Below are 72,089 nucleotides of genomic sequence, written 5' to 3'. Positions count from 1 at the left end.
TTTGCATAAATTGCTTCAGTTAAATTTTATAATCATCCTAATAAGACTGGGAAAATGATCCCAGTCTGTGGTTGAAAAAGTAAGGAGCATAGAAGTTTAGTAATTTCCTTCATATTAGAAAGTGGCAGAATCAGGTTTGAAATTATATGTAGTCTGACTTAAATGCCAATGTGTTGAACAATTAACAGTTGCCTTTTCAAGGACAATAAAAACAAATTACTAATGTGCTTTCTTTCTTTTTTTTTGCTGGAGATAGTAGAAATTAAGAATTTATTGCCTTTGGCAGCTATAATTTTTCTATGAAAATGTGTGTTCCTGTGAGCAAATGAGAACTCTGATGCTTATTATTCATACTTTTATACTTATATTTGACTTTTGAAAATATATCTCTTCTTTGACATAGAAAGAATTATCCATCTCTAGTCATTTATTATAAATAAAAAATATTTATTTAGTACTTAATATGTGTCAGACACTGTAAAAACTATTTTCCATAACAGCAAGTCACCAGTCAACTACCAATTTAGAGTAATAGCTAGTAGGTGACGAAATCAAAATTCAAACCCAGGTAGTCTCTTTGACTTTGGATCCCATGCTGTTAACCATTAGCTTGTGTTCCCTTCCATGATACAATGTCCATCATTGTATTCCATTCCCTGTGGTAATAAATCCATGAAGATTGGGATTCAGTAAATACCATGTAGCCAATAAAAATGCTAACTGTACAGGACTGGTTTCCTGGAGTCTCCATAACAAATTACCACATACTTGGTGACTTAATAGGAATTTATTATCTCACTGCTCTGGGGATCAGAAGTCCAAAATCAAGGTACCACCAGGGTCAGAGTCCCCCTGAAGGCTCTAGGAGAGCATCCTTCTTTGCTTCTCTCAGCTTCTGGTGGCCTCAGGTGCTGCTTGGCTTGAAGCTGCACCCACCCAATCTTTGATCTCATTTTCATAGGGCCCTCTCCTTGTCTCTCTCTTTGTCGAAATCTCCCTCTCCTTTTTCTTGGATCTAGGGCCCAGTCATTGGATTTAGGGCCCATCCTAAATCCAGGATGATTTCATCTCTAGACCCTTAATTAATTAAATTTGCAAAGACACCATTTCCCACTAAGGTTACATTCTGAGGTTCTGCGTGTTAGTCGCTCCGTTTTATCCAACTCTTTGTGATTCCATGGACTCTTCTATCCATGGAACTCTCCAGGCAAGAATACTGGAGTGGGGTAGCCATTCCCTTCTCCAAGGGGTCTTCCTGATCCAGGGACTGAACCCGAGTCTCCAGCAATTGCAGGTGGATTCTTTAACATCTGGGGCTTCCCTCATAGCTCAGCTGGTAAAGAATCTGCCTCCAATGCAGCAGACCCCAGTTCGATTCCTGGGTTGGAAGGATCCACTGGAGAAGGGATAGGCTGATGATTCCAGTATTCCTGGACTTCCCTTGTGGCTCAGCTGGTAAAGAATCCACTTGCAACTCGGGAGACCTGGGTTCGATCCTTGGGTTGGGAAGATCCCCTGGAGAAGGGAAAGGCCACCCACTGCAGTATCCCGGCCTGGAGAATTTCATGGACTATATAGTTCATAGGGTCGGAGAGAGTTGGACACGACTGAACAAATTTCATTTCACTTCCTTACCATCTGAGCCAATTTCTGGGTAGACATTAATTTAGGGGGAACACTACTTAACTCACCATACTAATTGAAACATATATTTATTGAAATATAAAATGATATATTGTTTGTTTTGTTGTTTAATTGCTTAGTCATGTCTGACTCTTTTGAGACACCATGGACTGTAGCCCACCAGGCTCCTCTGTCCATGGGATCTCCCAGGCAAGGGTACTAGAGTGGGTTGCCATTTCCTTCTTCAGGGCATCTTCCCAACCCAGGGATCAAACCCAACTCTCCTGCATTGGCAGGCAGATTCTTTACCTCTGAGTCACCAAGGAAGCCCATATATTATTGAGAATCAATAAAAACCCATTAAATTGCAGCATGCCTAACATTATTTCATTATTATAAAAACATATGCTAACACATGTGTACACATGGAAATATGTAGAAGGGTATCTACCAAAATGTTACTATTGATTATCTCTGTGTAGTAGGATTATGGGTGATTTTGTTTTTCTCTCAATCATTTCCTATACAGTCTGAATGTTTTGCTATGGAGAAAAATAATCAGAAAAGCAATTTCTAGTTTTTTAGAATAAAAATTCCCAAATGTTTTAATGACTGAGTATGAAACTCTATTGGTCAAATATTTTTGATGATTACAGAAAATCAATGTTGTAAAGTAAAATAAATAAATAAATACATTTTTTTAAAAAGACAATGTAAAAAAAATAAGGAAAAAAGCGGGGGGTGAAAATCACTTGGGGGGAACTCATTAGAAAGGATTTTGCTTTTTGTTTGCACAGAAAAACATTTATCAGCTCTTCCTGTGTTCCTAACCTCAAGTCCTTTGTCATCCCTACACCCACTGCATCGCATTGACTACAAAATCCTCTAAACCTAGATTTTTATTTCTTGGTTATGGTCATACATCTTTTCCATCCATAGAGTCTTCAAATGTTAGGTAAAGGGTTTTAAAGTCTTTTACAGTGGGAATCAATGCCCCTTTAATTTTTCTCTGGGCAAAGCCTCATGTTCCCACCAATATTGTGACTCAAAGGACTGTGTCACGCTTCTTTGTCTTCACATATTGTGGTTGCCTATCTCTGAACATGCAGAAGTCAGCTAAGAAAACATGTGGTTATCTGAAAGACTAATTTCTCTACATAAAGAGACCTTTTAAAAATAGATGTTTAGTTTCCATAATTGTCTAATGTTTTACGAGGAACTGAAATGCTTTCCTCAGTATATCTGTTTTGTATTTGCAGCAAATCTGCTTGCTGCTTCTCTTAACATGTTAGTTGCTGACCCATTGCTGTTAGCTGTTTGGATGGGATTGATTTCTACTTGTTATTTCTGAAGTCAGAGTTCCAATCCCTTGGGATGTTCAGACTATTCTTGTCATCACCTTTGCAATTTTCTTTCATTTTGCAACATAAAAAAACCTTGGGAGTCTCTTAAAATTGAGAATAGTTTTGAGGATATAAACAGATTCACATAGTCAAATTTGGGCTTCCCAGGAGGCTCAGTGGTAGAGAATCTGCCTGCCAATGCAGACACAGGAGCCATGGGTTCCATCCCTGGGTTGGGAAGATCCTCCAGAGTCGGAAATGGCAACCACTCCAATATTCTTGCCTGGAAAATTCCAAGGACAGAGGAGCCCGGTGGACTATGGTCCATGGTCTCGCAAAGTCGGACATGACTGAGCATGCATGCATGTATGTACGTACAGTCAAATTTACTACGAGGACCTTACCTGGCCAAGAACACTTTGAGGGCACAAACTGGGTGTTCTTCCTTCTTATACTCCCATGCTTGTACCCAGTCTGGCCCATAGCACTCACTAAATGAGCCTGCTTATGTGGCTTCCAAGACTCTAGACTTCCCATCAGTCCCATTAGGCTGAAACTCAGAATATTCTTTTTCTATCAGGGATGAACAGTGATATATCTGGCAGAATGTGAGATGGGAAAAAGGCCAGTATATTCTCCTTATCCTGCTTCTGATATGCAAATTGTCCCTGGGATACAGGCCATGTCTTGGCCCTCAGCTCTGGGCACACTTGCTTTCAGGCTGTGATTTAGAGATGCAAAAAGTTGAGCAATGGGAGAAGGAGCTTCTTCAGGGAGTATGAAAAGGATTAAACATCAAAGATATAGCATTAGCTCCCTGTCTATCCCATCTGAGTCATCAACCAGGCAAAGCAAGTGGAACAACCTCTCTATCTCCAGGCCCCCATCCCTGCACATTTTTTTTAAATTCATTTATTTATTTTAAATGAAACAAAGATGAATATTTTTAATGATAAAAGGTACAATTCACAAAAAAGATAGACATCATAAACCACTGGACACCTTAACAACAAAGAAACAAAGATACATAAAGCAAAAATCAGAAGAAGTATATGGGAAAAGAAAAAATATATAATCATATTGAGACATATTAACATTTCTCTGAGAATATTTTATCAAGCCCTGCACATTCTTTAGAAGGACACTGTGTGTAGCCCCTGGGACCAGAAAACCCATCACAGATAGAGCCAGACCATATCAATGAACCCCATTGACCCCTGGGAGCCATGCTGTGATTGACTGTATTTAATTATTATTTGATGATTGTGTGTTGAGTGGGGAGGTTGAGGGGGTGTGTGTGTGTGTGTGTGTGTGTGTGTGTGTGTGTGTGTGTGTGTTTAGTTGCTCGTTTGGGTCCAACTCTTCGCGACTCCTTGGTCTGTTTCCCTCCAGGCTCCTATGTCCATGGAAATTTCCAGGCAAGAATACTGGAGCGGGGTGTCATTGCCTCCTCCTGGGGATCTTCCCCACCTAGGGATCGAACCCGTGTTTCTTGCATTTCCTGCATTGGTAGGTGAATTCTTAACTATTGCGCCACTTGGGAAGCCTGAGGTTGAGGATAGCTAGGGCTAAACAGACTCAGGGTTTCTGAAAAGTGGGCACAAATACTGCAACCCTTTTGTCCTGCAGAAACCTTGGGAAAACCCAGGGGAACTTTGGTTTACACAGTGGGGGCAGCTGCTGCCTCAGTGCAAGGTGTGATACCTTCAGCAGAGGTAGAAGACCAAGTTCACGTGTAGAGAAAATGCTCTGCCCCTTTCCCCAACCATATAAAAAAACTGAAGCTGGCTGAAAGTTCATTTTGTGATTACTGGCATGACTGAGCTTGGCACTATTTTAGCAATTGTCTCTTAGAGAAGGGAGGTAACATTGGTTAAAACAGAGTACCAATCACGGGGTGATTCCATCCAGAATAGCCCTCAGGAAAAGGTCAGAAGTAGAACATACCTCTCTGCTAAAATAATAATAATAAAAGGAGTGGAGGCAATTGGGATGCTGAATTACTGAATGACATTCTGCATAATTATTGGAGCAGGCAGAAAAGCTTGTATTGTTTGCATCATTTCTTGCTTCTAAAGAAGAGAAGCTAAAAAAATGATAAAGTCAGATGTAAAATTTCTGTTTCAAGAGTCCCAGTTGACACTGATAGATTCCTGTTCAACAGAAAAGATATTTTCCAAAAAATAAAATAAAATCTTATTGCAAAAATATCAGAATTGCAAAGGAGGGAAGAAAAGTAACCTCAGATCTGAGAGAAATATCAATCTTCCAAGTCCATTATCCAAAGACCTTGTACATCAATACTTGATTTGAATTATGGAGCTGGGTTGTACCTTCATTTACATGGTATTTCCCCAAGTAGTCAGGCAATATCAATACCTTGCATTTATATGACGATCACCTTCCCAGATGACTTCATTAAATTGTATGTTTTATGAGACCCAATTTCTGAAGTGTGGTCATCTCTGAATGAGAATGATGCTCCCGGGTAACTCGGGGCATGGGAAAAATCGTGTTTTGCATTTATGTGTCTTTCTACCAGCGATCATAAAAATCTTCAGTTAGCAGGCATTTCCTGAGCATCTGCATGGGCAGGGCTGGAGACCAAGTTCTGTATGGAAACAGACGGGAGATTAAAAGTTGTGCTCCCAGTGCTCCTATAGTGCAATCTCTATTAAGGGCAATTTTTCTGTTTCATACATGTGAAAACTTGAGCCCAGAGAAGTTTAGAGAATTGGCGGAGATCTTTTGGTATATTTTTCCAGAAGTGGTAATCCTTATTTCCAGATTCTTATTCCAGGATGTGAGTAGCTTTGCTAATAACATCTGAAAATGTTTATAATATTTCAAGATGCATTTAAGTGGAAAGGTTAAAGCTTGGATTTTACTTAAAGAAGAAAAGACCAGCACTGAAAAAGAAAAATGAAGGCTCTCTTATGTTGCAAACATAAATTATAAATACTATTAAGTATCAAGACTGTGATAATTGCCTTGAGAGGACAAAAGAAAGACAAGATTCCTACTCTGAAGAGTTTGGCTGACTTTGGAAGTAAACTATTGCCTATACGTGGTTTCAAGGCAAGTAAAGATTTCAAGCAAACAGGAAACCTGTTGACTTATCTCATTACTTTGTAAAATTGCAAGTATGTCCATCACTTCATGACAAATAGGAGGGGGAAAAGTGAAAGCAGTGACAGATATTTTTTTCTTGGGCTCCAAACTCATTGCAGACGGTGAAATTAGAAGATGCTTGGTTCTTGGAAGGAAAGCTATGATAAACCTAGACAGTGTATTAAAAAGCAAAGACATCACTTTGCCAACAAAGATCTGTATAGTCAAAGCTATGTTTTTCCAGTAGTCATGTATGGAGAGCTGACCATAAAGAAGAGCTGGGCCATAAAGAAGTCTCAGTGCCAAAGAACCGATGCTTCTGAAATGTGGTGTTGCAGAAGACTCTTGAGAGTCCCTTGGACAGCAAGGAGATCAAACCAGTCCATCTTAAAGGAAATCAACCCTCAATATTCTTTGGAAGGACAGATGCTGAATCTGAATTTATGATACTTTAACCACCTGATGTGAAGAGCTGACTCGTTGGAAAACACCCTGATGTTGGAAGAGATTGAGGGCAGGAGGGGTTGGGGGCAACAGAGGATGAGATGGTTGGATAGCATCACTGACTCAATGGGCATGAGTTTGGGCAGACCCCTGGAGTTAGTGGAGCACAGAGAAGCCTGGTGTGCTGTGGGTCCATGGAGTCACAAAGAGTTGGACACAACTTACTTACCGAACAGCAACAACAACAACTAGGAGAAATAACATGTTAAACCATGCCCAGCATAATGTTTGGCACACAGCAACCACTCCATAAGGATTAGGAGTTAACCTTGTGTGGATAAATTTATCATACCCTTTCTTGAGAACTTAGGTTTTAATAAGTTTGGAGGGGAAGTACGGTTATGAGCAGAGAGAGTAGGAGTTATGGGTACCAAAGAAAGGAAGAAGAAATAGCCAAGGGTAAAATGAAAGAAGAAAAGAGAGTCTATGGTACTGGGAAAGCCTCATCTTCCTGATAATTTTTCTCAGGGACTGCACTGATGTATAGTGTACTGCATATGTGGAGATATGAAGAAAGAAGATCATTATATTTAAAATACTTTCAAGATCATACATCATAGTAAGAATTCCAACTCTAATACTGGTCTCCTTGGTATCTGGGGCAAGCAGCTTCACTTAGCTGGGTCTTAGACACCTCATCTGTTAAACAAGGGGGTAGACTGCGTGTGTACTGTGCTGCGCTCAGTCGTGTTGACTTTGCGACCCCACGGACTGTAGCCTGCCAGCCTCCTCTCTCCATGGGATTCTCCAGGTAAGAATACTGGAGTGGGTTGCTGTGCCCTCCTCTAGGGGGTCTTTTTGACCCAGGGGTTGAACCCACATCTCTTACATCTCCTGTGTTGGCAGGTGGGTTCTTTACCACTAGCGTCACATGGGAAGTCCTAAGGGGATAGATTAAATAATTGCTAAGATAATTTTCTACATATAGAATTCTGGTTTTCTATGTAAATTAGAATATGGGACCAGTTAGAACAAGAAGTAGGTGAGCGATTGTCCTGATGATTACTGAGCTTGATGAAAAAAGGGGTAATGTTAAAACCAGAGATCTAGTGAACTTTTCTTAATATATGACTACAACCTGTTCAATGCTCAGTCTCCTGACCAAAATATATTGGATTCCATACCGTCAACCTTAAAAAGACCTTATCTAACTTCAGATGCATTTAAATAATGGAGGATTTATGTTTGAGGTTTCTGGTTTTTTTTTTTTTTTTTTTTTTTTTGCTTTCCTAAACTGGGATGTTCAGCAATGTCTAACTGTGGTTCTCTCAGTTAGTAATGAAAATTTAAAAATTCTATAGCTAAAAATAAATAATCTACAGAATATTCTCAATTTCCAAAAATTTCCCCACAAAGTAAAGGTGTTAAATTATAGATTAAAATTGTAAGTGCTAAAAGAATTCAGAAAGTAGAAAGATCATAATAGTTAGAGGTAATCAGGAAAAGCTTCAAAGAAGAAATGGGGCTAAAAGTTTGACCTCGAGAATGTTTATGGGTGGAATTGTTGGAAGACGAGACTTTCTAAGAGTATCTTACAAACAGCAGGATTTCCAAATGCAGGCCTAAGGCCCATTCTGGTCCAAGATGAAGTTTTTACTAATCGAGACTACTAAAAAACATCAAGGACAATGTAATGAGCATGCCTGAAAACTAAATATAAGCAATTTAGAGGACTCATTTTGAGGCCGTGTCTTTCCCTCGTTTGGTGTTACCTTTCTTGGTAGCTTGATGGTAAAGAATCTGCCTGCAATGTGGGAGACCCAGGTTTGATCCCTGGATGGTGAAGATCCCCTGGAGAAGGGAATGGCAACCCATTGTAGTATTCCTGCCTGGGGAATTCCATGGACAGAGGGGCCTTGAGGGCTACAGTCCATGGGGTTGCACAGAGTTGGACATGACTGAGCAACTAAGCAAGCAAGAACCCTTTTGGAAAATAACAGTGGTTGTGGGTAGCAGATGCTTTTTATTTTGTAAAGTAAGGGCATCAGATTTGGCCTCCATTTGTTGATCTCTCTCTTCCCCTTTGAAATATTACTGGGCGATGGAATCTGAAGATCTAGTCACCCCAGTTAGGTAAGCATTTCCTGTTGTGGCCTTTGCCACGAAGTCAAAGCGAAAGGGTTAGTTGGTCGGTCGTGTCAGACTCTTTGTGACCCCATAGATTGTACCCCGCCAGACTTCTCTGTCCATAGAGTTCTCCAGGCAAGAATACTGGAGAGGGTAGCCATTCCCTTCTCCAGGGGTTCTTCCTGACTCAGGGATCAAATCTGGGTCCCCCAAATTGGCTGGCAGATTCTTCACTATCTGAGACATCAGGGAAGCCCATTTTTTCCCCTGCCTCATACAGGCAGAAAGTGAACAGGACAGCTTTCCAGCAGAGGTAAGGACCACTATGTTTTAGAATTTTATCTCCTGTTTTATTGTCACGGCAGTAAAGGCTGAGCAGGCTTGGCCATGATGCTGAGAGAGTTAAGCTTGTTTTGTTGGATCTAGGACATGTCCCAGGTCTTTCAGTGACATAGCATCCTAGGAAACATCAGCTGCTTTGTTGACTTTGACTTTATTTTAGAGCTCCATGCCACGCTGGCAGCAGAAGAGCTGCCAGCCTGTTTACCAAAGTCCCTGCTTTGTATTGATTACATAAAAGAGCTCTTTCACAACACTGTCTCATTCCATTGATGGAGAACTCCTGATCGTTGGGTTTTATTTTAGCACAGACATGCAGAATTCCTTCCTCAGAAGCCATTCTTGGGTATTCAAAATGCCCCTTCGCTCTGATATACAGGAGGATGGGACCACCCGCCTAAGCCACCATGTAAATTTTTCATTTCCTTCTGGAGAATACACTTGTGGGTACACAGTTTTAGTATAAAACTTTATGGTTTTCTGTTTCTATAGCTGCCCACGTGTCTCCTGGCCCCTTACTAAGGAACATATAGGACATTTTAATGTCATCCGAGGGCAGGTGCTGTGAAAAAGGTTCTTGAACTTCCTACTTTTAATAGATGTTTTGTTGCATATTTTAGTATTTATATTTTTATATGTATTGAATAGGCTTCCCGGGTGGCACAGTAGTAAAGAATCTGCCTCCCAATGCAGGAGACGCCAGAGACAGGGGTTTGATCTCTGGAAGAACCTCTGGAGTGGGAAATGGCAACCCACTCCAGTATTCTTGCCTGAAAAATCCCATGGACAGAGGGGCCTCGAGGGCTACAGTCCATGGGGTTGCAAAGAGTCGGACATGACTGAGCACGCATGCAACACAAAGCAAAACATTTAATAGATGGCAAATTCTTTACATATTAAAAAATCAACTTTTTAAAAATAAAAAGTCTTAGAGCTGATATGGTTGGGGGGAAGGATTTTTAGAAGCACAAAGTCTGATTTCATGTTTCTCAATTCAAAGATGAAGAAAAGTAAGGTTCGGAATAGGTAGTGACTTGCTCAAGGTCACCCAGCTACTCAGCTGAAGTGCAAGGACTTGCAGTTGATCTAGTGCTCTCTCTTCTACCTCCCTCTAATAGCCCATCGGAATTGAGATCACTGCAACAGCCACTGCCAAGTGCTTAACAATGGATATATGATGGTGGTCCTTTAAGTCCGTACCAGGGTGGTTTTCAGTTTTTCCCTTCATCAGCGCAGAAAGGCAAGGACATCACGCTGACTCTAATATTTCATGCTTAGCTCCGGATTCCCTTGGTTTCATATTTCTGACTCTTTCCTCGCTTTCTTGTGGGGCTTTATGATTTAATTTCAGCTTATGGCTGGCTTTGGTACCCAGAAGAGGGGTAATTTGTCCTTTAAGTTATTCACCCAGGGTAGTCAGTGTTGTTCGAAAGCAAGTAGGGAGATCCCAGAAGCTTCGTTCCCTCCGAGGGATGCACGACACACAGTGATGCCTCACTCACTCGTTCTCCCGCCAGAGTACCTTATCTCCGGTGCTCAGCCCTGGTTCCTATAATACCTTGTGTTTCTGCAGAGCTTTTCACATTCACAAATAAAGCAATTTACAGAGTATTTACACACTGCCCAGTGACTAATTATACACCTGTAAGCACTGCAATCACTCTGGACAAGCAGCATTCCTCTACATTAGGTTCCCTTTAGCAAAGGGTCTGAGAGCTATTTGCAGAGAGAAATTGGCGGCAACAGTCTTGGCTCCTGCTTTCAATTGTTCAGCATATGGAGTTTATGTCATCTAGCATGCACCTCAGGACTGTGCAACTCATGGCTGAGCCAGGGGCTAGAAGGGTTACAAAAGAAGAGGAAAAATGGATGACTGTGATCCTAGTGGATCTTATGAAAATTGCTGATGAAACCAGGTAAAAACTCATGCAAAAACTCACAAAGAACACATGTTATAAAGTCACCTGCCAAGGTGTTTTGTACAGATATATATGTGCTGTTTTATGCAGAACTGTAGTATGGGATGGAGGAGATGGTTGTAGTTTATGGTTAAAAGAATAAGAAATGAATAATGTTGAGTTACCATTTAATGAGTGTCCTGTTGCTGAGTTGCTGAGTCATGTCTGATTCTTTGCGACCCCACAGACTGTAGCACCCAGGCTCCTCTGTACTCCACTGCTTCCCAGGATTTGCTTAAATTCATGTTTACTGAGTTCCTGGTGGTGGTTTGGTCATTAGTTGCTAAATTGCGTCCAAATCTTACAAACCCATGGACTGGAGCCCGCCAGGTTCCTCTCTTCATGGAATTCTCCAGGCAAGAATACTAGAGTGGGTTGCCATTCCCTTCTCCAGGGGATCTTCCTGACCCAGGGATCAAACCCAGGTCTCCTGCACTGCAGGCAGATTCTTTACCATCTGAGCCACCAGGGAAGCCCTCATTAAGTTCTATCCTGTGCTGGATTCTTCACATGTATTCTTTCATTTAACCCCACTGTCATCCCCATGTAGCACATAAAACTTACTAAGTTTTACTAAGAAGTAAAATGAAATTAAAAGATGCTTGCTCCTTGGAAGAAAAGCTATGACCAACCTACACAGCATACTAAAAAGTAGAGACATTATTTCAATGACAAAGGTCCATCTAGTCAAGGCTATGGTTTTTCCAGTAGTCATGAATGAATATGAGAGTTGGACTATAAAGAAAACTGAGCACCAAAGAATTGATGCTTTTGAACTGTGGTGTTGAAGAAGATTCTTGAGAGTCCCTTGGACTGCAAGGAGATCCAACCAGTCCATCCTAAAGGAAATAAGTCCTGAATATTCATTGGAAGGACTGATGCTGAAGCTCCAATACGTTGGCCACCTGATGCAAAGAACTGACTCATTAGAAAAGACCCTGATGCTGGGAAAGATTGAAGGCAGGAGGAGAAGGCGATGACAGACGATGAGATGGTTGGATGGCATCACCAACTCAATGTACATGAGTTTGAGCAAGTTCTGGGAGTTGGTGATGGACAGGGAAACCTGGCATGCTGCAGTCCATGGGGTTGCAGAGTCAGACATGGCTGAGCGACTGAACTAAACTGAAAATAACATTCTCCAGATGACCTAAACAGCTAAAAAGGAAGAGTGGGAATTTAGCCCAGGTCTGTTTGTCTCTGACCATGCCGTTATATCTTCCCCACCCTAAGAGAGGGATGACAAGCCTTCCCTTGTCATGGACAAGAGGGATGACAAGAGACAAATATCTATGTGTGTATGTGGACATGGGTTACGCAGACAAAAGAAGGAAAAGATTGGCAGCATTTCATTTATAGAGATGCTGAGGAAAGGAATTAAATATCAAAGTTTTGGCAATAGAGTGAGGTGGGAGCAATGGAAGTGCTCCTAATAGACTGACCTGGGTTCAGAGGGTCTTCTCTGAATTCAAATAGAAAATAGACAATCAGTCATGTTTAAAGACTAAACAGCAATGTAAGCTTGTAAGAATGTTACATGCTAATGTCCAGAATGAAGGGAGCCATGTGAAACATATGATGTCATCAAGAAGGACTTGTCCACTTATGTGAGTGAGGAAGAGCAAATACCTGCTGCCTGGGCTCTGCTAACCTGGGATGATGTTTTAAAATCTTGATTGCAAATTTTATGAAACTGCTTTCATAGAGAGGTTGAGCCTATGTCTCCTCTCTCCAAATCTGAGCTAACCCTAGTGAGCAGTTGACCAACTGAGTATGGCAGAAGTAATGCCGTGTGACTTAAAGACGATGCAGTGGCTACCTCGTAGGATTCACAGCAATGAATTGTCTGAATACCTGGTGAGGTTGTCAGACCCAAGCGTATCAGCCTAAGGAAAGAAACCATTGGCTGAGAAGAAGCATTGCCCCTTGGGAGACCAAAGTGGTACAGCCAAAGGGTTAGGAACAAAGAGAAAAGCCGAAGTATGAGAACTCTCAGGTCTAAGGAGGCAAAAAGAAGTGAAAGGTAAAAATAAGTCAGAGTCAGATTAGAAACAGGCCAGGCTGTAGAGTGCAAGCATTCAGGGTTAAGTTATGAGCAACACAGATGTAGTGGTTCAGACTGATGTGGTGGGTCATGCAAGGAACATTTTCACAGGTGGCCCAGAAAGGTGACCACAATTTAAGAAGCCTGGTAGACCCAGACATTTACAGTGTTAAAAGAGAAAAGGAATAAAGTAGAACCGCTTATCTGCTTTAATTCCTATGTGTTCTCCAGCTGAGAGATCGCAGAGAGAGAAGTGTGAGTGTGTGCTCATTCATGTCTGACTCTCTGTGAACCCATGGACCATAGCCTGCCAGACTCCTCTCTCCATGGAATTTTTCAGGCAAAAATACTGGAGTGGGTTGCCATCTCCTACTCCAGGGGCTCTTCCCTACCCAGGGATTGAGCCCGTATCTCTTGAGTACAGAGAGAAGAGAGACAGAGAGAGGGGGGAGAGAGAGAGAGAGAGAGGGCAGCATTAAATTCATTTAAAAAATAAGGTAAGAGGGGAATCTGTAAGAATCTGCAAGTGCTTGTTTTTCAAAATGTATAGACATTACATGACATGCACGGTGAGGTGCATTTCTCGGACACTGAAAGAACCCTGGGGTAAGACAGAGGAACTCTTGTCAATAATATTTGAAGAATCTTGATAATTAGGGAAGACTGAAAATGGACAATGTCCAGAGACTGGCCTGATATCTGGGTTAATCTTTTATAAAAAATTATTAAGGTGATGATTTGTAAGCATTCAGCAAATAAATCAGCATAAGTTAGTGAATATGAAGTGATTAGCTTGAATTTCTACATGAATTTACCAGCCTCTAATGATAGCCTTTAAAGGTGAACTAGGCATATAGTAGGAAAAGAATTATTTTGGATGAATGGAGTTATGTTAACTAAAAGGCAGGGCTCTCTTTAGAGCCAACCACAGGCCTCTGGGATTGGTGCTACACTACCCAAAATGTTCACTAAGGACTTGGAATAAGATTATGAGAGCATCATGGCATGCAGATACAGGCTGTAGGTAACAAGAAGCTGAAAGGGCTCATCATTATGTTAAATGGTGGAATTTGTACCCCAAAGATCTTTCCAGGTAGTATCTATTGACATGGTTTAAGAAAAAGAAATTCAACAGGGAAATTATAAACCTTTTTGATTAGGCATCCACCCCTCACCCTCAATGGACAATGTGGAAACATCCAAACAACTCAAAATTCTATCCACAACTATAAAAGAACAGGATAGAGAAAATGTGGTTTGTGCACATGGAAAGAATTTTGAGTTGTTTAAATTTAACAACTCAACACAACTTAATGCTGGGATGTGGTTGCCAAAAATGCTACTGTGATAGGACGTTTTGTTATAAGAAGGATCCAAAACACGGGACATGATGATGCAACTCTGGTGTTTGTTCTGGAAGTAATCCTATGGAGAGTATTAACAGACTGGAGTATGTCCAGAGAAAGCAACAGTATGGTACGGGGACAGAGGACCTGTGATGTGGAAAAGGACTAAAGAAACAGTATATTCAGCCAGGACAAGAATCCGTGGGGAGTGTGGAATGGGAGGAGAATTGAACAAAAAGATGTCACACAGAATGGAGCCAAGAGGCAGGAGCAATGAAAAAGATGAGTGCAGTTGAACTCTAGGGAGAACCCTGTCATACACAGAGCTGTTTGTTCAAGGATGAAGAAGTAAGAAAGCTGCGATCCTGGAGACATTCAACAGAAATACGAAGGTCATTTGTCGTGAAGAATATCAAAGTTATTAGTAATAATACCCACAAAACTATGATTTTTTAGGACTTTGTAAGATGTATTCCTTACAACAAGAAGTGCTTTTAACGATGAGGGGAAGTGGAGGATCAGAGGGGTCAAGCAACTTGCCCAAGAATACCCAGCTGGGCATAGACAGCAGAGATCAGAACCTAAATCTGCCTCCTTTTAAACAATGCTCATGCTTTTCCACTGGCTCACACTTCCTCAAAGAAAAGCAAGCTCTAGGAGAGGATCATTCTTTAAAATAACAGAGGGGCTATGAGATCTTCTGGAGCTAAGTTATCTAATAAACCCTCTAAGAGTACTGAGCATCACCAGGACTCTCCAGGCCATCATTGAGCAACATATGATATGACTCAGTTTAGAATGTCTTTTCTACTGATGGTTCTGTCATAAATCAATAGTAAAATCAATTTTATTAATCAAAGATCTTTTCCTGAAGTTTTAAGTTCTTTTAATTCTCTATAATCATTATTAAAGCATTAGTTGCTAGCTTTAAAAAGAAAGCAATGTTTCTCAAATATCAAAGAAATTAAAACTTTTAATTTTTTAATTGAAAAAAATTATTATAGTTGATTTACCATACTGTTTTAGTTTCAGGTTTATAGCAAAGTGATTCAGTTATATACGTATATTTTTTCAGATTATTTTCCATTATAGGTTATAAATGACAGTGAATATAGTTCCCTGTACTGTAAGTAAATTCTTGCTGCTTATCTGTTTTATGTATAGTATTTGGTATCTGTTTATCTCATACTCCTAATTTATCCCTCCCCTTCCCTTCCTTTTTGAATTTAAAGTCATTTTAGATAGTTTATTTGTATGGGAAATTATTTTGATTGTTCCTGTTTTGGGGAAATCTATGGTCCCACCTAACCTGTCTCCTGAGAAACCTGTATGCAGGAAAAGAAGCAACAGTTAGAACCAGATGTGGAACAATGGATTGGTTCAAAATTTGGAAAGGAGTATGTCAAGGCTGTATATTGTCACCCTGCATATTTGACCTATATGCAGAATACATCATGCAAAATGCCAGGCTGGATGAAGTTCAAGCTGGAATCAAGACTGCTGGGAGAAATATCAACAACTATAGATATGCAGATAACTCGATATGCCACTCTAATGGCAGAAAGTGAAGGGGAACTAAAGAGCCTCTTGATGAAAGTGAAAGAGGAAAGTGAAAAATCTGGCTTCAAACTCAACATTCAAAAAACTAAGATCATGGCATCCAGTCCCACCACTTCATGGCAAATAGATGGGGAAAAGTGAAAATAGTGACAGATTTTATTTTCTTGGGCTCCAAATTCACTGCAGATGGTGACTGTAGCCATGAAATTAAGACACTTGTTCCTTGGAAGAAAAGTTACGACAAACTTAGACAGAATATTAAAAAGAAGAGACAACACTTTGCTGATAAAGGTCTGTATAGTCAAAGCTATGATTTTTCCAGTAGTCATTTACAGATGAGAGAGTTGAACTGTAAAGAAGGCTGAGCACCGAAGAATTGATGCTTTTGAACCATGGTGCTAGAGAAGACTCTCGGGAGTCCCTTGGACAGCAGTGAGATCAAACCAGTCAAACCTAAAGGAAATTAACCCTGAATATTCATTGGAAGGACTGATGCTGAAGCTGAAGCTCCAATACTTTGTTCAACTGATGTGAACAGTCAACTTATTGGAAAAAGACTCTCATACTGGAAAAGATTGAGGGTAAGAAGAGAAGGGAGTGGCAGAGGTTGACATGGTTAGATAGCATCACTGACTCAATGAATATGAGTTTGAGCAAACTCCAGGAGATAGTGAAGGACAGGGAAGCCAGGTGTGCTGTAGTCCATGGGGTCACAAAGAGTCGGACACTTAGCGACTGAACAACAATTCCCCGAAGGAATCTAAATTCAAGCCCTTGAATTTCTATAGATGTATTTTATGTCAAAAGTTTAGTCACTCAGTCGTGTCCAACTCTTTGCGACCCCATGGACTGTAGACTACCAGGCTCCTCCATCCATGGGATTTTCTTGCAAGAGTACTGGAGTGGGTTGCTATTTCCTTCTCCAGAGGATCTTCCCAAACCAGGGTTTGAACCAGGGTCTCCCACATTGTAGGCAGACGCTTTACTCTCTGAGCCACCAGGGAAGTCATTACATCACCTCGACTTATGCATACTTCTTTTAGGGAATTTTGAACTATTTAATCATTTATGTCTTCCATCTGTATCAGATAAAATATTCTGTTGCTGTGTGTATATAGATGTACCTCCCCTCCATATATATATATATATATATAAAATTGGGAAGCCAGAGGAAATTCTCTGCTACTTTTTTCATCCCCTTGTAAAAGCACTATACACTTTTAGACAACTGTGAGTCTAGCTTAAGTTCATTTAGAACTTAGAATACTCATATTGCCTTTGGGAGATGAAAGCTGTATAAGCCATCACATGTGCATTCATTTGAATGAAAGAGTGTTGCAGAGATAGAATGACCATGTGGTGAATTAGCAGGAGAGAAATCTCTTAGCACCTCGTTGTGTTTTTTGACCTCAAATTGCATGGGCCTTCGTAATAATTAATAGCTAGTGTCGCCTCTTTATTCTTGGTCTCTATCATTGCCTCTCTGACAAATAGTTTATGGTCTATAATCTTTCCAGTTGTCTTCTCACCCTGATGCTCTATACCTCAGTGACTGTCTCAGAGTTGTGTTTTGCATTTGCTTACTCATCCATGGTGACCTTGCTTGGGCCTTGTTTAGTTTATTTGCTGCCTGATGATACATACCAAGCCTTACAGGGACCATTTGACTTTATATACATTCAATTTATTGACTTTAGTCATCACTGCTTCCTAACAAACCCAAAAAGCACCCTGAAAGGGTTACATCAAGGCCAAATCTAAATGGCGAACGCTCTTCTCACTGCCTTCTTTCAGAAGATTGGAGGTTTAACCTACCCTGTTCCCCATCCTGCCCCACTCTTTGACCACATTTTTTTTTTTCCTGTAGCCAGCATTGATCTTACTGATTATCACAGATGGAAGCAATTCAACCATAAGAATTCAGGTTAGCTTACCTGTCTGTGACTAGACTTATTTATAAGCACCTCCGTCATTTCTTTTTTCTTCCAGTTTGTTTGAGAGTGGTATAGAGCTTATCCTCAATTTAAAAATTACAAGCAAGCTAAGGTCAGTAATTGCAGAAGACATTTACCGAGTTTACATCCAAAATGATAAGTGTCCCTATTATTACATTAGCTCACATTTGTAACTACTACTGAATAGTGGGTGACCTCAGTGTATGAAGCTACAAAATGATAAATAATTTATATTTAATATTCTGGGCATATTAACAAGAAAATGAATAAAAGCTTTGCCTACAAATATACCAAGAATTATCCATTATTGTCACTGTTAATTATCTATTACTGTCTGTTAAGCTACTACAGTAGAAAAAAATTTCTTTTACATGATCTAAAAGATTTAAAGCATGGTCCTGAGAACAAGATGAATTCTTTTTTTTTTTTTTTTTAAAGCAAGGAATTAGGAATCAGATCTGATTTCTATTCTGACTCAACTAATAGTAAACCTTGGGCTCATCCTTTCCCTCTGTGAAAGGACTCCTGTCACCTCAAAATACTGACAAAGGATGTAGGAAGATCATGAAACAGATCACAGACATAAAGAACAGATTGCGGTTGCCAAGAGTTGGGGGCAGGGGACGGCAGGGAAGAGAAGGTATGGGGAGCTTGAGATTAGCAGATGCAGACTGTATGCACAAGATGGATAAACAACAAGGTCCTAATGTATCACACAGGAACTATATTCAATGTCCTGTGACAAGTTATACTGGAAAAGAATATGAGAAAGAGGTGGGTTCTTAACCACTGGGGAGGCCCCAGGGTCTTGTCTTTTAAATCTGAGGTCTCTGACCCCAAATTTAGCAGACTCCAAGATTTACATAGTTTCTTGTCTGAAAAGTCTGTCAAGACAGAATTTCAGTTTTTCCCAGTCGGCAAATAATTTAGGGCAAGAGCAGCTTCCTTGCCATGCTTACTTTTTTGAGGTCTCATTTTCCGTTAGATTTTTGCCTGCTAATCCCTCTTTATCTTTTTAGCTCTTTGATGCTTTTAAGGGAATACTTAAAATACATTCAAATAAACACTGTTTCCAGTGGGAGGCTTTTTATTTTTTATAACTTGGCCCATATTAACATGTTAAAGTCTTTCTACAGGTCACTTACTCATGATTCTTGCTGAGAAACCAAACTGCCTTTTGAAATTGGCCTGTCCCTCTGGAAGAAGCTGGTGCCAAGTCTGAACACTTAGAATGCCATAACTCAGACTTTTTCCCAAAGTAAAACTAAAAAACCACAATTAAGTGCAGCAACTTTGCATTACATAATTCTGTCTCCAACATGCTAAAAGAACCAATAAATTTTAGGTGGACAAATTGGTGGTAGATAATGATTTTGTCTTTCTTTCTTAATTTTTTGGTCAGTATTTTGAGGAAGACTGATTTACATACATCATCTAATACAGTGCTTTCCAGTAAAATTAGTGAAGATAGAAAAGTTTTAAAATCTTCAGTGTTCATCCATGTGGGGTTACTGTGCTCTTGAGATGTGGCTAGTGCAACTGAGGACCTGAATTTTTAATATATTTTATTTAAAGTAATTTAAATAGCTTAAATTTTATTTAAGTATAAATAAAAATTTAAGTATAAATATTTTTTATTTAAATAAAAATTTTAAGTATAAATAAAAAGTATTTAAATAGCTTTAAATTTTAAATAATTAAAATAAAATAATTAATTTTATTTAAAGTAATTTAAATAGTAATTTTAAATAAAATGTAAAGTAGTTTAAATAAAGTAAATTAAATAGTAATTTAAATTATTTTATTTAAAGTAATTTAAACAATAATTTAAATGACTTAAATTTAAAATAATTTAAATTTAAATGGATGTGAGAATTGGACTATAAAGAAAGCTGAGTGCCAGAGAATTGATGCTTTTGAACTCTGGTGTCTCTAAACATATTAGAGAGGGATGTTTACTTGACAGTGCATAAACATAGCCAACTATGAGCTCAGTGAGATACTCCAAAAAGGGGAAAAAATGTTTTGTTTTGGTTTTTTTTTTTTTTTTTTTGGGAAAAAATGTTTTATGGGACAAATTTTTCCTGGAAACTATAGGATCTCAGAATCCCCATGTTGACAACATCTGTTTAGTTTTTTCTAATCCAGTGCTTACCTTCAAGTGGGCCTCAGGAAGCATCACTATGAACAAAGCTAGTGGAGGTGATGGGATTCCAGCTGAGCTATTTCAAACCCTGAAAGATGATGCCGTGAAAGTGCTGCACTCAATATGCCAGCAAATTTGGAAATCTCAGCAGTGGCCACAGGACTGGAAAAGGTCAGTTTTCATTCCAGTCCCAAAGAAAGGCAATGCCAAAGAATGCTGAAACTACCGCACAGTTGCACTCATCTCACATGCTAGTAAAGTAATGCTCAAAATTCTCCAAGCCAGGCTTCAGCAATACATGAACCGAGAACTTCCAGATGTTCAAGCTGGTTTTAGAAAAGGCAGAGGAACCAGAGGTCAAATTGCCAACATCCACTGGATCATTGAAAAAGCAAGAAATTTCCAGAAAAACGTCTATTTCTGCTCTATTGACTACGCCAAAGCCTTTGACTGTGTGGATCACAATAAACTGTGGAAAATTCTGAAAGAGATGGGAATACCAGACCACTTGCTCTGCCTCTTGAGAAACCTGTAAGCAGATCAGGAAGCAACAGTTGGAACTGGACATGGAACAACAAACTAGTTCCAAATGGGAAAAGGAGTATGTCAAGGCTGTATATTGTCACCCTGCTTATTTAACTTACATGCAGAGTTCATCATAAGAAACACTGGGCTGGATGAAGCACAAGCTGGAATCAAGATTGCCGGGAGAAATGTCAATAACCTCAGATATGTAGATGACACCTCCCTTATGGCAGAAAGGGAAGAAAAACTAAAGAGCCTCTTCATGAAAGTGAAAGAGGAGAGTGAAAAAGTTGGCTTAAAGCTCAACATTCAGAAAACTAAGATCATAGCATCTGGTCCCATCACTTCATGGCAAATAGATGGGGAAACAGTCGAAACAGTGTTAGACTATTTTTCTGGGCTCCAAAATCACTGCAGATGGTGATTGCAGCCATGAAATTAAAAATATGCTTACTCCTTGGAAGGAAAGTTATGACCAACCTAGATATCATGTTAAAAAGCAGAGACATTACTTTGTCAACAAAGGTCTGTCTAGTCAAGGCTATGGTTTTTCCACTGGTCATGTATGGATGTGAGAGTTGGACTGTGAAGAAAGCTGAGTGCCAAAGAATTGATGCTTTTGAACTGTGGTGTTGGAGAAGACTCTTGAGAGTCCTTTGGACAGCAAGGAGATCCAACCAGTCCATCCTAAAGGAGATCAGTCCTGGGTGTTCATTGGAAGGACTGATGTTAAAGCTGAAACTCCAATACTTTGGCCACCTGATGTGAAGAACTGACTCATTTGAAAAGACCCTGATGCTGGGAAAGATTGAGGGCAGGAGGAGAAGGGGATGACTGAGGATGAGATGGTTAGATGACATCACCAACACAATGGACATGGGTTTGGGTGGACTCTGGGAGTTGGTGATGAATAGGGAGGCCTGGCATGCTGTGGTTCATGGGGTCATAAAGAGTCGGATACGACTGGGCAATTGAACTGAACTGAATGCTTACCAAATATGAGCACAGAATCCTGTCTTCCCCACATATTCCTGTTACTATTAATTCTATGGCATACATTTTGAGAATTGGAGATTTGTGCTAAGGAATTTTATAAGATACAAATAAGCAAAAACACTGGATAGATTATGATAGTTTTTTCAAAGTAGTGTTTGCAGATCTTTACAGGACATGAATATATTCTCAGTAGTACATAATTTTATTGGTGAATTTTGAAATGATATAATTTTTAGTTACATGATAACCTTCAAATACCAATTCAAGCACGTTTTGAATTGTGTCAGTAAAACATTCTAACAGTACTGCTACATGATTTCTCTTAAGATTTGCTTCTAATTGTCTTACATTGATTAAAAAACAAAGGTGGACTTAAATTATCACTTGCTGTAAATGAAGGTCAAGTAATGGTAGGGATAACTGTACAAATAAAGGTTTAATAAAGAGAAGTATTAAAAGAATTGAGCCATCACATGATAAACTGCAATTAAGAGTATGTTTTACCTCAAAAATAATTCATTCAGTAACAACTATTTCAATATTTATTGTTGTTGTTGTTCAGTTGCTCAGTCATGTCCAACTCTTTGCAACCCCATGGACTGCAGCACACCAGGATTCTGTGTCCTTCACCATCTCCCAGAGCTTCCTCAAACTCATGTCCACTGAGTTGGTGATGCCATCCAACCATCTCGTCCTCTGCCATCCCTTTCTCCTCTTGCCTTCAATCTTTCCCAGCATCAGGGTCTTCCCCCATGACTCGGCTCTTTGCATCAGGTGGCCAAACTATTGGAGCTTCAGCTTCAGCATCAGTCCTTCCAATGTATAATTTCCTTTAGGATTGACTGGTTTGACCTCCCTGCAGTCCAGGAGACTCTCAAGAGTCTTAAGTCTTCTCCAACACTACAGTTTGAAAGCATCAATTCTTTGGTGCTCAACCCTCTTAATGGTCCAGCTCTCACATGTGTAAATGACTCCTGGAAAGATCATAGCTTTCACTATATGGACCTTTGCTGGCAAAGTAATGTCTCTACTTTTTAATATGCTGTCTAGGTTTGGTCATAGCTTTTCTTCCAAGGAGGAAGCGTCCTTTAGGTTCATTGCTGCAGTCACTATCCACAGTGCTTTTGGAGCCCAAGAAAATAAAATCTTTCACTGTTTCCCCATCTATTTGCCATGAAATGATAGGTCTGGAAGCCACTATCTTCTTTTTTTTAATGTTGAGTTTTAAGCCAGCTTTTTCACTTTCCTCTTTCACCTTCATCAAGAGGCTCTTTAGCTCTCTTTGCTTTCTGCCATAAGGATGGTTTCATCTGCATATCTGAGGTTATTGATATTTCTCCTGGCAATCTTGATTCCAGCTGTGCTTCATTCAGCCTGGCATTTCACATGATGTACTCTGCATATAAGTTAAATAAGTAGAGTGACAATTTACAACCCTGACGTAGTCCTTTCCCAATCTGAAACCAGTCTGTTGTTCCACGTCAATATTTATTGAAATGCTTCAATTTCAAAAATATCTTTCACATTCTGTAACTTGAAGATTACATTTTTAAGCCTTTGTTCATATTTATTTTGCAAATGTTTTGGTATGAGTTAAGCCCAAGAATTTTCTAACTAGTTTTATATCTAGAACATTACAGTTTTTTTAAGTTTAAGTAATATTAAAATAATCAAAATCAAAACTAGGGTTACATACAAATTATTTATGTATGTAAACACTGTTGTAAGATATTTCTATTACATTTTGAATGCATCATATAGCATTCTTAAATATTTGGCCAATATTTAAAATGGGTTTGCATTCCATGGCTATGCATCATCTGTTAAATTGGCCATATGGCCAGAAAAGTTCTGCAAAGTATTAAAATCTCATCATGGATGATCACAAGTTGACTGGTTTAATATCACTGTAGATAAAAATAGCTTTATTGAACTGTTCAAATACAGCAGTATCAGGTTTTGTGGATTTTTTTCCCTCTAGATGTCTGTTATCTTTTTAAAAAATAATTCATACACAGCATACACACTATGCAAAGCATGCCTTCAACTATCACCTGGAAGTCAATGATTCCAGAGCTCTATTTCTACCCATTTGTTCACTTCAATTTCAGACACACATTTCCAACACTCTCATCAAGAGTTTTACCTAAATGTCCAAAAAGTATTTCAAACTCATTGAACTCCAGATGCCAGTCCTGTGTTCTTATTCTAGATCAGTGGTGTTCACTTCCAGCCAGTCTATGAAACTCAAAACTTTGAATTCACCTTCCACTTCTTTCTTGTTTGTCCTCACCCTTACATCAGCGATCAGCGAGTCCTGCAGATTCTCTTTGCACCCTAGCCATTGTCTTAGTTTAGGCTTGTACCACCTTTCAAATGATGACTGCAATATCCACCCACATAGATTCCCTGATGCATCAGTTACCTTCAATGCCAATCTAGCTTGAAATATGAACATAACTAATCTCAATCAGAGTCCACAGATAGCTTGCTTCTGCCTACATGAGATGACCAAGCTTCATTTACTGAGACTTCTGCCTTAAAAGACTGTGAGTTTCTGGAAGGCAAGGCCTCTTGTCTTCTTCATTTTTATTTCTGTGTTTTATAAAATTCTTAGTACGTAACTAGTGCTACATGTAGTTGAATGTTAAGCACTAATGAGTGGCTAAGAGCACAGGTTTTAGAATCAGACAGATCTAGGTTTAATTTCTGCCTCCTCTGCCACTTAGTTGTTAACTGACCCTGAGCAAATTAACTTTTAAGACTGCAATTCTCAATTCTGGCTTCATGTTAAGATTACACAAGGGATTTATTAGAAGGGCCCAAGCCCCTACTTCAGCCCAATTAAATCAGAATATATGGAGGGTGAGGTTCAGGGACTAGAAATTTTAATAGATCCACAGGTGATCTTATTACGCAGCCAAGGCTGAGAACACTGCTCTTGATCTTAATTTCTCATCTACTATGTAGTATCTGTTTTGAAGGGGTTTGGAGCATCTGAAAAGAAATGGAATTCAGCATAGTGCCTGGCACATAGTGGTGGTAGAGTGGTAAAGAATCCACCTGCCAATGCAGGAGAAACAGGAGACGCAGTTTCGATCCCTGGGTTGGGAATATGCCCTGGAGTAGGAAATGGCAACCCATTCCAGTATTCTTGCCTGGAAAATTCCATGGATGAAGAAGACTGGAGGTCTACAGTCCATGGGGTCACAAAGAGTCAGATGTGACTGAGCACGCACACACACACACTGTATATAGTAAGTCACAATGTTAATACACAATTTGTAACCTTCTTCTCAATTGCAAGCCACTAGCTGCTTTGCCTTCACTTCCTGGGATTCACAAATTGTGCAGCTTTAGTACCTTCACTCTTGCTCTTCACCCTGCTCTTAGAAGATTCCTATCTTCAAGTCACACCTGAAGTCATATCTAGCCTCCAGGTTTTTCCCTTTATTTTCTATTGCATAGGGAGATGTTCATCTTCATCACTTGTCTCACTTTGAAATTATATATTAATTTAACTATTTACTGTGTGTTTCCCCAAACGTACTGCAAACTTCAGGAGCAGAAAAGGTCGCTCTCCTCCTGGGATTCAGTGCCAAGTGCCTGGGGTGTGCATGATATTCAGGTGATAGTTGTTAAAGGATGGATGAATAAATGATCCATCCTGGACTCTCAAAAAGGCAAAAATCCTTTCCTTTTTGTGTCCCAGAACTATATGTATTCCTACATCAAAACACCATCAAAACTAGTACTACTGTCACTAGTGTTTCAGTTTCTAGCTATTGACTAGGAAAACTGTAACACCTTTTTTTTTTTTTTTTTTCCCAGGGAGATAGTTTTAATTTGGGTAAGGCTTCCAAGTCCAGGTTCTTCGAGGCTTGGTCATCAACTCTGAGTCATCAACTCTAACTAATGTTAGCCTAACAACATCTAACTTTAACAAGGTAAATAAACTTCTGTGGGTGTTTATGTTAGCTAAGTAAGAAAGGTTTTGTTTTCCAGTTTGCCTTTTGTGCTATTCACTTGGAAACCCAAACAACATGTAAGGCTAATGGAAAAAACCTGTTTCCTTATGTTACAGAATTATCAAGTCATTGATACATTTGCCTATAAAAAGGACCTTAGAAACAACCTAGACCAATCCCTCATCTTACAAACGAGAAAAAAGGCCAAAAAAGTGAACTTTTTGGACATGATTATGCACGTGCTGTCAGGGCACCAGGTTTCAAGAATCCTTCACCAGTGTTCTCTCAGCCACATTATATCTGTTTCAAAGTAATGCAGTTATTCCAATTTCTCAGAGTTCTTCATCAATTTATATTATGGCATCAAGTAATTTGTGATTTTCATGTTTCCATGATAATAACAAATGCTTAGTCCAAATTTATGAGTATGACATTCAGATCTCATGTCTTAAGACATCTGTCCAAAAAAAAAAAAAAGATATCTGTCCATGCACCAGGCCCCATCATCTATTTCAAGTTTTCCCATCTCTGAGCTCTCATCAGAATGCACAGCCCCATAATATCTGCCTCCTTATAATCTATGAAAACTGTCCCCAAACTTAATCAGAAGACAGTGGTTCTCTGTATTTCTTCTGAGGACTTTGTATTCTGCTCTATACCACAATAGGAATGACTGTGTTGGATGTAAGAAACTTAGGAATTGGTGCCACATGGTTCTTGCTTTTTAGGTCTAGTTTCTTCTTGAAATCAATAAATATTTAAACTAAAACAAAAGCCTCTCCAGGATAAAATTTTCCATAAGCAATTTCTTGAAGACAATTTTGAAGTGTTTGAAAAAGGCAAAACCTTGATGAATAGGACTCATGCTGCTTTAAAGAGGGCCCCAGATGTAAGGACATTTTGAAGTTACTGTCTCTTTTCTGGGTGCTTTTCTCTTTTCTTTTAAAAATTGCTCATCCATTCAGTATAATTCACCCTTATCCATTTTTTTTTTCCCTACTGGTAGTGTGAAAACCTACAGGAGAATTTACCACCTTTAGGAAACATTAGAGAAAATAAGAAAGGCCATAGAGAAAATAAGAAAGGCCATGTAAATACTTGCTTAGGTGTATTCTGGTGCAAATTTAATGACGCCTTCAAATTTTTCAGAAATAAACGTATCCATAAAAAGGTCAGAAACATAGTAAGTATCATTAATCAGCTCAAAGTAAAAAAAAAAAAAAATACAAAGGAATTTCACCAATTAACACTCCTTTGCACAGCTCTTAAACAATAATTCGAGGCCCAAACTTCATGTAAAAAACTTTCCACAAGAACATTGTAACCTGACCACAATCATATTATGATACTACTTCTGACAAATAAAAGGCTGTAATTTCTCTACTTTGCATTTTCCTCTTAGTAGTTTGTATTGTACTTCGCAAAATCTACTTCGCTGTAAACCTCAAAAACTCTTCCTATGAAAACTGTCCCCAAACCGCTTTACCTGGTCAAACTTGGGGAACGATTATTAATGAATGCCGCATAAAGTGCTGTGGGATGGAGAAGAGAGAATTATCAATTATGCTCTCTCCCCAAAGAAGTAATGACTTTAGAAGGGAACGAAAAAAGGTAAAGAATAAAGGTCGGCGAAATCACAAAAGATACTGTCAGCATCCCTAGCAGGGGGACCAGCGACCCTGCGCTCCAGAACTCCGGTTTCAGCTCGGAGCAGAGAGACGCGCCAAGGGTCTGCGTGAGTAGCTGCGCGATTCTCTGGCACCGCCCACAGGGTCTGGGCAATCCTCACAACCCACGGCTGCCCGGTCAGCAAACAACAGCTGATCTGGTAGCCTCCACCAATCGACAGTCCACGCCTACAGGTGCCACTACCCCCGTGGAGACCGGAAGTTCTTTTGCCCCGGCTCTCCGGCCTTCCACCTGGCGCCTGTGGGAACCGGAAGTTATTCTGCCCCGATCGTCTGAGCGTCTGAGCGTCGACCGCACAGGCGCAGTGGAGCGCGGGCGGAGTTGTGGGAGGGGAGAAGGAAGCGGCGGAGGGGGGCGGGGGCCGGTCCCAGAAGATGGCGGAGGCGGGGGTGAGTTGGGGTCCCCTGGGGAAGCGCCGGTGACTTGATGCTGAGGAAAAGAGCCTGAGGAAAGGGGTGCCGTCGGGGAGAGGAATCGCTTGCATTTTTGCAACCTGGGAACCCTCCTGGCAAGTGTGAGGAGCCAGGACCACAGATGGGGCCTGAAGGACGAGGGGCTCCGCTTACCTGGAGGAGGGTCGGCGAGATCCGGAAGGGGACGGCTGGGTCAGGGAGAGGGCCTAGGAGAGGCCGAGACTCCCTGGACAGTGGAAGAGTGCCCGGGCGGAAAGAAGGCAGGCGGACGGCGGGAAGGGCGACCCCGGAGATTTGAAGGGGTAGGGTCGGCGAGCTGTCAAGCTGAGAGCTGTCAGGACTTGGTAGGCTCGTAGCCAAGGAGACCAGACTCAGGTTTAGGAGGGGAAAGGATCTGGAAAGGTTGGTATTGTATTGATAGCACGCTTATAATCCGCCAAAAGGTTTGTAGATATTGGGTTGAGGAGTGGGACTTTGGCATTTTGGATTTTAATTGGAGACCTCTGGAGTAGGTGTGAGGGAAAGCCAAAGAGAACTCTTGCCAGGACCTAGAAGTCAGTTGGTGATAGTTTCCGAGATTTTAGGCTTGGTCACTGAAAATTGGCAATCTGGAAAAGGAAAGCAGTGTGGGTATAATGGGGGACGAGGGGGAAAGGGTGCTAAAACTTAAGTGACAACGACCCGTGTTCAGTTAGCATTGGCAAAAAGTTAGTGAAGTATGGCGTTAGCTAGATAGTCTAGGAAAATATACCAAGGAGAGCTGACTATTCTGTAGGGTTATTGAGGAAATGCTTCAAGAAGGAATGAATAGTCCTGACAGCTGGGCCACTGAGACTGGCAGGGATCAGTATTGCAGTGGAACTGAGGGTTGCAGGGAAGTCAGGCTCCAGCCTTGGGTTCGGGAGAAGTGAAGGCAGCCTGGCAGTGGCCAGCTTGTATCTTCTCATTGTGGGATTTGGCCTTGATAGGGAACAGTTGAGTGAAAATGAATGGAGGGACCCCATTAATATCCCCCCTCCTTTCCCCCCTTAATAGCCATGTACTCTTCCTGTTCCCTCTTTCTCTGGACAATAGGTTGAGTAGTGTTTTGTTACAGTTCTCAGTACATATCTGATATAAAGTGACCAAGCTATGAATCATGTATGTTTATTTGGGAAAAGAGGTTAATTCTTTTTAAACTGACAACTGTTGCTTCTACAAATGGCGGAAAGAAGTTCAGTACTTTAAGGACAGAGCTTATCTGCTTATTTGCATTGTTATCAGAAAATTATTCTGAAATGATGGAGTAACCTTTTTATGGACTGAGATTTGTTATTTAAAAGCAGGAATGGGATGCAAATATTGCTTAATAGTTTCTGTGTTTGGATTTTAATGTTGATAGGAAAGATGAGCTGCAGGGTCTTCAAGGCCAACATGTTTTTCTTCCTAGAAGTTCTTAGTGTCCGTAGCCTATGAATCACATCTGTATGCTTTTTTTTTAAAGGAGAGTTTCATTGATTTGTGTTTTTCCTAATTGTGACATTTATTCTATTCTGAGAATGCCTTTGTAATTACTAGAGCATAGGATAAGAAAGTGGAAGGTAGTAATTTAATTTTATTATTTAGTAACCTTTCTGACCTAAGTACCTGAAGAGACAGGGTAATAAACACACTTCTGTGACTGCTCTTCCTCTGAAGACTAATGATCTTGTTTGGTTTTGAGGGTGTTGCAATTGTTAAAATACAATTGATTCTTAATCGGTTCTTCAGAAGATTTTTTTTGTGTATTTGTTTTCAAATGCCTATTGCCCGGATGTGTTTTCAGTGGCAAATGTAAACTTTGATTTTCATCCACAAAGCGGAGAATCAGTTACAACACTGTTTTATTTATCTGATGGTAATAATAACCCATTGATTGGCAGCCATAGACTGGGAGTAATGTTTCCCAATTTTGATGATTTGTTATTGATCTATCCAAACTATTTGAACTATTTTTCTTTTTGTTCAGTAATGTACTCTATAGAAAGTGTAGGTCAGGAGCTTAAAGTAGAATTTTTCATGTTCTGTGGTAGTTTCTTCTTTGTCAATTTTTGGGGAAAAAAAGTTTTTTTTTTTCCTTAAAAAATGGCTTTAAAAATTATTTCTTGTGTGGCACTAAATTGTTTTTGTATGCTGTTTTTAGAAAAGGCAATTGTGCTGGAAGCACTCTGGACAGGGAGCCAGCAGCCAGCGTGCTTGGGGCCAGTCCAGGTACTACCTGGCAACAGTTTTATACTTGCAGAAGGTTGCTTAACCTATGCTATTTTGTAAAATAGAAAAGGTTAAGGATTTAAAAACACCTGCCTACTTACTAGGATTATTGTTGAGGATCTATTGAGGTATTATCTTTTAAGTGGTATTTTTATACCGGAGACTTCTTGATCAGAAAGATATTTCTTCGGTAACCTAAAGTTTTCAAATATAGGTGTTTAAAAATTTTTTCAGAATCGAATTTATCATTGATGTAATAGTAACATTTAAAGATATAGATACACTTTAGGAAGATATGATCAATCCATAATCAGAAAACCGAACTTTAAAATGTGTTTTAAAAAGTAATAAAACATTATTAAGGATACTTATTTCAAGAGCTTTCACTTTAAAATAACCTACTCCCCTAAAGAGTGACTATTATAAACATGCTTTTTTGGGAACTTAATTGTTGTGTAGTAGGGGGTGTTGAATGTTTTATCCCTTTGATGAGTCAGTCTGGCCATTTCTAGGAGTTATACTTGTTTGTCATAGGAAGATCTGGTATATACTTTCTTGATCTTGTCACTTCACTTAACCACTTTGGGTCTCATTTGCTTTGCCAGGAAACTGTTAGATCACTGATCCTTAACTTCTTTTGGATCATGGTTTGTTTTTTTTTTTGAGAACTTAATGTAAAAATGTCCAAACTCTCTTCTCAGAAGAATGCTTATATGCACAACTTCTTTGCTTTTGTTTTGCATCAGACTTAACATACCCCCTGAAATAGATGAACTCCCAGTTCCCTTCCATTTCTTAAATTCTAGGATAGTGTGATTCTAAAGCATTTTAACTTTTATTTTTGTCTCCAGAAATTATATGCTATTGTATTATTATGTAGTCACAAAATTAGCTTTTTGGTCTTAAAAAAGTAGCTGGAAAAAACTTTTCAAATAAACATCAGACCAGTGTTGTGTTATTTAAAAAAAAAAAAAAATACTTTCGTGGTGAAGTAGGAAACTATAAACAAGCACTTTCAGGAAAGATTGAATAAACAGCTGTGGCAGAATAACATAAATAGTGTAGAAAGTCTCTAGCAGCCTTGAAATAGAATGAGGAAGGAGTCTGGCAGTCAGTGGCTCTCGGTGGGAGCGCCTTGCTTCCCTGTGGGTGTTTGGGTGGTTGGAGATACGTAAGGCCACTTTTAGTTTTCTCCAGGTGGGGAGGGGGCATGCGCTGGCATTTGGTGGGCACGAGCCAGGGTTGCTCAATGTTTTGTAATCCTGAGGGCAGTTCCAAGCAACCAGAAATTGTCCTGCCCCGTCCTGTCCTGCTCTTTGACGTAAACTGGTGAGTGATGTGAGATGGGGTGTACTACACCAGAAACAGCTTTTGAAAACTGAAGCTATTTTGTTCTTTTAAAAATATTATTCGACATAAAATTCCCTCTTTGGAAAAATTCAGACAGAAATAAGTGATTTACTAGAGCAGTTGGGTTACTGAAAATGTGTAATTACTCTTAGTGCACTAGTAGCTGTTTTAACAGCAGAAGGCAGGGGGTATTGTATCTACTGAAGTTTGGGAAATGAAGAGTTGACTGTTGTTTGAATATTGTATGAAGTTGGCCATATGATTTTTTTCTTTAAGACATCTTTTTACTCCTTGATCTGATACTCTTAAAGAAAATCACAAGGTGTTTGTACATTTATTCTTATGATCTTCCTACTTGGATATTAATTGACATTAATAATGTCATTTTATCATTAATGCAGAGAGCTGACTCATTTGAAAAGACCCTGGTGCTGGGAAAGATTGAGGGCAGGAGGAGAAGGGGATGACAGAGGATGAGATGGTTGGATGGCATCACTGACACAATGGACATGAGTTTGAGTAAACTCCGGGAGTTGGTGATGGACAGGGAGGCCTGGCGTGCTGCAGTTCATGGGGTCGCAAAGAGTCGGAAACAACTGAGCAACTGAACTGAACTGAACTGAATGTCATTAGAATGTTTACAGTTGAGATTGTTTTCCAGTGTCTGTCCATCTTTTCAGTAACCAAATCCCCTTCTGTAAGAGATGTGCCAAAAAAGAAGTCTGAGGAGTTGGGCTGGAATGGGACTCAAGGTTTATAAGATAGAGGAGGGGTTTTGGCATCAGTCAGATGTAGGGTACAATTCCACTTTTAATACTGTCAGTCATGTGACCATAGGAAAGTTGCTAGGTCTCTGACTTTGTATCTTCACATGTAAAATGTGGAAGATAATACCTATCTGTAGCATTATTTTGAAGGTTAGAGTTACTTTGTGCCTGGCATAGAGTAGTCCCTCCATAAATCGGTGCTTTATCATGATGGTGATGATGATGATGAATTCTGTAGCTATTGAACACTAGAACACATGACACTTTCCCATGAATCAACTGAATATGTACTGTTTTCTCTAGGTGACTAAGCTATAGAGGTCAGTGATGCTGTAGACTTAAGTAGGTTTGTGAGGTTGAGGATAGAATTCCACCCCCCTGGGTGTTGGGCATAGAGCTTTGAGTGTGGTAGAGGCAGTTAAAAAAAGTCTATTGTCAGTGTTTATTGCATGGAACTGATAGGCTGTGAAAGTTACTAGTACTTACAGATGTTCTCATTTTTTTATACTGTTTATTTCTAAAATGAACTCCCCCATACCCCCTACAGTGTACATATGGACTTTATTCCAAAATTCATTAGTAAGGTAGTTTGAAACTTGGAAGCTTAGAGGAAAGATATTTTAAATGATTAAATGTTTGGTTAGGTTCACCTTCCAAAAGACTTGCTTAGCCCAGTATAGTTTGATTCAGAAAGAGCTAACCCAGTTTGATTAAACAAATGTGAATTTGTAGAGCTCCCAGTATGGGCTCCGTAGCTACCTTTCTGGGTTTGTAGGCACAATGAAACTTGATAGTGAGTGAGACATACATACAAAGTTTGTATTTCTTAAAGCAAATATACATGCCAACATAATGTTGCTATTAGAAGTGCCATATTTGTTTTAAATAAACTAAAATGAGAGAAAATATCATTTATGTACTGAGGTGGCAATGCCCAAGATACATTGTTGGATGGGATAATGGTAAGTTATGAAAATTGTCCGTATAGTACTTTCCCATTAAAAAAAATTGGTATTTATAGAAGAAAACAAAACAAAACACCTAGGGGAGTTTGTAAGAGTTTGGGAGGCTGGACATGATGGTGTGAGTGAGGGTTTTGGAGCCAGACAGACTGCGTGGATTTGAATTCCATTTTTCCCTCTTACTAAGGGTGGAAGCTTGAGTGACAGCCTTTCTCTGCTTTTTACCTCGCCTGTAATATGGACATAATTGCACTCACCTGTGAGGGTTGTGAGAATTAAATGAGGATAACTCATGTATGCCAAGTCGCTTCAGTCGTGTCCAGCTCTTTGCGACCCTATGACTGCAGCCTGTCAAGCTCCTCTGTCCATGGGGATTCTCCAGGCAAGAGTACTGGAATGGTTTGCCATGCCCTCCAGGGGATCTTCCCCTCCCAGGGATCAAACCTGCATCTCTTATGTCTTCTGCACTGGCAGGTGGGTTCTTTGCCACCAGTGCCATGGATAGTGTCAAGTGTTATTTGCTTTAAACAGACAAGGAGACTCTGGAGACATGTGTTTAATCCTTGGGTCAGGAAGATCCCCTGGAGTAGGAAATGGCAACCCATTCCAGTATTTCTTGCCTGGGAAATCCCATAGACAGAGGATCCTGGTGGGCTACAGTCCATGGGGTTGCAAAAAGTCGGACATGATTGAGCATGCATGCGTGCTCTTAAAACTCACTTCTGGGTACAAAGGAAAGATCACTTTGGTTTGGCGAGGGCGGGGAGTGATGGTGAGTGAATACCTAGAGTGATTGTACTTAGCAAAGTTCTAGGTTTTAGGAATCAGGCGCCCTGTGCCTGGCACTCCTTAGAATCTAGCCAAAAGGTTATTCTTTGTTTTCTTAGCTTCCTTTCTTATGTGTCCTACTCCAGCTTTCTCACAATAGCTCTCAGGATTGCAACAAAGGTGAACTGGGTCACAGCAGGGGTGAGACACAACTCTGGCCCTGGGGACGGTGGATCAGGTCTGATTTCTGTGCTTGATGTATGTGTGAGTGAACGGGTGGTGGTCTGTTTTATAGGGCACTTTTGTGCAGAAATTCACATATTTAAGCATTAAACATTAAAAGAGTCATTGTATTCCCCTATGGAGATCGTCCTCATGAGCAAGTCACATTTTACTGAGAACACTAAAACACTAACAGTCAGAATATGCTGATTTTCTGTAAAGTTCTCTAAAGTGTAAAAATTTCTATGTGAATCTCCAAGCCCTTCAGTTACATGGGCTTGGAGATTTGGGCAGAAGAAACAGAAGCCTGGAGTTTGATCTTGTGCTTTCTCCAACAGTAAAAGCGTCTCTCATAGCCCGAGCTGCTTTCCTCACTGGTGTGGAGCAAGCAAGGTCACTAGTTCTGGCCTAGTAAATATAAATTTAGAACTTTATTTTTTTTATTACATTATGTATATAAAAATGCTTTTTACGTCTTCTTATTCCATAAATAACTCATTTAAATAAGCATGTAAACTTGTCATTTCATTATTTGTTCTTTAAAATGAACTAGTATTGAAATCAGGAAAACTGTATAGTCATTTATTAGGCACACATTGATTCCTTTTTCTTATCTCTTGCAGGATTTCTGGTAGGTCCTGTTTTAGGACGAGATGCAGTACTGTTGACACGCCAGTCTGCTTTGGTCCATACTATTAGCTTTTTCAGCTGGGAAGCCATTTCTTCTTCTTCTTTTTTTGTTTTTCGGCCGACTTACTGAACTTATGAAACCATGGCAGAGGGCGAGACAGAGTCCCCGGGGCCCAAAAGGCGTGGTCCGTATCTCTCGTCTGTCACCAGCCGGAGCGTGAACTTGATGATTCGAGGAGTAGTGCTGTTTTTTATTGGAGTATTTCTTGCGTTAGTGTTAAACTTACTTCAGATTCAGAGAAATGTGACGCTCTTCCCACCCGATGTGATCGCAAGCATCTTCTCTTCAGCGTGGTGGGTTCCGCCGTGCTGTGGCACAGCGTCAGGTACGTGAGGGCTGCCCCTGTAGCCCAGAAAAACATTGGGGTAAATGGCTGTGGCGTTGTCTGGGGAATACTCGAAAAGTCAGCGCTCCTGGGTTGTACTTTAAATACGGTATGTGGACTTGTTCTAAGTGATCAGTTTAATGAGTTTAGACGAATCACACATTCATGTAACCACCCCCACAGTTCAGCTATAGACCATTCCTACTGCTGCTGCTAAGTCGCTTCAGTCGTGTCCGACTCTGTGCGATCCCATTGATAGCAGCCCACCAGGCTCCGCAGTCCCTGGGATTCTCCAGGCAAGAATACTGGAGTGGGTTGCCATTTCCTTCTTCATAGAACATTTCTGGTACCCTCTAAATTCTCTTGTGCCCTTTTGCATCCTACCACCAGCCTCAGGCTGAATCTGGATTATTTTCACCTGTTCCAGAATTTAGTATGAATGGAATCATAGAGTTTGTATTCTTTTGTGTCTGATTTCTATGTGACTGACCCGTATGACCTTTAAAAATTCAGTCCTAAAAACAGTCTTGATTCTCTTAGGGATGAAGCTTTTAACCTCTTAATTTTGTTCTTTCTTCAACCCATCTCATTTAAATTTATTTGAAATTATTTTGATGACACTGGTTTTAAGGTTTTGATGTGTGTTATTGTCTAGTTTTTAACGTAGATGAAAACTTGAGAAATGAAAGACAGTTGATCCTTGGACAGCACAAGTGTGAAGGGTTATGTGTGGGTTTTTTTTTAAATAAATATGTATCACACAATCTGAGATTGGTTGAATCTGCAGGTGCAAAACTGTGTATACAAAGGGCGAACTGTAAAGTTACAGGCGCATTTTCAGCTAAACAGAGGGTTGCTGCCCTTAAGCCTCAATGTTGTTCAAGGGTTGATTATAATTTTATAGAAATTTAAAGCCTCATTTATTTTTTAGATTTTTGTATGTGTTTTTTCCTTCATATCTTGTTTTTAGATATACTTTCAGAATAACTCTTAAAGAGAAGTAAGGCAGATTGACTAAAATCATTATTCTGTTAGTTTAGGTCTCTCTCTGTGGGCAGTGCATACCGGATAAAGTGGAGTGTATCAGAGCGCTGTATTGATGCTTCACGTCTATAATGGGTAACTCTGTGGCTTTTTCTAGTGAGACCAATAGATTACTACTGTTTATGTACTAAAGTAATAGATGCAGAAGAAAGCCATAGGCATGTGGTAGAAGAGAATTCTTTCTTTTATGAATGTCTGTGTGGTATCTCACACTTAATATGTATCACTACGTTGCAATATAACGTAGATCTTCCTTGATTTGTGTCCTAGAGCTAGAGGGCCAAGGGTGAGGAGTTAGGTGTGAGACCTTTTTAAAAGGATCTTGTGAAACTTATGGACACTTACATAATCCCACTGCATGGATAGAAAGGCATTTTTGTGGTAAGGTTTCAGCATGGTTTATATACTGACGTCTCACTATTACAGTATTTACCTTAAAAGAGAACTTGTAAAGGTGATTCTTCATTTCCCCAGGGCTATTGTTATTCTCTGAGAGAACAGGTGACAGTTCAAATAGACAAACAGAAGAAAGCACGAATTATATTTTATTATTCTCTGTTGTATTCAGTGTCTGCCAGTCCTCATGTATTTTCCTTTCTTTCATTTACATTCAGAAGGAAAAAGTTTTCCAGCAGCCTTTTCCTCCTCTCTTCTCTCCCGTGGTGGAGCTGCTGTCCCTCTATGGTAGAAGCTGCTCAGGCCTTAGAGGAGCATGTCTTTTCAGAATAGACGGAAGGAGCCGCCCGGGAGGCAAAGCCTTGCTTTATCGAGTGTCTGTCAATGTTTTGGGCTGTCCCTTCATGACAGGGACCTGTAGGGCAGCCTTGGGAATGAGATGCTTGCACTGTGCCTGTTTTGAGGGGGTGAGGAAACAGGAGAGGGTATCAGTGAGCCCGGGGATCCAGGGCAGGGAGTGGTGTGGCCCCATGACACGCTGCATCGCCTGCTGGGGAAAGGCGCAGCACTTACCCTCACCTCTCTGGGCTGCCGCAGTGCCTGGCCTGAAGGTTCGGTGGTGTCCAGGACACTGGCCGGTGCCGCACCTCCTGGGAAAGGGCAGGAGAGCTGGACTGAGGCTTCGCTGTGCCTCCCTCATGGGGAGGAGCAGGGGTCACATCTCTCCCTGTGATGTGGTCACTTTTGCCACAGACTCCCATTTAGGAAGGAAAATTTCTACCGGTAATGCTATGTTTCAGTCACTCTGCCCCTACTTTCCTGCCTTTTCCCAACCCCTGGCTTGTCACAGTTACCAGCTTAACCGCATATCATTTCATGTGGAGTATTTACACTTACACTTCTTGCTTAAGTGTTTCTTCTGAAAGCGGTACATTCCATGAGGTGCCCAGGCAAATGAAAGGAGAGATTCCAGTTAAATCCACTCTTGATGGTGATGGGTAGGTCATGGTGTTTAGTAGGTGGGGACAAGTATATTAGGTTTATGGAAGCTGCCAAAGATGGAAAATAGATTCTTACATAATTGCTGCCTCCCCCACACCACAGCTCCAATTTTAGGGAAAGTGTTTAAAAAAGATAAATGCTGTGAGAAAGTGTGTACAGTTTATGTGTATATATGATATGCATATATTTTTGTGTATATATGTTGTGTGTGCATTTTCAAAGTTCTCTTGGCTCTTGTCATCTCAGATCAGAAAAACTGATGATTATCCTTTGATTTTTCTGTCCAGTAAATATTTGTAGACTGAGCAGCTACCTTCTGGAGCCTCTCCGAAACCACCACTTTGTACGTGTAAACCCTGTGCTGGGAAATTCACTAGTGGTGCTTCGGGAGGGGCAGCTAGTAGAGAACCCTGGTAAATTCCTTTGGATCCCATTCTCCTTTTCCTGGTTCTCTGTTTTCAGTTTAGTAATGGGCAGAATTTCAGGTTGGTTAACTTTTTTAACTTGCACAGAGCGTTAGAATCGGAGTTAAAAACCTCTTGAATGTGGTTGAGAGCTATAAAGGAGTATTTCTGAAGAAAAAATAGGAAAAGAGATTATGTGGCTAAAATAACTGGAGAACTTGACTGACAAATTATTAGTAACTAGACTGTGTCCATGCCTATGAAGTGAATATCTGATTTAAAAATGCAAAACAAACCTCGTTTCTGTTGATGCACGCAGTCGGTCACCCAGTTACTGGAGAGCCTTACAGGCCCCTCCCTTTCTCTCTCCTGGCCCGCATCTGGTTTCCAAGTTTTCCATGTCTCCCTAGCCTCATCTTGGTCTAGGCCCTCAACCGCTCTGCTTGGAATTTTCAGTCTTTTTTTTTTTTCTGCCCTGGATTTTTGTCTCCCTCGCCCGCCCCCCCCCAAGCCCCTCCTTTCCTGTCCTGTGTTAGACCCTCACTGCTGGAAGAACATTTGTCCCTCTGTCTGGCACAAGTGTGATGGTGGTATTTTCCCGGTGACTGTGGGAAAAGTCTCTTTGCATGGCCTGTGCGCTTTCCTGGTGGAGCTAGTGGTAAAGAACCCGCCTGCCAGTGCAGGAGGCGTAAGAGACATGGGTTCCATTCCTGGATTGGGAAGATCCCCTGGAAGGGGGCATGGCAACCCACCCCAGTATTCTTGCCTGGAGAATCCCATGGACAGAGAAGCTTGGCGGGCTACAGTCCATGAGTCGCAAAGAGTCAGACACGACTAAAGTGACTTAGCACATGGCCCCTGCCAGCTTGTATCCTTCTCAGAGAATTCCTCTACTCTAAAACTCTTTCTGCCCAAAGTTACCAGTTCTAGATGATACTTGGAATTTTCTGTTGTCTGTTTTTCCTCAGATGCTTCCCTTTGATTAGAAAGCCCTGCCCAGACCACCCAGCCGCTGAACACTCTGCCTTAAGGGTCAGCTCTTCTGTGTTGCTGTCCTAGCAGGCTTACCCCCCCTCCCCTGGCACATGGCAGGAGAGACCGGACCTTCGGGCCCTGTCCGTGCTGCGCCAGCACGTGACTTGACCAGATTGTTTCTGTGGTCACCTGGGGACTGAGTCACGTCGCACTCATTTACCCTTTTTAAATCTCCAGCAAATATGAAGAACCAGACACGTTGTGGGTTCTGCTGCTGCTTGTTAGATGAACACACTGTCGTTTTCCATGAGAGTATGTCTCATTCCGTGGTGGTGCTTGTTCAGCTCCCTTTCCTTGAAAAATGTTTGACTTAACTTTTTCTTTTAGTGGAGTGCTGCATTAAACACATTACCATGAAAAATAATGACTTGATGTTTTACGAACTTCCCTTGTTTTTGGTCTTGGTAGCCTACAATTAGTTACTGGGAAATAACTGAAGTATATCCCAAGAAGTGTGATTTTTGCCGCAGAGAACCATCTGATTAAGCAGGATTGTGCTTGCATGTGGTTTTACACAGGCATGATTTTTAGTCTCTTTTGTTAAAATAAGAAAGTGGAGGAAGAGGACAGGAAGCCCAGACACATTTCTGCCGAGCTCTCAACAGTGCAGCCTTCCTGTGCTGGAGATGCTGCTCTCAGGCTCTGCCAGGCCTTTATTTAAAGGAAAGAAAAAAGACATTTAATGGGAAGTGACAAGCTCCCTCGAATTCTCCCTCTCAGTGAGCATCTGAAAACCATGCAGACTCGATGGACTTGATTTTTATTGGCAAATCCCAAGGTTGGCAGCGTGGCAGTTTAAATTTCTTTTTGTGTTTTCACTTTCTCTCCTCAGTTGTCTCTCACTTGTGAGTCTGACATCACATGCATTAAAATATAGTCAATTTTACTTATTTATGTCTTTGCCCACACATGTCAGTACTCTCTATGTGATAATTCTCTACCTGTGGCATCAGCTGCTGAGGAAAATTGACTTGGAATGCCTGATCTTAGTTGATGTCCTCAGCAACAGGCAAAGGAGGGGAAGAGGGAGCAAGAGCAGGAAACAACACGTTGAGCTGCTAGTTTCATGACCCTTGAGAACAAAAAAAGAGCTAGTACTCATTCAGATGTATTTCAACAGCTAGGCATGCTTGTTGCCACTTTAACTTTGTAGAAATTTGGAAAAGCTGTCAGTCAGTCTCACAGGATATTAGAGCAGAACCTTTTAAATAGGAATATAATTTGAAACTTTAAAATTTACTAGTAGCTGTTGGAGCTCTGCATTGCTGAAATGTGTTGCTTATGTCTTGATGGTCTGTGAACCATTTATCCTCAGCAAAAGCCTAATCGGAAGAGCCCGTTCAGTTTTGTGGATTAGAAAATGTATATGTCATTGCAACATCTCAAATCCAGATGGCATGGTGGCCATGTGGCCTGTTTTCTATACTGTTCCATTTGTCTGCTAGCCTGTGATTTTTTTTGTATTAATCGATTTCTATTTTTCCTTGCAGATAGAATGCATTGTTTTTGGGCTAGAGCCAGCCAATACCAGCCCAGGCACGGGCTTCTAACCCTTTGGTCACTTAAGTTTGGGTACCATAATTTCATGATTCATTGTAGGTGATACTGGACATTTTAAGCATACTTTTCAACCATTGTGACAGTTGTGTTTTTATTACCAAATGGCAGCATAAACATTCTGTTTTTAGGAAGATTATCAGACTAAAGCTGCCCAGATATTTCCTATTAAATTTAGCCTGTAGAAGTACATTTTCTTCATAACTTGTTGAAAAATGTTTTGGTTCATGAAATACTCCTTTTTTTTTTTTTTAAATGAGTAACTTAGCATTTTAAATCCTCTCCCACTAAATGAGTAAAATGTTGAGGTTTGACAAGGATTTAAGTTAAAAATTGAATTACTCATAATTAATTGCAGTTAGCTTTCAATATGTTCTTTCCAAAATGAAGAAATATTCTAAAATGATTTCTTCTGATCTTTTTCACAGTGAATTTCAGTTTTTACTGAAAACTTGTGATTCCGTATACCATGCTTTCTCCATTTTCCGTCTGCAGGATGAGGCTTAGGACAGATTTCTGTTGTGAGTTGCCCTGCTTTGGCAAGCTGACCTAGAGTCTCATGAGAGGGCCAGGTTGGAAGGGAGTGTCAGGACACAACACTGGATGGAGGACACGGTCCTCCCTATAGCAGTGTAGCCATAGCCTGCTAGTGGTACGTGTGTGATGAGCTTGTACGTGGGTACGCTTCAAGCTTCTCTTTAGGTTTGTGTCATTTCATGGCATGTTGCATGGTTATATAGCTTAAAGAGAACATTACTTAATTGCTAACTGGTTTGATGGTTCCCAAGTCTCAGAGATATTAGTAGTAGAACAGTGGTGTGACTCATCTCTAGTCCAGTCTGTTGAATTCTCAATCGTACAATGAAATACTGTTTTGTCTGTTGTAATTGAGACTGCTGTTGTAATCATTTACAGTGCTGTCTTCAGTCATGTTATCCTCACTTTTTTTTTTTTTTCTTTTGGGAGGTAAGTTTATAGTATCAGTGATTAATGTTAAGTAAGTTGAAAAGCTTTTCTAGAGAATCTTTCAAATGCTTATGATGGTTGTTTTGACTCTTAGCTTAACCGTTGGAGATGACTTAATTTTTTGCTTTCTCCTCCACAGCTGTGATTGGGTTATTATACCCCTGCATTGACAGGCATCTAGGAGAACCACATAAGTTTAAAAGAGAGTGGTCCAGTGTGATGCGGTGCGTAGCCGTCTTTGTTGGTATAAATCACGCCAGCGCTATATCCTTTCTGCTGCGATGAGATGCGTCATAACAAGGCAGCTTCCGAGAAACCAAAGGTTAAGCAGACCCTTGCAACCTCACTGTTGTCGAATTGTGATATACCCACTTAGGCATAAAAAGAACACGTGCCGCATTGTTGAAGCACCTGTGCAAGTACAGTGTGGGGTCCAGCCTTTCACTTCAATCTGTATTTTTCGACATCACTCAGAAACTTTGTATGTTAAAAAAATTTTACCTATTTTTCTTTCAATTAGGTTACTTAATTACCTCCATCTAGTTTTGCTAACTCTAACATTGAAACAGGTACATTTTCAAAGGGATTTCTTTTCTTTCTTTATTTAAGATTTGCCAGTAAGGACATGTGACTTCAGGTACTAGTTGTTTTTTTGTTTTGTTTTTTTTAAATTTGAAATATATATATATATATGTATTTGTGTATGTATGTATATATACTTTCTTTTTTTTGAAGACTATCAAAGAACTTTTTCCTAAGTTACATATTCTTAAAGTTTGATCATTTTAAGGATTCTGACATTTTAATTTACTGATTCATGAGTGTTTTCATAATGTTCTGGCTTGAAGGATAAAGTAACCTCTATTTCCCATCTCTCCTCTGCCTGCTACCCACTCTCCAGCAAAAGATGTCCCCCCCCAAGAACAAAAGCTTTTGCCCTCATAAGGTTTTTATCCTGTCATCCTCTCTGCCTCCTACCTGAACCCCTGTCCCTGGCTTCCCTCTGTAGAAGAGGATCTGGGAAATGCTAGTTCAGTCTTCCCTTTTCTAGAAGATACGGCTTAGAAGGTGAAGTAAAGAGAAGACCTATGACTCAGACTGTGAGGTTTCCTCTTGGAACTCTGTGCTGGGCTTAGTTAGCTGAAGAGAGGATGTGTCATGGGGCAAGGAGATTCCAGTGTCTTTTAACAGAAAATATCAAGGTGATTGTTTGGGAGAAGCTGGAGAAGAGGAACCAAGGAAAGAAGCTGAGTCCTAGCTTCTGAAAACACATCTTATCTTTCTGTTCCCAGTTGTGTTGGTTCTTGGAGATCTGTGAAGCTACTGGAAGATGCATCAGTGGCTCTTATTATTGATTTTTCCCTTTCTTGTTGTCTGAAAAGAGTTTCTCAATATGTTTAGTTTTGTGAAATCTTTAATTAGGATTTTATAACAAACAAATCTAGTGGTTAGGGCTTTAGAAAGACAGACTCATAGAATATTATATCTAGAGGAAAACTTAGAAATCTTCTAGTTCCATGTTTTCTTTATTAAGAGAAGTGAAAGCTCTAGAGATTCGGTACTTGGCTAAGTAATTCATACTGCAAGGCTGTGCCAGAGCCGAGGCCAGACCCTGGAGATCCTGGTGAGTCTAGGAACTTTCCTTTTCTGACCCAGGAGCCGTACAAGTGTGTAAATTCATCTCTGTCTGCTGGATTAGACCTTTCTAGCCTAGACAGTTCAGTTCTTTTTAAGTTGAGAAATTTAAATAACCTTTTCTGGAATTTAAAAGATTTAAATGTCTATTTTAAATTCTTTGCTTTGGTGGTTCTTTTCTTTCTCGCTAAATGAAATCCTTAAATATAGCCATCTCACCTGTTCTGTTCATCCTTTAAGCAAAATCCAAAATGTTTACAAATTTTATAACACAGACTTAATATTAGGTTGCTTAGACTTTAGAAAGTCACATTATCATATTTTTAGGATTGTTGTTTTTACCTGTTCCCTGGAAGTCTCCTTATTTTGCTTTGACTCTTATAACAAAGTTAATTTAGTTAGCAAAGATAGAACCCAGTTAATGTCGAACTCCATTCATTACAAGAGTGTTTATTACATAGAGAAATCAGAGAACTCAAGCATTTTTTTGAAGTTGGAGGTTTAAAAGCCTCTAAAGAATAAAAGCTTTTTCAGAAAGCATACCCATGGACTATGGGTTTCTTTATAAATCAAGCCTAAACACGGACTGATTTTGAGTGGTCTGTGACTGCTGAGACATAAGCAGGCTGGGTGTTCAGGGTACCCACTGGTTGAGTGGGAGAGAGGGGATGGTGGTATACAGCACAGTGTTAAAGGAAGTGGAAAATAGCTTTACATGCATTTTTGGAGCTTGTTCTCTCTTCTCTGTAGTTGCAGCTTGGCCGGTTAGTTTGGCAAGATATGTAGTCTCCTCTGGGGAAGTGAATACAGAGCCAAGATGTGGCCTTTGGGACATAGATAATGCCCTTTTAATGATACTTGAAATTAATTCCTTTAGTGTAATCCTCTAGCAAAGAAATTAGAAAATTGAATTTATAAAGCTTCATTTTGCCCAGAGATTTTGGAGTAGAAAAGGGCCGTATATTTGTGAATAGATGCTTAAGTAGGTGATGGAAATAAAATATCATTTGAGCAAACTGTCGTATACCAGAAAGTCTCAGGAACCAAAATAGCTTGGCAGGTTGGAAGATAATGTTCACTTCAAGGCTTTCTCCTCAACAAATTAAAACTAGAACAGTTGACATAATAGAAAGGGATAGTGTGTCCTTGGTACTCTTGTTTCTGAACTGCATTATTATAAAATGTGTCTGTCAGTAAATCATATAGAGACTGTGGTACCCTGTTAAATAGCTGTCAACTCTTCTATTTTCAAGTTCCTGTATGATTCTCAAACAATTCTAAACCTGTTTGAGAAGTAATAGTGGTTTCCATTTTAGCAAAAGTGTGTGCCTTTAGCAATACTTGTATTTTGAAGCTTCCAGTTACATATTTTGCGAAGAAAGCATTTCTTAAATAATGGGTCTGATCTGATAATTGGAAATATATATACTGTGCCATTTTTTGGAGAGATTGCATGTCACATCAGTAAGATCTATTAGTGAAATATCATGCCATCATAGTTTTAATCCTGTCTAGTCTTGTACATTGTGTTAAAAAATTGAATGCACTCCAGTCTCATCATTAACATCTCTTATTTTAGAAAAATGAACAGATGATATTATTTAGTTACAAATTTTTTTTGTAACAAATTCAATGAATACTTTGTTTTTTAAAATTTATTTGTTTGTTTATTTTACTTTACAATATTTGGTTACAAATTTTAAGATGACTCTTTAACACTGACCTCAGAAAGTGGATTTTGATAACAACATACAGTTGTCTCTCACACTGGCTGCACTATCCATTGGATTGTGGTGGACTTTTGATAGATCGAGAAGTGGTTTTGGCCTTGGAGTAGGAATTGCTTTCTTGGCAACTCTGGTCACTCAACTGCTAGTCTATAATGGTGTTTATCAGTAAGTATTCTTTTTGGTACTTGTTTCCTAAAATAATGATAAGTGAATTCGGAATTGAGATTTTAAAACTGTATTAGCCACTTTAATTTCCAGAGTAACTTACTTCCATTATAATTATCTTAATAGTGTTATGGTGCTTACTTCCTTTGTGAGTTGTTAAAAATGTTTCTGTTATTCTAGGTATACATCTCCAGATTTTCTCTATGTTCGTTCTTGGTTACCATGTATATTTTTTGCTGGAGGCATAACAATGGGAAACATTGGTCGACAACTGGCAATGGTAAGCTCATGCTTATTTAGTCACCTTTTTGTTTTGAGATGTAAGATAAATTTTCTCCAAAGGGCAGTGGAATAAATCACTTGGAAGGATTTAATTGCAAGTGTATTAAAAAATAGAAAGAACCTCTGGATAGAAAATCTAAAATATGCTACTGATAGGTGATATGATTTATCCTCCAATTTTTATTATTTTACTCCTCTATACGTTTCTACTCCATGAAAAATGGACAGTTTTAAAAGTGAGAAGAGGCACTATTTATAATAATGTTACTATAGTAGATATAAATTAGGACTGTTTCAGCAAATCAAGATGTTTGATCACTTTAATTAAGAAGGAAAATGACGTTGTTGATAAGCCCAGCCATAGATGTCAAGTAAAGGAGTAGCATTCAGATGCCACAGCACTTCCATGAATAAGTGCTGTCACTTTTACCATTTTAGCCAGCTGAGAGAATTGAGTGGTTTACAGTGCTAGATTTGGTAACCTAATCTCCAAGTTATCCTAAATCCATTGGTTTACTTTATTTTGAATTATGAGTATACATTTTTATAGCTCTATTTCTAAAATATTGTTTTGATTTGAAGCTTTTGCTAATATAGTAGATTTTTTTCTTTTCAAATTTAAAGTTATTTGAAAAAATATCTGAATTTACGATATTAGTCCTGTCCTTAAGTGTGTGATGTTTCCTTTACTTGTATGCCTTAGTGAGTGCACAAAGAAGTATATTTTGCCTCCTCTTTTTTTTTTTTTAATTTTGCCTCCTTTTATGTTGTAGGATTGATCTAAATTATATACTGTTGTCACTTGCTTGTAATGCAGAAATCTCATTTTTTTTCCTGCTTTTGGCTATGCCTCTAGAATGTGAGAAGGCAATGGCATCCCACTCCAGTACTCTTGCCTGGGAAATCCGATGGACGGAGGAGCCTGGTAGGCTGCAGTCCATGGGGTCGCTAAGAGTCGGACACGACTGAGCAACTTCACTTTCACTTGTCACTTTCGTGCATTGGAGAAGGAAATGGCAACCCACTCCAGTGTTCTTGCCTGCAGAATCCCAGGGATGGGGGAGCCTGGTGGGCTGCCGTCTATGGGGTCGCACAAAGTCAGACACGACTGAAGTGACTTAGCAGTAGCAGCAACAGCTAAAATGTGAATTTTCTTTTTTCCTATCATAATGGTTATTTAATCCTAATAGTTGTGCAACTCTCAGATTCTTCGAGGAATACAGTGGGCATATGCTAATGAACTATTACATTTAGACCTTTTTAGTTTATATGGAAATTGCTATTCAAAATCAACTTACTCTGTTAACCTTTTTTTTTTTTTTAACCTTTTAACCTTTTAATTTTTACAGTATGAATGTAAAGTTATTGCAGAAAAATCTCATCAAGAATGAAGAAGGCAGAAATATATCTTTTGTACAGAAAAGCAAGATGAAAAAGGCATGCAAATGATAGATAGACCAACAAAACTTCGGACTATAAAATTGCCAGGATGCAGTTTTTCCCTTGATTGGTGTGTATATATACACATACACACACACACACACACACACACATATATATATACACACATATACATATGTTACTGCAATCTGTGATTGCTTCATCTGTAAATCAAGTACAAGCCTTTATGTATTTGACTTAAATAACTGTAAAATATATGTACGCTACATTAAAAACATGTTGATTAATAGATGACATTTTTAAATTAATTTTTTAGGTATACCATATATTGTATCACAGTGTTGATGTGCCAAAATAATTCTGTTACCGTCATGCAGACTATAAGAGTGCTTTGAACAATTTATAAAGTTGATGAAATAAAATATGAGGAAAGCAAAAAAAAAAAAAAGCAAATGGAAAGCTGGTATATTCTCTTTCACTTACTGTTGTGCCTTTTTATTTTCTAATTACAGCAGTGTGAGTTATGGGTGCCTAATGTGTGGTTACTTTCTATTTTAATGTCTTCTCAAAGAGCTTTGGGTGTTTAAATATATAATGAAAAAGAACTTCCTTGGAATATTTGCAAACCTGAATTACTGGAGAGAGTTCAAAGTAATTTTTTGTTTTGACTGATTTTACCAGAGGTAAAAAGTGACAAATGGGAGAATTTATCAGCATTAAACTGTTTTGAGTCTAAATCTAGAAATTAAAAGTAGGGGCCATTGAAAAATTTAACTAGAATAAATATGCTTTAGAAATACAAAATGACCTTCTGCAGTGCCACAGTGTTAAGTGATATTAGCTGTCAATTACAATGTAGTATTCCACTACTTTTGTACATGGAATGTATGAGAAATCCCAAACGGGTCCAAATGAAATTTCTAATTCTCTTGGGTTCTATAATCTATTGGATTCTATAAAGTAAACCACTTGAACTGGGCTGCATCATATGATTTATTGTCAGTGGATTGCCATCTGGGGAGTGGATGGGCACATAATGTCCTATGTATTCATGTACTCATTAGTGAATACTTCAGGAATGTATTATTTAAGACTGAATTGGGGTGGCATACTGTGCACGTTAAAGATCCCGATATCAGTGTCATGCATATCTTTCCAACAGCTGGAGCCTTTGAAGTATGATTTAAACATACTCTTAGTTAACTTTTTTCCCCAATTTTTATTTTTTTTAAAATAGATGGCATTTATCTGATACACAAGGGCAAAATCTTCTGCTTACTCTGGAAGTGTGTGTGTTTTTGTTTGTATGTGTCTGTTTGTGTTGGATATGTGTTGGATTGAATGAGGGAGAGAATGTGTGTGTGTGTGTGTGCGTATGTGTGTGTGTGTGTGCGCTCACGCGCACGCGCGCATGTGCTCCTGCTCTTGTAATGTCAACTAGATGTTTTTTCATTTTTGATTTTAAAACCATCGCTATCAGACTGAGATCTTATATGCCAAACTTTAATCTGCTCTTATGTTTTAAGGCTGAAAGTATGAAAATCCTAAGATTTCATATTGAATATATGTACACAATCTTAACTGTAGTGGTGGTAAACATGCTACTATAATTTATTATTCTATCTTCCAGATAATGTTATTCATTTAGAACAAATAAGGTATATTTTTAGAATCAACTTTGTAAGCACTATAAATCTTTAATAAGTTATAAGGTCTATGATGTGTTTACTTTGGAAATTGCTGTTTAAAGCAAGATGTATTAAATATATAATTATCATCTTGGTTAAGAGTCTTTCTTCTTTGTGGTTAATCTTAGAATTTTATTACTGAGGATTAATTTAATAAAATTTAACATGCATGGTTGAATTTATTAAGAAAAATGAAGGAAACTAGTATTAGTTTAGTATTACAGGAACTGATTGATTATTACTTTAAGTTCTTGAATTATTTTCCTATCACCTAGAAAACAAGAAAAGGTATTTCTGACAAAAATAAAATTGTTTTGATATTTTGATAAGTATATTATATTTTTTTCTTGGCAGTGGAAGAAGATGGTAAATGTATTTTAATACGGATGTATTGGCAGTGCTTCCTGGCATTTATTATTTAAGGTTTCAAATGTTGACTAGTTGAAAACTGAAACTTAAATTCTATGAAAGCGCAAATAATTAAAAGTAACTAGCAAGAACCCTGGTCATACTTTTGTTATAATCTTTATTTTGTTTGCACTGAACTACTTTACTCTCATTGAGGTCATTGGGTCCTCTCTGTGGTGCATCTATTTCACGTATCTAGGGGAAATCCAGGTTTGGTCAACATCATTAAATACTTCTCTAACCTTTCGGCTCACTTACCTGGATAATGACATAATGTTCTTTGTAAGGTAATTCTGCAAGTGATGGTCCATGAATAGTAAAGTCTTAGCTTTGTGTGTATGAAAAAGTCATTCTTGAAGAGCAGTTTAGCAGGCCATAGAAGCTAGGTTCACAGTCTCCCCCGAGTCCCACCACTTTGAAGATTTTTTTTAACTTGTCTTCTGTCATCTAATGTTGCAGATGACAAGTCTCTTATTAGTGTAATTTTCTTCCCTTTGTAGGTAATCTGTCTTGTCTTTCCAGGAAATTTTTCGTGACTTTCCCTTTATCCTTGAGGTTATTTGGTGCTTCCCTGGTGGCTTAGTTGGTAAAGAATCAGCCTGCAATGTGGGAGACCTGGGTTTGATCCCTGGGTCGGAAAGATCCCCTGGAGAAGGGAATGGCAACCCACTCCAGTATTCTTGCCTGGAGAATTCCATGGACAGAGGACCCTAGTGGGCTATAGTCCATATGATTGCAAAGAATCTGGCACGACTGAGTGACTAACACTAACATGTCTTGTCTCTAGGTGCTTTTTCATAAGTTTCCCTTTATCCTTGAGGTTATTTAGTTTCACCTTGACTTGTTTCATTTTATAATTTGTTTTCATTTTTCTTGGTTAGTATTCAGTATGCACTTTCATTCTGTGGACTCATATCTGGAAATTTTAAAGTCTGAGTGCATGTTGGAGTCCTCTGAAGTCTTATAAAAATATACTGATCACGAATCCCACTCTCAGAGACTCTTAAATGTATTATAATTGACTTGAGGTGTGCTCTGAGCATCAGGAGTTGCAAAAGTTCCCCATGTGATTCTAATGTGCAGCCCAGGTTGCCTCTCACAGGTGTAGATACATGTAATACAAGGTAGAGGTTCTGGGTGAGAGAGATGTAATGACTTTGCAAGTGACAAGTGAGGAACGCATTGAGTTACATTTTGGATTAGATCATGTGAACTTGTTTACTTGGGTTTAAGTTTTTAGGAAGAAGAAATGTGAAAGGTGACTTAAGTTTCCTTTCTTGAAAAAGTAAGTGGATGGTATTTCCATAAACCAAAAGAGAAATGCAGAAAAGCAGATGAATAGATAAGAGTTTGATTTGATATATTGGGGCTGAGATGTGTAGAGGGCAACTGGTAAAGATGATTATATGCAGTTGGATATTTGAGTCTGTGTTATTGGATGTAATGAGGGAGTCATCAGCATATGACAGTAATAAATGCAGCTGTAGGCGTGGATGAGATCAGCTAGGGAGCATGTTACAGTGAAAAGAAGGAGATCTGAGGCATACTGACCTCATACAGGCAGAGAAGCTGGTGGAGTTGAAAGGGTTGTGGTCAGAAGTGGGAAGGAAAGCAGAAGAGTGATATGGAAGCCAAAATAGGAGGGAATTTGAGGCGCAGTAACTGGTAAGATGAAGTGCATCTGAAAGGAATAATTGGGTTCATAAGAACAGGAAGTAATACCTTATTGTTCTATGTTGACAAATAGTTTTTTCCTAACCTATTTTACCTTAACATTTAAAGCATATCATTGTATACTAATAACTCACAAAGCATATTTGAGAAAAGCCTGATCGTGTCGGGTTTTCCTGGTGGCTCAGACAGTAAGGAGTCCGCCTGCAATGCAGGAGACTCGGGTTTGATCCCTGGTTGGGAAAGATCCCCTGCAGAAGAAAATGGCTACCCACTCCAGTATTCTTGCCTGGAGAATTCCGTGGCTAGACGAGCCTGGCAGGCTACAGTCCATGGGGTCTGAAAGAGTTGGACACGACTGAGTGACTAACACTTATGATGTACTGTCATTTGTTTGAGTGAGGGGAGCTGGGGCAGCTAGAGAACTTTGGAAGAATGGTGGAGATTTGGGATATAACTATCTAGAATGGGCTTAGGAACTGACTTGAAGCAAAGAAAGACTTTTCAGATAGTTCTGAGGCCATCAAGGACCCAGGTAAGGCTAGAGATCAGATGTTTGCAGCAGAGCCAATTGACATGATTGTGTCATGTCCAAGTGGTCTAGTAGCCCAGGAGTTAGGCCATTTGTGATGGAGTATATTGAGTCTAGTGGAGAGTTTGTTGGTAGACATGGCACAAGACTTTGTGGAAGATTAATGGAGTCTCCTAATGCAACATCAAGAGATTTATTGTGGGATCCAGACAAACTGAGGAAGGAAGTTGCATCAGCAGTGCTAACTTGACAGCATGGGAGGACAGTGTGATGGTGAAGGGACAGCAAGTCTGAGGCGGCCAAAGACCCTGTTTGATGGGAAGGGTGATCGGCTTGGGGTTTGTAGTCAGAGGAATTTAGTGGCTCATTTCAAGATCTCAAGGTCCAAGATGTGATCTGAACAACTGTATTTACATAATTCACAGAAGTGGGTGGAGGTCCAAGGCTTGGGTGACCAGCTGTTGGTAGCAGTATGGATGCTACTGAAATGATTGATCCCAGAGGCTGGGTGGAAAGGAAGGTCTCGTCTGCAGTCCTAATGCCCATTTGAGTGAAACAGCTTATCCAAATGCTTGATTGTATTGGAATTCTAATTAGAGTCCCTTCCCCTCTTTATGTGCTTATTTTTAGTTGTTTCAACATCCTAGGTGATCTAAAAACTCAGGCTGTTTAGGAGTAAATCACCTACTACTGATCCTGTTCAATCAGAGATCGTCTGCTAGGTTCTGGATACTTTTTTTTCTCTCTTTGTTGGTACTATTCCTTTGTTCACCTTCTCTGGTCTTCTAAATCTCTTCTGTTTGATCTTCTTTGATCTTATGTTCCTGTTTTCTATATATCCCTTAGCTTTCCTCTCTTGTTCTTACCTTCTGGAAGAATTACTTAACTGGAGCTTCTGGCTCAGTGAGTGGCTCTTCAGCTGTGCCCATTCAGTGTCCAACCTATCCGTTGAATTTTTATTTCAGTGATAACAATTTAAATTTTCAAGATCTGTATTTTTGGGGGTGTATGTATGCGGTCATTCTTGGATTTGCTGAGGATATTAATTAATCTAAAGCTCTAAACTCTTCCAGAGAGCAGGGAAGGGCAGGATGAGCCTGTGCCAGTCCGTCTGTGGGTGTGAGTGCTTCCTGGTCTGCCTTAGGCCCACTCCCCGGCCTCTCTGCACTCAGTGCTCACACACCTTGCATCTGGGAACAGATGCCGTGTCTCTGTCTGGTCCAAGGTGGCCAGTAGAAGTGTGAAGGGGTTGGCCACGTGGCTACTTCTATAGGAGGACTGCTAGACCACAAGGTCTGTTGCCCTTGGTATTTTGGGCTCCATGCATTAGCCGTCTTCTGGTTTCATTTTTAGCACATCCTTTCCTTGAGTGTTGAAACGGTGATTTTTCTGTCTGTCTGCATGCAGTTGTTTTCTTGCTTTCGTGGATTCCTTGTAGTGGCTAGACCATGGAGAATACTTGTCTTTACCTAGTAGTATAGTGGATTCCTTTTCCTTTTGAAAATCTTTTGTTGTTTCTGTGGATTTGGCGTAGGTGGGAGAGGCTCCAACTTGACCAGTCTGCTGCCCTGATTCAATCTTCCTCACCATTTTTATACCATAAAATCTTACCGTCTGCCTGATCATTTGTCTTTACATTTCAAAAACTCAATTTAGTTGGGAACTGAGATAAATGGGTTAAGTCAGTGGTTTCTTACTTGGTCTCAATAAAAATTGGGGTATGGAAGTTTTTTTTTTTACCCCTTGAAATACATTTATTGAGTTCACTGAGATCATCATGCCAGGAAGGGTAAGTATCCTGATATCAGTTTCTTTATGCCTCTCTTCTTTTTATCACTGATGAAATCTGTGAAACCTGTCATCTTTCTTTGTGATTTACAAGACAGACTTTTCCAGGGTATGTCAACTGTTCTGAAGACAATGTTGTTAAGGATCAGCTTTGGCAGATCAGATAGATAATGATGTGCCTTGTGAAAGACTGGGCTATTGAGCCTCGTGTTGAAACTGATTGCCATGTATGGGCAATTTTTCCCTTTCACTGTTGCCCTGGTTGTGGTGTTTATGAGGATGTTCGTGAACAAGGGACAATTTTGATTTTAAATCAAAATTCTGTGCCAGTGCAAGAGTGTTCTGTTCTGCTTTGCCATGGTAGGATTTATAACTGCCAATTGTTCTGTGGCTTCCCCCAAAGGTGGACTTTAAAAGTAATGAGCACGTAGAAAACATTTCCATTTAAAACAATCCTTTTATTACTGTTTTGAAATTAATAAATTCATTTAGTACTACCGTGTTTCCATGAGTTTGTTCCATCCGCAGGATTTTGTCTCTCTTTGAAACATGTTTTGAGTAACATACAGAATGTCATCGTGGACCAATTCCTTGTGATGAGCAACTGAGCAGATGAAAGAATCTAAGTACTGAATTTGTTTGTTTTAGAAGAAAAGTTTCTAAAATATATTCCCTGGAAATTTCTGCCATTGAATCAAACTCATTTCTATTCCCTTTGTAGTCATCACATGTCACTCCTAGATCTTCCGGAAATGTCTGCTCAACCCAGTGATGACAGTGGTGGTTCTGTTTCAAAACAGTTCCTTCTGCTTTGACAAAACCTTGAGATTTTGCAGCAGGACGTTCCAGGAAGACAGATGCTGCCCCATCGGCTTAGGGTCCACTGGAAGCAGCTGTTGTGCTCAGTGTCCACGCACTGGGCTTGGGAAGGTGACTGACACATTGAAGATGGAAGTTAAAGATGTCTGTAAAGATAAATCTTTGTGGAATTTCCTATGCCTCAGATCTGTCCAGGAGAGAAAAGCAGGTCAGGATATGTTGAAGTGAGTCTTTCCAGAATATATGTAAAATTCAAAATAAAGTTGAGTCAAATTAAACTTTTTTCCCCCCAGAAAAAGTAAATTAGTGATCCCTAAGTCTTAGGATGAGTTCTGTTCCTGTGGCCCAGGCTAACCACAGAGAGGCTGGGATGTATAATCCTTCCCTTGACAGACAGGAGGACCAAATACAGGTGATCATTGGCAACGCCTACAACAGTTGGTTTAAAGCGTTTTGTAGCACTCTCTTCCCACTAGAATATTTTTCTTCATAAATGATTCATAGTGAATACAAATGCAAGACAATGAAAAATTTGGAGTGTTAAAATTTTGCAGGAGAAGGGGATGTCAGAGGATGAGATGGTTGGATGGCATCACTGACTTGATGGACATGAGTTTGAGTAAGCTCCAGGAGTTGGTGATGTACAGGGAAGCCTGGCGTGCTGCAGTCCATGGGGTTGCAAAGAGTCAGACAGGACTGAGTGACTGAACTGACCGAAAATTACAGTGTTTAAAATACATGAAATATAAACTCTGTATCCATGTCCCGGAACAGTGGGGAAGAAGGAGGAATTCCACTTTTGTCTTTTTCCTATCACCTGAACGTCAGAGGGTGTGGGAAAGTAATCGTTTCCTTAGCACTTCCTACAAATGTCGCTGCCACCCCTGGCAGACACGCAGCGTTTCACAGCTGCCAACTTCCATGGTTTTCTGAATGGGGGGGCAGGATTTCACAGTTGGGTCTAACTTTGCTCCGACAGCCGAGGATTCTCACAGCCGCGTGGTACTGTCCCTACGAGTCCCTGCAGGCTGTTTTGCCTTGCATTTCCAGCAGAATCCCGAGACCATTGCTAAGTGCCTTGGCACCAAGGCAACTTTGACATGGATACGCCTTGAGTTCATAGACGTATGTTTAACATGTTTACTTCACTCTGGGTTCTCTAGTCAACAAAAGTGTTCTTAGAGAGTCTGATGACTTCAGCCATGGGGGAATGCCTGAACTTGGACCTGAAGCCTCTCTAGGTAGCAGACTTTCTGCTCGATCCTCTATAGGCACAGTCCCATGTGGAAATCTGACATCATAGAAAGGATGTGTTAATAGGTTTTGACTTCTGACCTTTTACGTTCAGTCTGAGAGAAGTATTGTGTGAGTTATTGTGTTTGCTGGTCTAGTTTTTGATGTGCTTGTAGTATAAGTACTAGCCTGATGGGATCCAGCCTTGTACATGGTTTGTATAGATGGTAGTTCTGTTAGAGTAAGAACATGATATTTATACGGTGGCCGGGAAAGGCATCTGGAAAGGGCACAGGCACTGATGAGCCAGATCAGCTGGAGGAGGGGAGGACAGTTCTCCTGGGCATGAGATGAACAGGAAAACCACATGGACAGACAGGTGGATGTACTCTGAAGACTCCAAAGGTGGGTCTGGACGTAGTGAAGATTGCAGGTAGAGGAGGTGGTGGAAGGTAGGACCTCAAACAGGGCTTCGCTTCCCTTTGGGATTTTTAAAATATATTTGTTTGTTTATATCTATTTTTGGCCGCATTGATCTTTGTTGCTGTGCAGGCTTCTCTGGTTGTGGCAGGCGGGGGCTACTCTCTAGTGCGGTCCTGGGCGTTCACTGCTGCGGCTTCTCCTGCTGTGGAGCAGACTCTAGGATGGGCGTGGCTTCAGTAGTGTGGCTCCTGAGTGCTAGAGGACAGGCTCAGCAGTTGTGGCCACTGGGCTTATTTGTCCCCAGGCCTTGGTATCTTCATGGGGTCGAACCTGTGTCCCCTGCATTGGCAGACAGATTCTTAGCCCCTGGACCACCAAGGAAGTCCCTCACTTTGAGATTTAAATGGCTCCCAAAGAGCTTATAGGCAGGGTGTGCTCTGCTTAGGGGGGGCCCCCACCTGCCCGTGGGGTTACTTGTGGGAGTCCTGCAAGTTGGGGCTGCCCAGTCTAGCACAGCTCAGAGAATTGCCAGTGGCATCAGACTTTTACTGAAAAAGAACATCCTGTGGCTAATGAAGGTGTGATCTTGAGGTTGAGCAGAATCAGGAAAGAGCCTTGGAAATCAGTCAAACTCAAGCTTGAACACCTGAGGAGTTATTTACAGACTGGACCCCTAGGCAAGGGGCTTCGCAGGTGGCCCAGCAGTAAAGAATCCACCTGCCAATGCAGGAGATGCAGGTTTGATCCCTGGGTGGGGAAGAACCCCTGAAGGAAGTGGCAACCCACTCCAGTGTTCTCACCTGGAGAACCCCATGGACAGAGGAGCTTGGGGGGCTACAGTCTATGGGGTCACAAAAGAGTTGGATGTGACTTAGTGACTAAACAACAACAACCCTGGACAAGTCCCCCAAGCTCTTGAAATTTCAGTTTTTCCATCTCTGAAGTGGAGATATACTACCACCTTCCTTAGAGGTCTGTTAACATTAAACACAGTAATATGTAAACAGGTGTCCAGTGAAATATTAGTTCTCTTGTCCCTCCTGTTTGTTCACTTCAGAGTACAGGTTCTGCACCAGCACGTGGACATCCCCTCTGCATCAGGAAACCCCCCCTCATGTTTCCATTGAAATGGAAGGAAGCAGGATGCAGGAATCCACGACACCGATAACTACCGTGCGCAGCTTCCCTCACCAGGTTAGTCAACAGCGAGCTGGTCCCTAGGGAAGCAGGAGAGAACCCTTGCTGGTCACTGTCATTCTGAGAAATTGTTTGGCAGGATGTTTGGCCAGGTTGGGCGGCGGTGTCATCCAGGGAGGGAAGCTCAGGTGAGGTGCCGCAGGACGGCATGAGGACACCAGAGGGAAAGAAGGATGTGGGAAACAAGAGATGGGTTTTGTCAGCATCTTATTCTTGCCTGGGGATGATGGCTCTGTCCTCATACTTTGTAGTGTCACAACCATGAGAACGCACTTTCCCGGAGAAGGCGTTACATTTTAATTAGCCGCACGACACCTGATCTCTAACCCATCAGTCCATTTCTCCAGGCCTCATCTTTTCAGCTTATTTTTGTCTGTGTCCGCCACTTGCCTGTGCCTTTCATGTGTATCAGAACGAAATCACCAAACAGCCTGGGAATCCTATTACCAGACCTCAGGATATTAATTGTCGAGTTCTCCCCAACGGTTGCACAAGTGCTGAAGAAGTGGTTCTCTTTCAATAGTGTCTTGTCAAAATGCCAGGTACAGTTTGTTTTTGACATTTGCTGCTACTGTTAAATAATAGTCTTGCTTCTGTCATAGCTAATGTTGACTTGAAGGCATTTGGAGGGCATTTCTCAACTCTAGCATTAACAGTGAGACCTGGGTCTTGACAGATATTTTTCTTGCTTGCCCAAGGCAACTGAAGGTAAGGTTTGAAACCTTTGCTTTTCTAAGCTCAAGAAAACTTCAAATGGGCATGCATCGCTTAAAACTCCAGATCTCATCGTGCACTTGTGTTTCTACTCATAGCCATGAGTACCTACACACATGTACAGTTGAAGTTCTTGAAGTTTTGCCATCCTGAGAATGACATTTGCATCAGTTAAATAGTATCCTGTTTTAAGACCCCTTAAATCCTGACTGTTCTACCTTAGTAAACCTTTATTTGTTAGAATGTCATACTTCATTACAGAGCTCTTTAAAATCACTAAACGGTTTTATTATTTCTGTATTTGCAATGAAGCAAACCTTGAGCACTGCCCAGCAAGCGCTGTGTGCCATCTGTCAGAGAATCGGGGCTCTCCACACACAGCACTTTCTTCTGTTTGAAATTTAATTTATGTGACTTTCCCCCACTTTTGTGTGGAGGCATCTTTTGAATTTTTCCTTCAGTGTCTTATAGACCAGTGTGTAGAGATCTCCTGCTAATGGGATCATCATTTCTGAGATGCTCACCATTTATGAGGGAAAAGAGGGGAAAGTAAGAAAAAAAAATTGGGCAGAGCAAGCGAGAACTGTGCAAGAATTCTGTGGAATTGTGTAAGAGCTGGCATCATTTGTATGTGAAGGGGCCAAGAACCGCGCAGTTGGTTTCAAAATAAATACCAAAGGAGCAGTTAATGGACAAATCTGTTTTGCAGTTTCAGAAAAATAGAAGCACAGCAGTTTAGGTTTCCTATGACTGAGGCATCTTGGGTTTGGAGTTTTACACGGGGAGCCTAGACTGTAAATCTGATGAGTAAGTGTCTGCCATGTCCGGCTACACATTTTCTTCCACTACACCTGCGTCACAAAATTGATCTTCAAGTTTTGAAAAACTGTTTTTAGAGATTTCCAAAATTATAAAATCTGAGCATATGAATTATGGTACTGTCATCTTTCACTCTCTCTGCTTTTATCCTAATTCTTATTTGGGAGGCTAGTTTTAGATGGCAGCCATTTTTCTTCTTCTGAGAGGAATATGAATTCATTTAAAATCAAGATCTGATTATCCCATGATGACTCGTATAATATTACATAGCAACTTAACTGTATTATAAGATTCAAGGAGAAGAATGACAGAGCTTGAAGAGACCCTAAAATTCATCACGGGCAGCCCAATCTTGTCATTTTACAAAACTCACATTGGTTAAGTGCTTGTCCCCGGTCACAGAGCCAATTAGTAGCAGAATGAGACATTTCAGTAGCTTTAACTGGGCATTAACATTTCAATTCATGAAAAATGTAGATTTAATTTTATAACTCTGCAAGATTTATGGCAATGTTGACAACTGATAGAAAAGGGACATTCATGAATTATGAATGTATCTGTTACAATGGGAAATTATTTGTTACCTTAAGTAATAGCTGGTACATAATAACATTAAGTATCTGTTATATGATTTACATATACCACGTCATTTAATTATCCCATTAAAGCTATGATATATATCCTATCATCTATAATATAATATGAAGAAACAAAGGCTTACCCAGATTACACATAACCTGCCAACATCATGCAAGTTGATGCTAAGCTGAGGGTAATTCCAAGCCCTCTTCCTTCCCAGGCTGAAAGATGCAGATCTTTACTGTCTGTATTGTCAAAACTATTGTCAGAACTATGTTAGTGGAACCTATTTCTTTCTTTTTTTTAAATTAATTTTTACTGAGGTATAGCTGCTTTATAATATTGCATTAGTTTCTACTCTACAGCAAAGTGAATCAGCTATTTGTATACATACATCCCTTCTTTTTTTGGATTTCCTTTCCCCAAATTGATTTATTTCTATGAAATGTTAAATGTGGGACTAAAACATATATGGGAAAGTCATGCCCTTACCCTCCCTAAACAATTTTAAATTTTAGTTGGAGCAATAAACAACTTCAGTGGTGCCACTCTTGGCTAAGAAATGGATTCTGAGCATGAGATTTATTATTTGTGATGAAATAAATTGGGTATCTTGAAAGAAAAGATACCCAATTTTTTGAAAGAAAATCTATGGGAGAAGATTATTTGCATCATGACTTATTAGAGATATTTTTAAATCTAAGAATTACATTATTCCCATAATGAAGAAATAGGATGAAAAGCATTTCTTATCAGATTCATTTTCATTTATCACTTATATTTGACCTCCTATGTCATCCAGTGTCTTTAATTTTAAAATTAAAGTTGGTATAATGAAAAATTTAAAATATTGTTGGCATGTCCACAGAAGAATAACAAGGAAATGAACATTTTCTAAATTTCCATTAGACTTGCATGTTAAAAAATTCACAAGCATCGTTTAAGAAGTTGGAAATGAAGTGATTTCTGTAGATTATCACTTATATTTTGACATTAATGACTTTAATGAAGACAGGACAGATTTAGGCTAATTATGAGATCAAACTTCTAATTAGTGAATGTAAGTGAAGAGGTTAATTACTTCCTCTCACTCTGCCCCACCTTTAGCTCTGCAAAGACTTGTCCCACATACCACAGTGACCTCCCTTCCTTCCTGAGCAAGCCCTGCCTAACAAGGCCAACCAGGAGTCTAAGAGCTAGGAGGTCAGGTCAGGAACGGGGTGGACTCAGAGGAATCTGGGGCTGATTACAGCATTTGGAACTTTCAGGGATGTGCCTGACAGAATGTTGTTGTTTAGTGTTTAAGTCATGCCCAACTCTTTTGCGACCCCAAGGACTGTAGCCCCCCAAGTTCCTCTGTCCGTGGGATTTTCCAGGCAAGAATACTGGAGTGAGTTGCTACTTCCTTTTCCAGGGGATCTTCCCATCTCAGGGATCAGGCCGCATCTCCTGCATTGGCAGGTGGATTCTTTATCACTGAGCCACCCGGGAAGCCTGCCTGACAGAATACCTAGTTCAAAATGACTTAAGCAACAAAGAAAGTTATTGGCTCGTGAGACTAACAAGCAAGACTGGCTTCACACGCAGCCAGGATTCAGGTATCAAAAACTAGCATCAGAGCATAGCTTCTTTCCATCTTGCTCTGTGTCTGCTGTATGACATGAGGTCAGGGCTTTACAAGGCTGGAGGGTGTTGGCAGTTCCAGTCTCATGTCCTCCCCATGCCTGTCCTGTCTCTCAGGAGATTCTGCTGAAGACTCAGCAAATTTTTGGCTCTGGTTGAGTCAGGGATCCCTTGCCACACCAATCTCAAGGCTGGTTCTGCACAGACAAAATGTGATATTGATACTAACAGGGATTTTTAGACTTTGCCAAGAAATAGAAATTGATAAGAGGGCAGAAAAGAAATTCAGGCAAGGCTTTATTGGGGCCTCTACTGCAGCAGTGGGGAGTGAGAACAAGGAGTAGCTTCCCTTGCTTGCTGCCTAAGTGGGCTTAGGGGGCGTTGCGAGTTGGTTCCTTATATGCGGTGAGGGTAGAGGTATGTCCAGAGTTCAGGCAGGAGGGCTGGCTTACCGTCTGCCATCCCTTTGGTGGTGTTGGATGCAAGGGACATGCCCATTACCCTGCTTTTACTCCTGACCTCTGGTTTTTGTCCCCAGCTCCTCAGGGGTGGCACCTGGATCCTTTTGATCTCTTTGTATCTTGTTGTCCAGAATCTGCCCCAACTGTGTTGGTGCACACTGTTACTTCTGGTCCTTTATGGCTTTTTTCTCTTTTTTGGCTTGAGGAGACAGGTGCAAGCATTGCGTCAATGTGGCAAAGGATCTCCTGTCCCAGCCTGTTTCAATATGATGGCAATAAAGATAACTAAAAAGACAAGTGCCATCAGAGCCCAAAAGTCATTATGAATTGGAAGTTGCAAAAGCAAGATAAAGTTGCTAATTGAAGAGAGAAACAGTAGGTGATAAAGAAAAAAAAAAGAGAAAACCATCTCATGTCTTTCTACTTCCCATGAAACCTATACTCTTCTCCCAATAAATTCTTTAAAAAAGGATTTAAATTGATTAGTTTTCTTTGTAACTGACCAACCATGACTAAAATAATGTGCTGGTGTTCCCTCTACTGATTAATGTGCTCAGTCATTCAGTCGTGTCTAACTCTCAGCGACCTCATGGACTGTAATCCTCTGAACTCTTCTATCCACATGATTTTTCAGGCAAGAATAGTGGAGTGGGTTGCCATTTCCCTCTCCATACTGATTAATATCCTGGATTATATGTAAGTTATACATGCCCTTCAGATAACATGTTTCCCTCAATGGAAAGAGAAGCCTGTCCACCAAACAGATCATCCAAAGATTATTTGAGCAATTATGAGTGGCTTGAACTAAATGATATTGGAAACGGCTATAAAATCTGTTCCTGAGGTTATCTGGTTCTCTGAAAATACCTACATTCAGTTTCATGAAAAACTCACCTTTTTTCAACTCTTTTCCCACTTTTACCAGATACCTTTTTATTAACGACTTAAATTTTAACCACATGTAAAAGTTCCCAGCTCTGCTATCTCACTTAGTGTCGTGGAAGAGGCTCCTAATAATCTATGTGGTTAAGGATTAGTTGGCCGTACTTTCTTTTAAATAAAATTTTTTGCAAATAAAAATGTTTAGGTCAGTGAAGCCAGAGACATCAATGAAGCAATTCCCTCAAATCTGAGCTAGGCCACAATTAAATCCTTTCAGTCTCTTGTTTGAAATGAAAACTAGGAAGATTGGGAAAGGAGAGTCTAGAACCTCTCCAAGAAACCCATCCTAGTTCTTCAGCTGCTGTCCCTTCAGGAAATGGCAACTCACTACTCTTACCTGGAAAATCCCATGGATGAGGAGCCTGGCGGGCCACAGTCCATGGGGTACCAAAGAGTCAGACACAACTGAGCAACTGAACACACTCAAATGCTAGGTTAGAAGGCTTGTGAGGCCAATTTGCTCTTTAAGATGAGGGAAACGTGTTTTAGTCCGTTTCTGCTGCAAAACCCAGAAGCAATAGTTTGTGGGACCAGCTTTGAACAAATCTTTTCATGATGCTGTGATTTGAGAAAGTCCTTAGTTTTCTGTTCTCCTTCTTCATAGAGATTCTGTACAGTTAGAGGACAGTTTTCCAGGGTTTGCAGTTGATCCTATCTCGCTGCTTTATTGTGAATGAATCCAACTGGAACACCACCAGCTCCAGCCACAGTAGAAAGTTCCCTAACCTGAGCTTTTGAAAGCCTCTGTGTGTAGAGTTGTATAGAGTATCACCTCTAGTCATTTGCCTTATGGCCCTGCCCTCGCCAGCTTAACAACTTTGATTTTTGGTAAGCCAAATAATTCCTGTGGGGAGAAGATGTTGTTACAATTTCAGAATGAAATTCTCTTATTTTGCCAAAACCATTGTATCCTTTCTTAGTAAAATTGCTATAGCAGATCAGTCTCTTCCCAAATGTCATAAACTCCTTTCTCTTTTCATAATTTTTGGAATGAGTATGGAATGGAGAAAAAAATTTACCATCTGAAGCCAAGCTATGTTGGGAGATGTTAGATCACTTTTGGCAATAGAGAAAGGTTCTCAGGGCTGGACTTGGTTACAAGAAAGACAAGAAACTCACCCCTTTATGTGCTGTTTTTAATGATCATGCTCTCCCCTGAGAATTGATTGGTATTCTTTTCCATTAGCTATCTCAAGTTCCTACTTGTCTTGAGAAAGTGCCTGTTTTTAAGCCTGACACCCACAATCCATGAATAAAGAATGAAGTCATGTGTATGGGAACCGGAGAGTAGAGGAGATGCCTAGTGAAAGTACACTGGCACCTAGAAGAGTTTCTCTCTTAAAGAATTTTTACTTTTTGTTGTTTTGTATATCCTAATCATATTAAAGGGCTTCCCTGGTGGCTCAGATGGTGAAGAATCTGCCTGCAATACAGGAGACCTGGGTTCGATCGGTGGGTTGGGAAGATCCCCTAGAGAAGGGGATGGCAACCCACTCCAGTGTTCTTACCTGGAGAATCCCATGGACAGAAGAGACTGCCAGGCTTTAGTCCACAGGGTCGCAAAGAGTCAGACATGACTGAGCTACTAACATACACACACAATCATATTAAAAGTGAATTTATTCCATAGCTGAGCTATTTGTTCAGGAACCAGAAGGTATTTAGGTAGCCCATAAGTTAAAACATCTTTCCATCTACTATGGTGTTACCCTATAGACATGTGAGGTGAGGTAGGCAGCAGTTGCTAAAAATGATTAGTCCATATCATCCAGCAGGTTACATCTTCTGGAAAAGGCTACCCATTCCAGTGTTCTGGCCTGGAGAAGCTCATGGACTATAGTCCATGGGGTCGCAAAGAGTTGGACAAGACCGAGCGACTTTCACTTTCTTTTCTGTGACAAAACACTGCTTCTATGCATAGCATGCTGTTATAGTGAGAAAGTTCTGGATGAAGGTCCAAATGTTAGAGGTCTAGTTTTAACTCTGCTGGGAGCTTGCTAGCTGAGTCAACAACTTTAGGTCTATTACTTCACCTGTAAAATGAACCCTCTGGAAGAGCTGGTCTTTAAAAGGGACCCCAGAGCATAGTAGCTAAGGTTGGGGTCTTGGCTCCACCACTCACTAGCAATTTGAACTTGAACAAGTATTTTACCTCCACTTGTCTTGTTGTTTTTAATTTGCAAAATGGGAATATTATGAGTTCATACAAGGATTAAATGACCTTAGACATACAAAGTACCTTGAAGAGAGTTTGGCCGTTAGTGAGTGCTCAGATGTTATTGTTAGCGACGTCACCATATAAACTCCCTCCAAGTCATGAAAAGGCCTTGTCTGGCCCACCATGGAAATATAGGAGGAGAACCAGATTTTTCGACTTGGTTTGGTAAGCAAAATCAACGTATGAAAAAAGAAACCCATACAAAAATTACCTGATTAAATGAGAGGTTGATTCTTTCTCCTTTCAAGAATACCAATAGAAATTAAACAATAGAGACCCTGATCAATTTGGAGCAGGCCTTTTCTTTACAGCAAGAGTGTTATTGGTTGGAGATGATCTGACAGATGCTCCAACAAAGCCGCGATTTCTTCACAGCCCACTCCCCTGTCGCTGCCTGAGCCTGTGCTCCCCACCCCACCCCCAGGAACTGGCTTCTTCTGTCTTTTCAGGTCTCGGGAAATAGTAAGACAGCCTCTCAGATCTACTGGACCAAAAATGAATATGAATACAAAGGGCCTAAACCTCATAATCAAAACGGTCGATGTGAAAAGCTTCATCCAGAGCCAAAAACGTAGGTCTTTTTTAAAATGTATTTATTTGTTTAATTTACTTTTGGCTGCACTAGGTCTTTGCTGCCATTGGCAGTCTTTCTCTGGCTGCAGCAAGCAGGGGCTGCTCTTTACTGTGATGTGCAGGCTCATCATTCACTTATGGCAGAGCACGGGCTCTAGGCTCGTGGGCTCAGTGGTTGGGGCACTTGGGCCCTAGAGCGTGCAGGCTTCAGTAGTTGTGGTACATGAGCTCAGCTGTTCCTTGGGATATGGGATCTTCCCAGACTGGGGATATAACACTTGTCCCCTGCATTGACAGATGAATTCATAACTACTGGACCACTAGGGTTGAAAAGACCCTGATGCTGGGAAAGATTGAGGACGGGAGGAGAAGGGGACGACAGAGGATGAGATGGTTGGATGGCATCACCGACTCAATGGATGTGAGTTTCAGTAAACTCCAGGAGTTGGTGATGGACAGGGAGGCCTGGAGTGCTTCAGTTCATGGGGTCGCAAAGAGTCGGACATGACTGAGTGACTGAACTGACTGGACCACTAGGGAGTCCCCAAAACAGGCTTTGTTTACCAAACCAGTTGGAAAATCCAGTTATCCTTCTATATTTCTACAGTGGGTAGGACAAGGGCCCTTCATGACTTGGAGGGACTTTAGGTGCTGATAGTGATAATATTTGAGTGCTTCAGTTCAGTTCAGTTCAGTCGCTCAGTCGTGTCCAACTCTTTGCGACCCCATGAAGTGCAGCACACCAGGCCTCCCTGTCCATCACCAACTCCCGGAGTTTACTCAAACTCATGCCCGTCAAGTTGGTGATGCCATCCAGCCATCTCATCCTCTGTTGTCCCCTTCTCCTCCTGCCCCCAATCCCTCCCAGCATCAGGGTCTTTTCCAATGAGTCAACTCTTCTCATGAGGTGGCCAAAGTATTGGAGTTTCAGCTTCAGCATCAGTCCTTCCAATGAACACCAGGACTGATGTCCTTTAGGATGGACTGGTTGGATCTCCTTGCAGTTCAAGGGACTCTCAAGAGTCTTCTCCAACACCACAGCTCAAAAGCAACAATTTTTCGGTGCTCAGCTTTCCTCACAGTCCAACTCACATCCATACATGACCACTGGAAAAACCATAGCCTTGACTAGACGGACCTTTGTTGGCAAAGTAATGTCTCTGCTTTTTAATATGCTATTTAGGTTGGTCATAACTTTCCTTCCAAGGAGTAAGCGTCTTTTAATTTCATGACTGCAGTCACATCTGCAGTGATTTTGGAGCCCAAAAAAATAAAGTTGGACACTGTTTCCACTGTCTCCCCATCTATTTCCCATGAGGTGATGGGACCAGATGCCATGATCTTAGTTTTCTGAATGTTGAGCTTTAAGCCAACTTTTTCACTCTCCTCTTTCACTTCCATCGAGAGGCTTTTTAGTTCCTCTTCACTTTCTGCCATAAGGGTGGTGTCATCTGCATATGATGCAAACTCCCTTTCTGTCTGAAGGTAGGAATATGTTTTTGCTAAAGTGCACATGGAACAACCACAATAATTGACTATAGCATTGACCACCATAAAGGAAGTTACAACAAATTTGAAAAAGTAGAAATAATGTAGACATTATTTTTTGTTCACAATGCAGTAACAATAAAAATTAAAAAAAAAGAATTTGAAGAAAACAATCTTTTGAACAACTCCCGAGTTAAAGCACAAATCCAAATTGCAGAATATCTAAAAACCAATAATAGTCAAAATACTACATATTAAGTTCTGAATCTAAAAGATAGAACTAAAGCAGTACTCATAGGAAATGTCATAGCCTAAAGTGCAAAAGAAAGTGAAAGTGTTAGTTACTCACTCATGTCTGACTCTTTGCAACCCCATGGACTGTAACCCACCAGGCTCCTCTGTCCGTGGAATTCTCCAGGTAAGAATACTGCAGTGGGTTGCCATGTTCTTCTCCAGGGCATCTTCCTGACCCAGGGATCAAACCCAGGTCTCCTTCATTGCAGGTAAATTCTTTATTCTCTGAGCCACCAGGTAAAAGAAATATTTATATAAAAAGGGTGAAATTGAAAGAACAGAATCAGAGAGTTAGAAAAAAGAGCAATAAATCAAAGGAAAGCAGAAGAAATAAAGTAAAAATAAAGGGAATTAATGAGTGAGATAACAGGGGTGGGTAGACAAGGTAAATAAATAAATACCTGAATCATAGGTAATGAAACAAAAAAGTCTCATAAATCAAGGAAGAATGAACAGATGCAAAATATAATACATGACAAGAAGAAACTAATGAAGAAAGGAAGGAAAATTTAAAAAGTTTTTTGCACAACTTCATCCAAATTTGAAAATCTGAAAGAAATGAATTTTTCTAGAAGGATATAACTTACTCAAACCATCTCTAAATAGACCAATTTTCATGGGAAAAAAATTAGAGAAAATTGTAAAATTAAAAAATATTTTAAGTACTAGAAGGGCTAGAAGTTTCATGGGCAAATTTAACCGAAACTCTAAAGGTTGGATGATCCAAACACTATTTAAATTGTTCCAGTGTGTGCATGTATGCTAAGTCACTTCAGTCGTGTCCAACTCTGTGCAGCCCTATGGACTATAGCCTGCCAGGCTCCTCTGTCCATGCGATTTTCCAGGCAAGAACACTGGAGTGGGTTGCCATGTCCTCCTCCAGGGAATCTTCCCAACCCAGGATCGAACTCAAATCTCTTGTCCCCTGCAATGCAGATGGATTCTTGACCACTAGCGCCACCTAGGAAGCCCAAATTGTTCCAGAGCATATACAAAAAAGGAGCTTCCCCAGTGGCTCAATTGGTAAAGAACCTGCCTGCCAGTTCAGGAAACACAAGAGATGAGGGTTCAATTACTGGATTGGGAAGATCACCTGGGGAAGGAAATGGCACTTGCTCCAGTATTCTTGCCTAGAGAATTCCATGGACAGAGTTGGATTTAACTCAGTGTGCAGGCACAGGCATATACAAAAAAGGACGACTTTCAAATAATTTTCACCTGGCAAAGATAAATTGAATACAAATGCTATACAGAAAAGAAATGATAAATGAATCTCACATATGAGTATTGATGCATAAATCCTAGATAAAACATTAGCAATCAGAATGCAGTAACATACTAAAAGAGTAATACTCCATAACAAAGTGCAGCTTATTCTAAGAATACAAAGATAGTTCATCAAAATAGATCTAAGAAGAAAAATCATATGATTATCTCCACAGATACTAAAGATGCATTTGACAAAATTCCGCCTGTGCTTGGATTTGCATAAAGAATCACTGGAAGGGCAGGTAAGAAACTGGTGACTCTTGGGGGCAGAGAGCAGGTTATCAAACATGGAAGATATCAGCCTGGTGAGGTCAAGGTTCTCAATGTCCATTTTTTCTATTACTTTCATCTTAGAGCCGTGTGATCCTTTTACCTGTTCAAAAAGTACAGTTCTCCGTAAACAGTATTCTTTTAGCTACCATTGTGTTCTGTGCCAGGTGCTTGAACTCTGTTGAAAAAGTAAGCTTCAGGTGACTCACAGACAAGAGCAACACTTTGTCACGGAATTGTAGGTCAGAGGGAAATAAAGGAAAGACCAAATGTGGTGTTACCTCCATTCTGGATAATCTCTCTCTGCTCCTTCTTGACTAAAGGATGTAAGATTGATCTTGGACTTGCTGTAGCACAAACAGACCTACTCATGGGCTTTGGAGAGTTCTGCTGCATCCCAAGTCCGCCATGCTGGTCTCCCTCGACATGTCTTTTGATGAGGGAGGAAAACAACCTCAAGTGGTGTGCTGAAGTCATTCTGGCAGAGCCTGGGCCTCCAGCCTTTCTATTATCTCCAAACTGCTTCCGCAAAGAGGAACGATAAAGTGGCTAAATGGGCAGTGTGGCCCAGGACTACCCAAAGGGTCCTGCTGTGTGTTAAACCTGCTCGGTATGCTGTGAATATCCCACTGTGTCTACTGAAGACCCGCTCTGTGCCGCACCAGGGGCACAGAGCTGAAATAATCCTTGCTCCTGGCAGACCAGAGAGCTCTGCTCACACCTACTATCTGTTCGCAGGTGCTCCTACAGATTGGCGTAAGGTGCAGAAGAATCCCAGAGGAAGACCTGTGATACGCCAGAGAGGTCAGGCCGTGTGAGCCTGCCCACGCGGCATGCGGGTGGGGAGGAGAGGTGAAAACTCAGCTTTAGAGCAAAGGTCCTTGGCTCAGGCGGCCCTCTGCCCACAAAGCCCTCCACCTCTCCTCAACCTCTCTCATCCTTTAAGTCCCCTCCACAAAGACAGTTCAAATAGCGCACTGTCTGTTCTTTCTCCCATGCTGGTGTGGTGGGTATGTCTGCCCTTGAATCCCTAGGACCCAGCCCAATGCTTGGCATCCAGTAGGTGCTTGGTAAATATTTGAACAAATTTTAAATGAACAAGTAAATGATTTATAAGTTATGCTCTTCAAAGCTGGCCAGGAATTTTTGCATCAGGATGTTCTGTTTCTTTGGATAAATTTCTATGGCAAATGAAAAACATTCATGTACTTATTAGTTTCTGAAAGAGATTGTGTAGGATGGAGTGTTTGAACACATAGCCAGCAATTTACAATCCTGGGCTCAGGAACAGCAATTTCCTGACCCGATTCCACTAATTCTGTTTCCTTTGCTCTGCTCCCTGCCCCCTCTCAAACTCCTCCTCTCCCCACAAATCATAACAAGGAAATCAAGGAAGTCAGTCATTTAGGCACACAAATGTTTTTAAAGGGTTCTACCCTTGGTGGATAGTACACTTATGTCTCACTACTTTTTATTATTTACTCTGATCTTCAGCCACTCACTTAACTTCTCGAAGTCTTACTTGTTCCCTCTATAAAAGAGAAACTTTATTTCTACTCTGTTTATTGGCCATGTTTATAAAATTCATAATTGAAGACCTCGTACATAATAGATGCTCAATAAACAGGAGGTGAGACTCTCACTTGGTAATAGAAGTTGTTATTATTATTGGTGATGGTGACGGTGTGTGTATGAGTTCATTCATCAGTCTCAGTACATTACAAATACCAATCAGCAGAACCTCCTCCTTCATCCTAGTATGTCTATGTGTGCAGAAAGCAGTAACGCGTCCACAAAGGTATTGAGAAATTAATTAAACGTACTAAATGAGTGGGGTAGTGAAATGTGAAATCTTGGAACATGGAGACTTGGAAAAAATAAGACTGAAAGGAAGGACTTTTTGAATTGCAAGGAAAAGCTCTATGTTTTAGACATCCAAGCTTGGGTTCAAGTCCTCAAGACTCAGCTGGAAGTAAATTCTTGGTGTCCAACCTAAATCCTTCACCCTTCACCTTCCCTTGGGTTTTTGGCTTGTTCTCCTTCATCCTCGCTTGCTCGCTCTTCAGCCGTTTTCTCCAGGTTCTGCTTCCTCTGCCCTTCCTTAAGCAGTGCCTTCCGGGTCTTCCTCCTCATGCCCTGCTGCATGCCACCCCGACCCTGCAATCGCCTGAGCCAGGATCCAGTAGTTATGCTTGATTTCTTTTCTTCATTCTCTTTCATCAATCTCTGTATCTTAATAGTTTTCAGACTTTCCAGTAAATTGGCATAGCCTACTCTCAGATTCCAGTAACAGTAGTTAGACTTCTGTGATAGCCCCGACCTTCACTGTCACCCATGCTCCCCCCTCCCAATTTGTCCTTCCCATTGCAGTCAGGGGGAGCCTTCCAATGTAGGTCCTTGGTGCCCTCAGAAAACATGGGATCAAACCCAGGTCTCCCACATTGCAGGCAGATTCTTTACCAGCTGAGCCACCAGGGAAACCCAAGAACACTGGAGTGGGCAGCCTATCCCTTCTCCAGCAGAGCTCCCCAACCCAGGAATCGAATTGGGGTCTCCTGCATTGCAGGCGGATTCTTTATCAACTGAACTATCAGGGAAGCCAGTGATGGTAACTGGCTATTCAGACTACAGCACTCATGCCTTTGGCATTTGGGGATTTTAATAGCTGAGGCTCAGTCAGCATCTTCTCTTTGTCTGGAAGTCTCTTTTCCAGATTTTGTCTAGCCAGTTTTCCCTTGTACTGCAAGTTGCCTCTCCCAGGGAGCTTTGATGACCCTAATGTGCCCATTTCTCTGTGAGCTCTTTAAATGCAAGCATCATTCATGATTCACTTTGATATTTTTCATGCATAGCATGGTGCTGGCAGGTGAAGGTAAAGCGTGGCTAAAGCTTGGCTCCTTCAGCCTGTGATGCGCTTAGAGGGTGGCATATAGTGCGGATGACAGGCAGAGGTGCACTGTGTGTGTGTGGTTGGGGAGCTGGTCAGGACTCCTGCTTCCTGCCCAATCCTACCACTGAAGTTCCTGGGTGTCAATCACTCTTCCCACAGTTTCTCAAGCCTCCCCCAGGGTGGGCACAATAGCACCTCTGCTGAAGAGCTGGACACATCTCCCAAATCCCACCTTCCTGATTGCCTCCACAGAAATATCCTCAAGGTCTGAGGTAGTTTCATTATAGGGTGTCAAGAGTGGCTCCCAGTGCAACTACCCAACACTCAGCTCTCTAAAAGAAAGGAAAGGAAAATCTGTTTCGCCCTTTGTAAAGACTATAAACCTGTTTTTGAGACTTCATGGTAAGTGTATAATCCCAAACTCTGTAAGACAAGCAAAGTACCTTGTACTCAGAATATTGGTTATTTTTTTCCCTCAGAGTCTGGTTCTCCATAGAATACAAGTGTTAGTGATCTAAGCCAGGAGCCACTCACTTGGTACAATTACAAGGACAAAGTGTGGCAGGAATCTGGACCACTAATCAGGCACTTGTCTTTAGCCCAAAATGACTAGAGCACTTTAGCAATTGATAATTCAGATTCCAGGGCTAGATATGTAAAATGACAGATGCTTATTATTTGAACCTTGATATCCTCATCTATATAATAAAGACCCTGTTAATATTTTGCAAAGTAATTGTAAAGATAAAAAGATGATAAATGCATATAGTTATTGCCCTCAAGGAACCTCTTTTTAGCCAAACTGGGAAGGTAAGTCTTCAGCAGATTAGGTGTGACTGGGTGTGGTAAACTGCGTTAGGCTCAGTTGCTAGGTCGTGTCCAACTTTTTGAGACTGTATGGACTGTAGACCGTCAGGCTCCTCTGTCCATGGAATTTTCCAGGCAAGGATGCTGGAGTGGGTTGTGGCCATTTCCTACTCCAGGGCCTAGACTGCCTTAATGCTCGTGTGACTGTATTCATCCTCATTGCGATGCAGCACTTTCCCACTCTGATTCTGGGCTCAGCTTTGTGACTTATTTTGGCCAATAGAATAAAACAGAAGAAATAGTGTGCTAATTCTGAGACTAAACCTCAAGAGCCTCTTCATTTTCTATCTCTGGTATTGCTTCCATCATTATTGGAGCATGCCTGAGCTAGCCCATGGCTTCCAGAAGACGATGAAGACGTGTGGAGCTGAGTCACTTCAGCCAAGTCCAGCCTCGATTAGCCAACCCCTAGCCACACTGAGATCCCAGCTGAGATCAGTAAGACTGTCCAGTCAAGCTGGTTTTGATCATCACTGAGCATTGCAGACATGTGAGAAATAAATGTTTATTGTTTTAGGTTCTAAACAGTCTTTTGTTATACAACAATAGCTACCTAACACCTGATGTCATGTGCCTTATCACTTGGGAGAATAATGTGAGTGGGAACCCCAGGCTGCCTGAGGCATGAACATTTCAGAAGGCCCACAGAACCTTATGAATAGGTCACCACAAAATGTGTTACTAGGTTTAACTCCTCTTGATATGAGATCTTGCCTGTAAATAGACAGATTTTCAGATAAGTTTTGTGATTTTCAGAAGCTTCCCTACATGATAGATAATGATAAAAAGGAAGTACATGTAAAAG

General features: G+C 40.4%; 1 protein-coding gene across 1 annotated transcript; it reads left to right on the top strand.

Moving 5' to 3' along the window:
• Nucleotides 1-27,608: 27,608 nt before the first annotated feature.
• On the top strand, nt 27,609-48,300 carry INSIG2 (insulin induced gene 2). The gene is made up of 6 exons (XM_065931404.1): nt 27,609-27,889; nt 34,509-34,901; nt 41,445-41,570; nt 44,670-44,835; nt 45,016-45,115; nt 46,467-48,300. Exons 2-6 carry the CDS (start codon nt 34,658-34,660, stop codon nt 46,506-46,508), a joined length of 678 nt encoding a protein of 225 aa, XP_065787476.1. The 5' UTR covers nt 27,609-27,889; nt 34,509-34,657; the 3' UTR covers nt 46,509-48,300.
• The last annotated feature ends 23,789 nt before the right edge of the window (nt 48,301-72,089 follow it).

The sequence above is a fragment of the Muntiacus reevesi genome, chromosome 3, assembly GCF_963930625.1.
Source record: "Muntiacus reevesi chromosome 3, mMunRee1.1, whole genome shotgun sequence".
Classification (NCBI taxonomy): Eukaryota; Metazoa; Chordata; class Mammalia; order Artiodactyla; family Cervidae; genus Muntiacus; species Muntiacus reevesi.
The sequence above is the reverse complement of the archived record's forward strand: the minus strand, read 5'-3'. Positions and strand labels throughout refer to the sequence as shown.

What these genes read in the sequence shown, in the direction of transcription:
- INSIG2 (XM_065931404.1), top strand. Translation starts at nt 34,658, where the DNA reads ATGGCAGAGGGCGAGACAGAGTCCCCGGGGCCCAAAAGGCGTGGTCCG. An exon ending in TATAAATCACGCCAGCGCTA is followed by an intron (nt 41,571 to 44,669) that starts TATCCTTTCTGC and finishes ACTGACCTCAGA; the next exon opens with AAGTGGATTTTGATAACAAC. An exon ending in GTCTATAATGGTGTTTATCA is followed by an intron (nt 44,836 to 45,015) that starts GTAAGTATTCTT and finishes CTGTTATTCTAG; the next exon opens with GTATACATCTCCAGATTTTC.